Source organism: Amborella trichopoda, chromosome 3, assembly GCF_054954075.1.
Source record: "Amborella trichopoda isolate Santa Cruz 75 chromosome 3, AtrichopodaSantaCruz75HAP2 v2.0, whole genome shotgun sequence".
NCBI lineage: Eukaryota > Viridiplantae > Streptophyta > Magnoliopsida > Amborellales > Amborellaceae > Amborella > Amborella trichopoda.
The window spans coordinates 51,635,178-51,696,125 of NC_142338.1; the positions used below are offsets into that span (position 1 = coordinate 51,635,178).

General features: G+C 35.0%; 3 protein-coding genes and 1 long non-coding RNA gene across 22 annotated transcripts; all 4 read right to left on the bottom strand.

Annotated features, from left to right (window-relative positions):
- Nucleotides 1-10,671: 10,671 nt before the first annotated feature.
- On the bottom strand, nt 10,672-12,438 carry LOC18429208 (protein CANDIDATE G PROTEIN-COUPLED RECEPTOR 7). Its single transcript, XM_006838499.4, has one exon. The coding sequence runs from the start codon at nt 12,287-12,289 to the stop codon at nt 10,967-10,969; it is 1,323 nt and encodes a 440-aa protein (XP_006838562.1). The 5' UTR covers nt 12,290-12,438; the 3' UTR covers nt 10,672-10,966.
- Nucleotides 12,439-15,757: 3,319 nt separating this feature from the next.
- On the bottom strand, nt 15,758-22,588 carry LOC18429209 (protein ORANGE, chloroplastic). Of its 17 annotated transcripts, none has more exons than XR_016051539.1 (8): nt 21,967-22,588; nt 21,155-21,269; nt 19,372-19,488; nt 18,568-18,654; nt 17,462-17,538; nt 17,056-17,179; nt 16,285-16,421; nt 15,758-16,009 (listed from the first exon to the last, which is right to left on the bottom strand). XR_016051539.1 is itself a non-coding variant. In XM_006838500.4 (8 exons), exons 1-8 carry the CDS (start codon nt 22,164-22,166, stop codon nt 15,932-15,934), a joined length of 939 nt encoding a protein of 312 aa, XP_006838563.2. In that variant the 5' UTR covers nt 22,167-22,588; the 3' UTR covers nt 15,758-15,931. The 17 variants fall into 17 exon arrangements, 9 of the variants coding, with proteins under 9 accessions (XP_006838563.2, XP_088717328.1, XP_088717324.1 ...); XR_016051540.1 differs by having other exon boundaries at nt 17,056-17,207; XR_016051543.1 differs by having other exon boundaries at nt 17,388-17,538.
- An 8,437-nt stretch (nt 22,589-31,025) lies between these two features.
- On the bottom strand, nt 31,026-33,705 carry LOC148782949 (uncharacterized). Its single transcript, XR_016051550.1, has 2 exons — nt 31,330-33,705; nt 31,026-31,211 (listed from the first exon to the last, which is right to left on the bottom strand). It is a non-coding gene; the product is annotated as an uncharacterized LOC148782949 (long non-coding RNA).
- A 5,794-nt stretch (nt 33,706-39,499) lies between these two features.
- On the bottom strand, nt 39,500-45,312 carry LOC18429210 (uncharacterized). 3 transcript variants are annotated; one of them, XM_006838501.4, is made up of 3 exons: nt 45,262-45,312; nt 43,054-43,447; nt 39,500-41,424 (listed from the first exon to the last, which is right to left on the bottom strand). In XM_006838501.4, the coding sequence occupies exons 2-3, from the start codon at nt 43,395-43,397 to the stop codon at nt 39,960-39,962; spliced, it is 1,809 nt and encodes a 602-aa protein (XP_006838564.1). In that variant the 5' UTR covers nt 43,398-43,447; nt 45,262-45,312; the 3' UTR covers nt 39,500-39,959. The 3 variants fall into 3 exon arrangements, with proteins under 3 accessions (XP_006838564.1, XP_020519802.1, XP_088717331.1); XM_020664143.2 differs by having other exon boundaries at nt 45,001-45,312; XM_088861205.1 differs by lacking the exon at nt 45,262-45,312 and adding an exon at nt 44,745-44,841.
- Between the last annotated feature and the right edge of the window lie 15,636 nt (nt 45,313-60,948).

Genomic DNA, 60,948 nt, shown 5'->3' on the forward strand with positions numbered 1-60,948 from the left:
ACCTCATTTACTAAACTATGCTCAAGTTTGTGTTAGGGTTTAAAATAAGATATCCTTTGGGAATGGCAATATTTCTCTCCTCGAAAGAAAAGAGGTAAATTTACATGTTAATAATTATGCCAATGGCTGGGTTATTTGGTACATTAGTCCTTGTTGTTCAATATATTGTAGTATATAGTAGCTAAAGTTGTGTTATTCAGTGTATTAGTTCTTAGAGATTTTTTTTTTTTTTTGTTAGAATGGTAACAATTTTATTAAATTGAAATAGAGAGTACAAGGCTAACCAGTACACCATCTAATGTTTGATTAGTTCTTCAAAATAATAATCTTTTTGTCTTTCTTTTTTTTTTAATTGATAATGGACATGAAGTCTCCTATTGGAAAAGGAATGATTGGGTGCTTTAAATTTTATAGTTTCACTTCTCTAACATGGGGTTGAGATCTATAAGGATTACAAATTCTCGAGGCTTCCTTGGCCCTTTACTAAAAAAAAGGGCTTCCTGAGCATATGGGGTGATTTTTCCATCTAACCAATGTCGAGATTCCCTATTCCGAGTTGAAGACCTGGTTTACTGGATAGGTTTGAGAACTTCATTTTTTTTTCCAGCTTCATGACACATTCAACTTCCCCTAGTAATATATATTTGCTTTGGAATGTTGCCCCTCTCCCATTGCCCAACAAGAGAGAAACCCTCGAAGAAATATAAAGTCTCAGAGGTGGATGCTTGTTTGAGGGGACTAAAACCATCACAGGAAAGGATGGGCCCATTTAGAACTTTAAACCCAAGTCTCATTGGGGCCCTGCACTTGTGTCTCAGGAATTTGAGGACCCTCCCTAGCTTTTCCCATTGGAGCCTAGGATTCTCTTCTCACCTTGCATGTTCTTCACCATTACATTCTTTTAAAGTTTATATTCCTCACCACTATAACCTCACAAGTACTATCTTTTTTGGCTCATTTTACCATCCTTGGATTGATAGAAAGCTTCCTATCTGCATTGATATATTCACAACATAAAATTTTGAAAATTTCATCCGCATTTCATTTGATAAATGAAATCGTGTCTGGTTTTTTTTAGAAACCTCTTCAGAAATGTTCTTTTCCTGAATTAGTTGTGTTCTAGACTCATGTTCGGACATCCTTCATTTTGCCACTCTTCTAAGCCTAATAGTCTCGCTCTGATATTATCGTTTATTTCTCCTTGTCACTGCTTATAGGATTTGTCTTAGAATTAACCCTGTTATCATGTTGTTCTAAAAAATCCTTATTTCTTGCTCTGTCATTTTATGAAATTTGTTGCAGATAAAGACTTTATTTTCTGAGCATCACGTAACATAAATTTGTAGTACAAATTCTATAATATGTAATTGGACGAACACATGTTGAAATTGTTTGTGGATCTCTCTTATTTCTGGGTATAGAATTCCTTTCTTGGAATTTTGAATTTCATAGCTTGAGTTTTTGAAAGATTCTCATTACATTAATGATAAAATGGTCTAGACTATTCAATCAAATTTGAAAATGATATTAATGGCCAACGAAATTTAAGTAAGTTATGGGTCTCTCTCACACAGCATAACGCTCTCAATCTCTCTCTCATACAGCATTTATCATGTTACTGACTCCTTGGATCTCTCAATCTCTCTCTCATACAACATTTATTATGTTACTAACTCCTGCTTGGATTACATTGTCCAGGGTTTCCTACACACAAACTCATCAGATTGCTGCCAAGAAATAAAGGTAACTTGAGACCTTTGGAGCTGCTCTGGGGATCACAAAATGAAAGAGAAAAGAGTTATCATGCTCAAAGTTTGAAAAACCAATTTTCACAAGCTTCATTCAGACCCAGACCATCTGACCTCATATCTTACGGTTTAAAATGTCTCTTATCTTTTGTATCAAATGCAAATAGGAGCCTTCCCTAGCCCGTCTTCAAAATTTTCAGAGAGAACGTTGTGCACTTGAAGCGCACAAGACGTTAATTCCACCACTCATCCATGACAAGAATGGTGGAGATCAACCATTACATTGATGTCTATCATGTTTACTACATCAGATTATGTAGGACACGTTTGGTTCTCGCACGTGACTAAATTCCCTCGTGTAGTTAGATGTGGGAATAACCACATGAAGAATATTTTCATACCAATTAGCTGTTAATTGGTGTGAAAAGATATACTGGGACCAATTAGTGTGAGAAGTATGAAATATTTCCATACGAAACAAACCTGTATGCACCATACAATGTCAACTTATGTGATATGCATATTTGGTAAAGCATATATAAATACCACGCAAATGTAAATATGGTACAGAAAGCAATTATCGTATGTGATACACAGCCCGAGAATCCACAGTCCTCTCAATGACAAATGTTAAGAGAACGATTATTGTCCCCGCAATTGAAAACTGTGAATGTGGCATGCTTCTCGCTGTTTTGCAATTGGGTTCATGAGATTGTGGTATGCATATATTTGGTGAGAGCCGAGCATCCAAGGAATATTTGCCTTCGGTCATAATTATCCCTAACTGCTAAATGAGAAATATAAAAATATGCCATTTTTTTTTCCACAAAAGTTATAGAAAAGTTTTTTCAGGCTCTAAGCATAATTAGTTACACACCCCTCCCCTGCCCGAATGCTTTTACGTTTGACTGCTTGGGATGACTGTGATCTTGTATTAAAGGTGATGGTCTTATTATATTAAAAAAAAAAAAAAAGTGTGTTGAATAGTGCATATATCCTAGGATGGTTTGAAAATTTTCTCAAGAATTCAATTCCCCCCTATTTGTTTCACTTGAATTCAATTCCCCCCTATTTGTTTCACTTGATGTAATGTTTTCTGAAACAGCAAGGAAGGTGTCAGAATCGTTGTAAAAAATTATGCACCATGCAATTGTATATGACAAAAGTCACAAAACTGTTTAAAACAGCTTTCCAAGTTTAGAGGTGAGGGGCGTCTTTGGTCCGCCTGTATGTGTGTGTGTGATTTAACAAGACAAAAGCTATGCCTTCTTGCGTGATCTCTCAGTAAACTAACAATACCTGCTGGATCACGGTTTTCTCGGCCTTCTAGAGAGTTGCAAGGCCCCGAAAGAGAGAAAAATATCAAATAGGGTTCTCTAGAGAGAGAATAAAAATTAAAAAAAGGATCTAGTTCCAATAACAAGCTTGGATAGGCCATGTTGGATTTGGGTTCTTATTCACCACAGAATAGATGGTTAAAAATTACATATCCGGAAGCTATGTTAGTGACCTCTAAACATAAATTGTACTCCTTCCGAAGGTGACTAAGCAAAGCATTGAGAGAAATTCAGTTTTGCAAAGATGATAGTGGGTCCCAAGTGAGCATACGATTCAAAAGGAGGCTAGGTACCGCATGCCTCTCTCCCTCTTGGTTGGCGAATCCTTGGAGCACTTTATTTATAGAGATGGCTGTAATTGTTTCCAGATGGACGTTTTATTTTTCTGATTGTTGGATAGACTTCTTCATTTACATCTAGATTCGGATTCGGATACAAGTTAGGAAGCCTATTTTTCTGATTGTTGGGATGGACTTCCTAATTTACCTCTCGTTCCTTCCTTCTTTTGTATTTGTTTCCAGATAGACTTTTTATTTTTCTGATTGTTGGACTCATTTACATCTATCTAGATTTGGATTCGGATACAAGTTTGGAAGCCTATTTTTCTGATTGTTGAGATGGACTTCCTCATTGACATCAACGATGCAGGAAAAGAATGCCGAGCAATATAACGTAGCACTTTTTTCTTTTTCTTTTTTTTTTTCTGAAACTGCTTACTTTCATGTTATAAAGGGAAAAAGAGTACAAAGGTCCAACGAGGGGGCACACAGCCCAGGCCAGGCCAGGCCTCTTGGCAAAAAATAGGATATCCCCAATCGGGGTAACCTTATACAAAGAAAATGGGTGGGGCTTATAAGAATATAAGGTAACACTTCTTGTATGGAAATTTTTATGAGGAAACTTTCCCCTGACCAACAATGATGAAAACAGTACAATTGATTATTGTCAGCAATGTTTTTAGATGAGGCCACATAACGCATAATGCAGCTGCATAATGCAGCCTTTTTCGCATGGCTCCAAGCCGCATAAGGGAAAAACGGTGATGCGCCGGCATATGCTCCCACTGCTTGTGGGGGAAAAACATGCCCAAAAAGTAGGGGCAGTGTCATTCCCCCTCGAAAAGGACCAGAAGCACCTTATGACCATTTTTACACTACTCTAAGGTGATCAAAAGCAAGAAATTCAATTTTTTAATTTTTTTTTCATGAATCCAAAGTTCCTTAAAGAATTATGGAACTCTTTGGGCTATTTCTTGATATTGTTTTGGCCATTATTTGGAAGGTACAAGGGTGTAATTTCACCAACTAATCAAAGTTTAATTACCCAAAAAAAACTATTCAAAGTTTTCACGGGCTGTCTAAAAATGGAAATTTCTTTCGATTGTTTAGCCTTTGTCTCTTTGGAGTTTAAACGTTAAAGTTTGGATGTTTATATACCATGTGCCTGTCATTGTCAACCGTGAAACGCTTGCGGTTGTTGGATGTTATGTCACGACTATTTGGCACATTGGGTCTTATATTTATGTTTTTAATTTAGAGAATGAGATGAATTGAATTACTTTATTTTACACATTAATTATATTAAACATTAAGAGTATTAGAGATTAGAGACAACAAACTATGTTACTCTTTATTAAGCTATCAAGGGACTGGACAGCCAATATATTAGAGATAATTACTAACTTAAAATAAATATTATCACATAGATCACACATTTATGTTTTTCCATGCATTATTGTACTTTCATATTTTAAATTTTTCATAATTTTTTTATAGTCTCTTAAATTTATTGACCGTATCAGAGGAGATGCACCTGCATAGGGATCATATCAAGCCACATAGCTGAATCGGAGACCCCAAATGCATCGAGTCTGCATCTCGCATTTGAAAATATTGGTAACATGTAGAAGGTAGTTGTTACAAAATTAGTCAAAAGCTTGTACTTCATGGACATCTTACTGAAGATGTGCACGTGTCATTCATAAAGTCCTTAGACTAGAGGTGATATACAATGTGCAGAGGTAAAGAAGGCTCCCTATGGTGTCAAATAGGCATAAGGAGACCACTATAAGAAGATTTTAAGAATAATTGAATAAATGACTTCTGATATAAGTAATCTCAAACATTCCATGTTTTTGAGGAAGCCTAACCATACTTCTTGCATGCATTGCCGCCTCTTGACGGCATTTCTAGCAAATAGTGCTCATCTCTTGATAATAGAAGATGAAAACAATAATATATTTCTACAGGATTATAATGTGTTTAAAGAGATTTCAAAAGACCAATTTGGTCCATCTTTAGTGGTTTCATGGCATTAGAATCCTACACTCTGGATCTGGAACACACTGACTCAAACTAAACATCATTTCTGTGCAGTTCACATCTAATGGATTTCATGGCATTAGAGTCCGACACTCTGGATCTGGAACACACTGACTCAAAACAAACATCATTTCTGTGCAGATCACATCTAATGGACAACAAGAAAGTAGATACTCTGCTACGTTCACTCACATTTTAAGTATTTGCAGTATGTTAATAGTTGTGGGAGGCAAGAGCGGATTCAGGAGCGGGATTGGTTCCGTGAACGCCAAACTGCCATAGGGTGGAAGCTGCCTGGGGTTAGGATCGACCTCTGTATATTCAACAAGTTAAGGAGCAAGATCCTAGGATATTGGGCAGCAAGATCCTAGGATATTGGGGAGCGAGATCCCACGTCACTAGGAGCAAAGTTTTGACTTGAAGAGATGTAAGCTCTATTGTACATAAAAAGAGATCAATTATTAAAATATGAGAAAATTAGGATCGAGCCAATGCTCACTCAATCCATTGTCATACACTTTAGCATATTACCAATGTCATAGTTATAGTACTCAAATTTACTAATAATATAATTTCTATGAAACATAGACACATGTCGTGGGGTTTGACCATGTGTCGACATTTAGCAAACACCGACACACGTGTTGACACGCTTGGACATGCATATGACACCTCTATTAAGTGTCCACTACTATATCCTTTTTTTTTTACACATTTCCTTTTTTTGAAAGTGAGGGTTTTGTTTTTAGAAACTTCATTCTTTATTAAAGAGTATTTTATTTTAAAAGTAACAAGTATTTTAGAATAGCGAATTCCAATTAGTTGGAAAAGGATTTGATGATGATGATGAAGTATTTTAGAATAAAATAAATAGTTTTCAAAATAAAAAATATTTTTATTTGCTAAACTAGTTCCAAAAGTGATTGTTACCATAAATAAAAAATAAAGTTTATTTTAACTAACATGAAACTTTGTAGGGTTTCTCCCTCCCCGATTAGTTTCTTCCATTGCAATTCGTGGACCATTGGTTTCTCCCTCCAAGCTTGTTGACCGCTGGTTTCTCCCTCTTCAACCTGTGGACCACTAGATATTCATCTCTATTCTTCAACTTTTTTCTCTTCCATTCTCGTAGTGCCTTGTGCCATTGCTCCATCTCTTTTGCCATTAATAGCATGAATTGTATTGCACATTGCCTTGTCCTAGTAAAATGACTCTTTTCAATAACCACAATGTAAGGGTGCTACATTTGGAATTAATAATTAGCTAATACTTTGTAGCTTTTTTGTATATTGTTGCAATGCAACCTTGGATTGGTCTATAAGAAATTTTAATGAATAAAATTCAGACTCAAAGTAACCTTTTTTGGACTATTAATTTAATTATTTTTATTTTTTGGATGCTTAACTATTGTTGTATGATATGAATTGTTATATGTGTAAATGCAGATGTGAACTATACATAGATTTTAAGATATGTATATATATAGACGTACACATTTATGTAGATACTTGTATATTGCACTCACGTGTCATGTCTAGATATCATTTTTTGGGGTTCACGCTTATTCGTATCTGTGTCATAAATAGATACATGTGTCCATGTCTATGTAACATAATATAGTTTAATAATCTCATAAATTAGCTTGCAATGATTTTAAATTGCAATTTTGATATTAAATTGTAATTTTTCAATACCATAATTCTAGTAATACCGCGTTGTGATATGCACTACAGTTTAACATATTCTAAGTAAACAAATCTATAATACCAAGGAGAGAAGTAGTTCAATTAATAGTATAGCTCCTCTTCCTAGAGGGCTCCTATGAGCATGTGATACAAATGAAAATTGGAGTTTATTTATTTTTATTTTAATTAGGAATAGGGAAAGAGCTAGGATAAGGATAAAGTTAAGTAGGAGGAGGGAGGATTTTTTGCACTTGATTTGTTTGGGGAAGGTCTATCTTTTTAATTTAGGGAATAACATATAGATAAGGTAAAGATCTTTTGGTTTAGGAAATAACATATAGATAAGGTAAAGATCTTTTGGTTTAGGAAATAATTAGTGGTAATTATCTTTTACTCTTAGAAAGGCCAATGTGAAAATTAGAAAGAGAGAAAGTAGGGATGGTATGTGAGAAAGAGAAAAGGAAAGAATGAAAATAGGGAGGAGAGATAAAATAGGGAAAGTACGAACTTTTTTTAGAGAGATACTCTATTTTACTCGGGTTCTTTTGTAGTTATTTATTTATTTTATTTGAATTCTATTTAAAGGGAAGATGTCCCTCATTGTAAATGATCAAAGAATGCTTAGAGAATGAGAGTTGAATAAAGTGGATCTTGTGATAAGATCTTTTTAGGGCGGATTCCCTTGCAGAGCTTGTTTTTGGGGTGGATTCCCTTGCAAACCTTGAAAAAGGGTATATTTTCTCAATGATTTTTTTTATTATTATTATTATTTTTTATTGTTCCAGTTTTATTTTCTCCCTGCATCAGCATGTAGACCAAGATCCCATTTTATAACAAGCAAAATCCCTATTTCTATAAACCCAGCTCCCTTTAGATCCCTTAGAGGAACCATGGCATCGAGTTCCTAAGGTAGGACCAAGGCCTTACCCCTAAGGTTCCTGCAACTACGTGTTAAAGAGGCTTTTACAATGGGTACCATCTACAGACAGTTGGTAATCCATCTGCCTACTGATGAATGACTAGGTATTGCTCATGTCGTGGAAGTGGTGAGTCAATTCAAGGGAGATCTACATAGGACACACCAAGATGCTTTGTTGTATATTTTGTGATACTCAGGTTCAAACCAAAATATTATGACTTGACAGCAAGTTGTAAACCAATAGATATCATTGTATATACTACTTTTTAGAAGCTGGAACCTCATTTAGGCAATTATGGAACAAATAGAGAGCATGAGACTCATGGATCAATATGAAAAAGTCTGAGACAGCATGAGACTTGTGGTTCAATCTTGCCAAAACTATGTTTTGAGATTGACCAAAAATACGATGAAATATCAACATATAACATATAATTCCAAGACATAGGAATAACAAAACAGTTTACACTAGTTTACGTGCTACCTGCACACACAGATATGGACACCATCCAGGAGCTCCCAATCACAGGGTTCACCAATACCACTGTCATCCCTCCCCCCGAAACGCCCCCCTTCCTCTTACTCTTTTATGGTGATAAGTTTCTCCAAAACAAATGGTTTCTTATCTGTAACCCAAATTCAGGCTTCCAAGTAACAGGTTTCGTGTCCTCAGTCTACACATTTGTTCTTTATGGAAGAGAAATAAACAAAATATTTTCTAGTTCTTATGCTAAAATAAGATATGGTGTCATGTTTGTTATTTCTAGGGAAAGTGCAGCTCCGAGCTCTACTATCTAGAGCTGGTATTGATTTTGAAATCTCAAACATGTCAATGGACATAGAATAAGGACAATCTATCATGATGTGACCCAAACATAAAGAAGTTTTGCCACTTTACACAACAAACTATAGTTTCATGGATCATTCTCTTGTTCAGGTTTAGTTCAATGATAAACTTGTAAATTTCCCATTAAAGTTAACATCAGAGATTGATATTTATGCATGGCGATTACGTCGTTCGCCCCATGCCATTCATAACCAAACAGATCCATAATCCAAACAATTTGAGCATACTTCAGACCTCCTTCAAAAGGGCAAACACCATTTTGAGTGCACTTCTAGATGTGACTCAGTTTATAGCTAAACCATTCTGGATAAAACCAGAAAGAAAAAAAAAAAACAGGATTTCATAGTTGTCATTAATCCCACAAGGTTATAATGGATAATTGTGCTAAAAGGTGATTTTGCATATGAAACAAAGGTTCTCCACGTAAAGATTCTACGCTATAATAGACAGTTGTTGAACTTTCAGCGTGAAAGACCATTTCCAAATGACTTCAGACAACTGTAGAATACACTGTATATGAACAACTCTATTTCCAGAACAAAAAAATGTTTTCTATAAAGTATAGTTTGCTCCGGCATAAGAAAGACCAATCCACTACAAATCTCTAACCCTACTGAATATTGGAATCAATAATGTTTTATTCCTATACAAATAAAAACTGTCTATTCTTGCTGCATTGTATACTCAAGAGTATCTAGCAAGAAGCTACACAACATTTTGGCGACTTTGGAATTTCTTGGGTGAGTTTTGGGTATTGGTGGTTCACAACATGCAAGCTACTTAATGGCATGCTGATCATTCAAGGACCAATAGGAAATCCTATTCAATGGATTTGTCAAATAGCAAAATGGAAAATGAAACCCCAAAGTATTATGCTTGTCAAGCAGACGATATGAACAAGAAAGGAACAAAAGTACATGAAAAAATTAAGGAGGTTCAGATCACTAGGATGCTAAATTTAAGATATGTGAAAATAAATAGGCGTGGAACACATGCTTAGTGTCCATGGATCTATTTATTGACATGCATACACAAGTAAATCACATTACATCCGTAACTTCTTGTGAGTCCAACCATGCTACTAGACAAATAGAGTCATACATATTTCAGACATAAACTAAAATTCAGTTCATGATACTATAGCAGTTGATGACGCCACCAATTTAACCCAAGGGAGAAAAAGAGATGCTTTCAAGTGCATTCTCTTCAAGAGAATAAAACATAAAACAAACAATAAAGATTATTGCAAAAATAAAATCCTACAAAATCTCCTTTTTCTTTGATAAGCAAGTCCTAATTGATGGCAAGTACAGAGATTAAATGCAATACAATCTCAACGATTCAAGAAGAGTGAAAGAAACAATATGGATGCAGATCAATATCCATAAGAAAATTCAGGCCATAGGGTGGACGCAAGCCATCGCTATAAACTAAATCGGGTTTCCCATATTTGTTTTGTTGGACCAACTGTAATAGCTTATGGCCCCGATTTGACAATTGGGGGGTAGGGGGACAGAGAGAGAGGTGGGATGAAAGAGATTAATGTCAGTGGTAATATCTCAATGTCTCAAATAGCAGATAGAGAGAGAGGTGACATGAAAGAGATTAAGGTCAGCAGTAACAGCTCAATGCCTCGAATAGCACACAGTAAGTTCAAGATAGATAAATCAGCATGGGCAGAAATTTATGACAACTAAAGTATGAATTATCCAAGTAAATGCTCTATGAAGTACTATAGTAATCTACAGCGAAAAACATGCCATGAAAACATATTTCTGCACAAAAATACTGACAACTTAAACAACATCAGAAAATGAAACTTGAAAATCTCGTGCTTTCAACCAGTAACATGGGGCATGTTACAAACCTAAGCAATACAATCTAAAGTTTGCTTGTGGAAACATATCCCTGAATCCAACGAGAAGAACCTCAATTTCCATCAGTGTAAAAAAGGAGAACAAAATGTACCACACAAAGACCCTGAGTACGGAATCAAGAAAAGTTCAAAGGCACATAAGAGAAAAATATGCTTGATACCTAGCAGACTATCAAGAATTCATGATCAAGGTGAAGATGTTAAGCTTCCAATCCCGGACTCTTTCTCTCTCTCTACAACTCAAACTCTGCATCTTGCAAGATCGCCTGAGCTGCCGCCTCCTCTTCATCATCATCCAAAACAAAGTACTGATTCCTCTCCACTGGCCTGAACATATAAAACACAAACATGTAGAAAGCAAGGCTCGCAGCCTCCTCGGCAGCAGTGCTAACCCATTTGTACTTGTAAGCTGTAATGGTCTTGAGTGCAAAAACCACAATTCTAGTGAAATACAAGTAACCAACAACCACCATATAGAATTGCCTGAAAAGGGTCAATTTCGCGAGGTTCCTCGCCGCTTTCCCATCAGTTTTTGAGGCCTCCCTAAGGGTCCTAATCGACCAAACGATAGGGAAAATAATAGCACAACAACACGCAATATCAATGAGCAAGAACACCTGGTTCCAAGTAGCCCAATCCTTAATAAATGGACCAGTTTCTCCAGTAACAACAGATGCAATATTGGCAATAACTTGTAATGGGATCACAATCATGAGCACCTTTTTCTCTCTCTCTTGAAGGAATGGCTTCAAAAAAGACCACCCAGTTCCTATAAGAACAATTACTGTGAAAAGCATGATCCCCCTAAGAAATTGAAAGGCATAGAAAACAATATCCCATCCATGTGGGGTTCCAGTTCTCTTAACATAATACTTATCCTCAGCCGCACAGACCAGATTCAAAGCTTTCACAGCGATCAAAGCCCCCATTACCAAATGAATTCTATGAACTGAGACCTTATTCTTCATGCAAACATAGATCCAAACCCCCATAAAAGCAACATAGGAAAGGAAGAAGATAAAATACAATTTGGGAAGTTGGGTCTGACCAGCAGGAAGATAATCCTTGGTTTCTCCCTCCAAATTGTACATCTCAGTGTGCACATTCATTGAAACCTCGACATTGGGGTTGCAGTTTGCAAAGACTAGACTGTACTCATCAGGAACAGAGACCGGATACGAGTGGTTATAGTTGAATTCGGGGCCCAAATCGTTGAAACTGAAGAGGTATTTGATGTATTGGCTCGAGAGAACGCAAAATCGATCGGTTTGCTCCATCTCGATCATGACCTGCATAAGCTGTTCTTCAGATAAGAGGAAGAAACCCATTTGAGAGAGATCAGTGACATGGTTTTTGGGAGATTTCCATGAAACTCGAGAAACTGAGATTAGGACATGGCCTTTAATGGTAAAACCAAACTTCTCAAATTGGATCATGGGGCGGGAGTCGGATTCGATTCTTAGGGATTTGATCTCTGCAGAAGAGGGGAGGGGGGTAGACAGAGAGAGGAGGAGTAGGAAGAGAGAGAGAAGGGCATGATGGGGTTTAGTGGACATGGCTGGAGGAGAAGAGATCTGATTTGGGGTTGAGAAAGAGGAGTAGAAATCAGAGAGGGAAAGATCTGATTTGTGGTTGAGCAAGTGGGGTTCTTGCTGGAGAAGGAATGAGACAGAGACCGAGACACAAACCCAACCCAACCCAACCCAACCCGACCGGCATGCTATGTTCTCATCGAACAATATAGGAAAAAACAATCACAAGGTATGGTAGGCCTTACTAAAAACAAACTTACAGCTTCTTCACCTTAAAATCCCTGCCTAAGAAACACTTTTGACTTTGAGCATGGGAAGAGAAACCTATATGATGCACTGGAATCATTTTCTACCGCTCATTATCAAATTCGTACCTACAGACCTTGCGGATCTACAAATACTTCAAAAATGAATGGTTTAAATATTTTGTTGTCGTCATCAAAAGCTTTTTTTTCGAACTAATTGAGTTATGCTCCAATGGTTGTTATTTTATTTATTAAGGGTCATAAGTCATTTTGTTCTATTAAAAGTTATAACCTCGTGTCAAAAACATTTCTACACTAGTATGTCATTTTATTTTGTTAATAGTCATACCATTAATGACATTAAATCTCCATATTTTTTCTCACTACTATATGTCATATTCATTTAAGCCTACCCATCTACACTATTTTTAGTACTTAAAATCTTAATTTCTTTATTTTACAACTATAATAGTCAAAGACCAGATAATCGATTTGAAGGTCTTCTAATACGAGAACTTCCATGTTATATGAGTTTTGAGGTGAGACTCTTAGTTGTTCTCGTGGGGTTGCAACCCTATCGAAATATTTTGTTTTTTAAAATTGCACCACACAAAGTGATTGTAAAATAATATTTTTGCTTCTTTTGAAACGCAAGAAAAATACTGAAAAAAAGTTATCAAAGATCCAAAATTTCAAACTAAACAAAGAAAAATAAGGAGAAATGAAAAAAGTAAAAAACTAGAAATAAAAATAAAAATTTCCCTAGTAAAATAGAGTTAAGCAGTGGAAATACAAAACATTAAAAAAGGGGATTGTATAAAATGAAATCCGATAGTTTTGGTATCTCACAAAGTTCGAAAAAATTTCTTTTGAACTTTGAGCTTGGTCAATAAAATAAATATAGCCATCCAATTTTATATCCAATGGTCAAAATTAATTGTGACCACCTTGAACCAAAGATAAATGGTCTCATTAGATACTCTCTCTTAAAAATTAAATAAATTAAAAAAAATATCCTATTATCCCATATTTTTAACTTCTATATCTCATCAGACCCAATAATTGAAAATATCACTTATAAACAAAAGGACTACATCTTTTCTATCTTCCAACCCCTTAAATCCTTTTGATCATGTATTATTGACTTCAACAACTTATGAAATGACTTTATCTCTCTCTCTCTCTAAAACTCTACCTCTCTCTCACATCATCGTTTCTCTCTAAAACCCAAACTCCATCTCTCTCTCTCTCAAAACTCCATCTCTCTCTCTCTAAAACTCTACCTCTCTCTCACATCATCGTTTCTCTCTAAAACCCAAACTCCATCTCTCTCTCTCTCTCAAAACTCCATCTCTTTCTCTAAAACTCAAACTCTGTCTCTCTCTAAAACCAAAACTCCATCTCTCTCTCTCTAAACTCCATCTCTCACACACACATAAGAAAGTGTGCTCGTGTTCGAGCTCAAGCTAAACCCCTTGGCTGGTAAACTCATCGAGAAGCGAAGAGAGAAAGAGAGAGATGGAGTTTGAATAGGGTGTCATTTTAGTGTTTGTTTTGATAAAAAATTTACGATCAAAAGATTTCAGGGGGTTGTAAGATAGAAAAGATAGACATTTTGCTTACAAGTAATATTTTAAATTCTTGAGTTTCATGAGATATAGAAGTTAAAAATAAAGTATAAGAAGATATTTTCCCTATAAATTATGTTAGTGGGGCTATTGTCCCTAGTGGCAAGTTGCAATAGTACTAGCAAGTTCAGTGCAGCGATTGCGTGCACTATTTGCTTAACAAGTGCTCAACTTGTAATTTACCCAAAAAAAAATAAAATTGTAATTAAATTTTGGTAGATTTTATCATTATATTTCTTTCCCCATTTGAGAGATTTAGACGTGTGCGAAAGTCCCATTTCCCTCGATAAGTTTCTAAATTTTCGGTTTTGATATTTTACGTGAGGGTGTGATTTGTTAAAATGTCAATCTTAAATAATCAAAGTAAGAGGTTTCGGTTTTGAGTGGTTTTGATGATCAATCGGTATTTTTAAAATATAAAATTAAAAAAAAAAACATATATAAATTTTCAAAAAGAAGGAATTTGGTGTAATGTATTTTTTAATATTCTTTATATTATGGTAAAGATTAAAAATTATTTTTATCATTAATACTCACTTTAATTCAAATTTTGATCAATTCATTAAAATACATTTTTTCATTAATTTCCAACTTCATTTTAATTTGTTTTGTTTTAATCATTATTTATATCTTTTTCATATTTTAGTTTTTTTTTTTTGTATCTTTTTTATTTTTTCAACACTTTTTTTGACCACCAGAGACTTGACGAGTCAAAACGGTTAGATCGAAAGATTTACCGGTTAGGCCGGTTAAACTGCTTCAGGGTTTTGTGAACACTGATTGGGACTCATCCATCCTATAATTGGTTCGTCCTGACTTACCGATTCCCTTATAGATCTGCAATCCTCGATAAAAATCGCGGGGTGTTAAAACATGGGTGTCAGCGACGAGAAAAAGTGGTTCAAGAAGTATGCATTTCACCATGGGACCAAATCTCCAATTGGACCCTATGGCCCTATCATCTTTAATAAGGAAAGATACCATGCTCCCGTGTTCCTAAAGTCTTCACAATTGCCGTGTTCTTAAAGTTTCACAATCGTAATTAATGTTAGATATGTCTCATAAAATTCAAAATTTCTTTTTCGAGCTTTGAATTTAGTCAATAAACACTCACAATAATCTAATTTAGAATCTAAATGACAAGTGTGATTGTGATTGGGACTCAAAACTTCCTCCAAAAGCATGCATTCCTAAGAATCACAAAAGAATCATTGTTTGCAAGAAATCGTCACACAATTGAAAAACTTACAAAATGGGAAAAGAAAAAGAAAAGGAAAAAAAAGACATTTATTTATGATCCCACTGGAGAGAAGTGGAACACAGGGAAATGCTCAACTATGAAACTATTGGACAGGGATACATTGTAGTTTGTACATGCTATACTTATGACTTATATTATTCCCATTTACTTCATAATTTGTAAGGTGATTGCAAGGAACATTATATATAATTACTCTGTCGTCGAAGACCCGCAAATCATACTTACTGGTTTTAAGAGCATCTCCATATACAAGTGCTAATGACATAGAACCTGTACCATTTTTTCTGAAAACGATACCATAATCAATAGCAACGATCGTTATAAAAAATCTTACTAAAAACTTTTTTTCACCCCCATATAGAGAGAAACGAAATTCTTGCTTAGGTTTTTGATGTCTGATCACCGTAGATAATTTACAGAAATCGCCCCAGACAACCTGGAACCATAATTATCAAAAGGAAACAAAATATTTCCTATATATTTCACAAATACAGTTTTCTTCACTGGATGACTCTGTTTCCTAGAAAAATCTCTAGTCAAAAGGATCAATTCTCGGATCATGCTCACTTGCCATTGCCATTCCAGTACATAGGCATGTAGGACACATCACCTGCAAACATAAAAGAAAAACAGAATCATGTCACAGGTTCCATAGCATTTAAGTCATCCCCCAAATAATGTCAGAAAGGAGCCGGCAAGAGATAAGTTTATTGTAGCTTGAAAATGTTTGCATTATCACCACCATTAACATAAAGCATTTTATGTGGCAGTGATCCAGAAGAACATGACTAGCCTTTAAAGGGCTGGAAACATTAATGATCATACAAAAACCAGTCATCACATGAAGTGTACGAGAGAAACAATAGGATGATTATAAATTTATACCTTTCCTGCACCTGAGCAATTAGGGCATCGTTCAGCTGTGGGCGGTGAGAGAGATTGATCATAACCTTCAGCCACAGCAACTGGTTCAACCATGGATAGCGTTCCACTGCTTGAACATCTAGCACAGGACAGGTACCCTGACAGCACAGAGGAAACAAGGAAGCTCAAGAAATCACAACTATATATTATTCCTCACGACATCAATAGATCATCATCATCATCATAGCTTTTTTCCAACTATTTGGGTTGGCTACACGAATCTTAGTCCGCCATTATGCTCTACCAAGGGCCATACCCTCAGTGAGATCATAAATCCTCATATATTTTCTCACTACTTCCAATCATATCCTTTTGGGCCTACCCCTTGCCCTTTTTGAGCCTTCCACTTGAACTAACTCACACCACCTAACATAAATTGTACTAGGTCTGCGCTGCACATGGCAAACCCATTTATGTCTACTTTCTCTCATCTTATCACCTATTGGAACCACACCTATGTTCTTTTCGTTGCTGCATCAACAAATATTAATCCTAAATTCCAGTATACACACAGATGACTTTTAATACTTTACTCAACAGCCATCTACGAATTGTGTATTGGGAACTAGCAGGTAAAAATTGACTGGATCAAGGAATGCACAAAACATACTACTTACTCAAGAAACACAGGTCAAGGAATGCAGAAAACATACTATTTACTCAAGAAACACAGGATTCATTCATATGGACATAAAGGTAAACATTTATTTAGTATGGGATGCATATACATACCAGTTCCAAGACAGTATTTGCATCTTTTTTGCTCTTGTTGCTTAACATTGTTGATTTCAACCACCATCAAGGATGATATCACTCCTACTGCTCCACCCGAGAATGATGCAACAATAGGATCAACCTGACTGCATTATCACCAATTAATGAATCTGTGAATGGAAGAAAGTCAGAATAGAAACTGTGCCTTAGCTCTAAAAAGCTGCAGCTTATCTAATTTAGAGCACTAGGATGGATAGATTGAGCAGGCTATTCATACTAAATGTGCTATCAAAGAAACATATCAACAAGACAAGGAGAGAGATGTGATAACATGTGAAAAATGTCTTCACCAGGTGAAAATGCGTACTTCATTTATCGTATAGGAGTTTGATATGGAAGCCTTACATCACGCTACAGTATGTACCTCAACTGTAGAGGCAGATGCATACTACGAATAAAGTCTTCATAGGATGTACCTCCTAGACCCAACTTAAGTTCCAGCTGAAAGAGAACAAATATCCCACCAGAATTAATAATATCATCAAATATAAATGACTATTGTCATCAAATATTAAAAGATTAAATATCTCAAACAATTCCTAACAACAGTGTCCCCAGACATTTAATTAATCATTGAGGGCACATTTCTCAGGGGTGGGAAACCTGCTTCATACCTATATGCGTATGAAGTTGTTTCCCAGAAAGCTGTTTGAGCAGTGTTGAAAAGCACATCATGGCGCTTTCCCTGGTACTAAAGTGTCGTGCTTTCCCATGTGCTACAAACATGGCAAACAGCTGATTTTGTTGAGATCTCCTTCTCGGAAGGAGATCTCAACCGAAATAAACGCACCCTGAGAGAATGTTCAAGATCAAACAGATAAATCAACCATGATGAATGAAACAAAACTCACTTTTCAAGAAAAATGACAAGTCAAAAGAATTTGATAGGCAAATGCATGTTGTGCTCAGCCACGTTGCGTGGCCATGTTTAAACTACAAGAAGACTTCCATTAAAAGGATCAAGGATTTTTTTAATGGAGAGACAAGGAATTCTTTTTTTTTTTTTTTTGATAATGTTAAACTGTGGAGTGACAGGGATTTCTTCATCATACTATCAAAGAAGAAATGTTTCATCACACAAGCATTCTCACACCATGTTTGGAAATGATATATGACACACTTCTCAAAGTAGATATACTGATATAGGCATGTTTAAACTTCAGACTACAACGATCAATTATTTGAAATACAAACTTACTCCTCAGCAGGATGTTTCAGAACTCAGTAATTAAGGACACCATAAAAAACTTAAATAAAAACTTATACCTTTTTTCAAAAGTAAAACTCAAAAATTCTGGAGCAACTTTTTCAATTTCTAGAAGTTGTCCTCATTGTGTCATAAGCACAGTAGGCAAGGAAGTACAACCTTGGTCACAAATTAAACAGTGATACATAGAGCACATGCTTATATACCCATATGCATGCATATAAAATCATAGAACAGAAAATTTGTAGCATGCACAAACTTACAGTGGGTGCCAGAAGGCCTCCAAAAAGCATGATTCCCGCAATAAGAGAGAAGCACGTAGCATAGTACACTTTAAGATTTGCTGGAGTCTGTTCCAATTTTTGAAGTCACAAAAATGATCACTGTGAACTAAATGAAAAAGACTATCAAAGAAAAGTACATAGAATGAGATAAATGTGAAAAAGTAGCGAGACACCTCTTTTGATATTCATAAATCAATAGGTACATAAAATAAAAGAAATCTCCACATTTAAGCAAAAAATGAAAATCGCCATCAACGCATCGCACCTTACCAAGCATAACTACCAAATGCAGGTTTCAAGTCACTAGGTAGTACAGACCTTTGGCGCCATAACTAGGCCTGCCCAAGGGGCAACCTCATATTTAGAAGCACACCAAATGTGGTTTCCGAGTCCCTAGGCACATCTAACTATTAGAAACCCTTAACGTTGAAAGTTCTGTCAACAAGAACTCAAATATGGGACCTTGGTGACAACCCTTTGTTTTGTCTTTAGTTCTTAAATTTGACTTTTGTTTATCTATAATTCTAGAAGTTACTAGAGATACATGATTATATCATGAAACTTAACATAAACGTTACACATGCATCTACTCAAATAAAAGAAGAAAAAAAAAAAGTCACAAATGTAAGCAATGCACATACATTAATGGGTAAGCGTACCTAAAGTAACATTAGACGACTTCCATAATGGCACACAATACGCATCATTAGGGGGTAGGCTCCTAATTTCAATATTGCAGCAAAGAAGATCACTAGATGCAATGCTTAGGAGCTCACTACTCACCAATGGAGGCAAAAAGGGAATGAATGACGGAAAATCAGGAAACTCATTTTCTTTTTCTTCTTTTAGAACACCAAGTTCAGCACTTCTAATTCTTTGCTGGATACGTAGCCTGCGAACCTACAACAACAAAAACTGAAAGAGATCAATGAACTATGTTACTTCCGAATTTAAGAAAAAAGAAATATTCACATTTAATGAATAAGTTTTTCAACATAACTGTTTTTTTTTGTTCATAGGTAAATTTTCAACAGAGAAATTTGAATCCAGAATTCGTCCAATCATAATAATATTAATAAGAAATATATTTATGTAAATTGCTCCAACAACATAGAGACCACAATGTTGCGAAACCTCACAGATTCTCTTTAAAAGACTGTACAGATGGATGTAAACATATCAAAACCGAAAAAAAAAGTGCTATGTGCCCTAATAAGAAAAATCACCTAACCTATTCATGAATCTAGGGCACTCACCAGCACACATGCACATGCATACACAAAAACTAGACCTCTGCCCATGATATCCATAAGAAGGATGAAATGACTGTGACGCAATTGTGAACAATTTATGGTTCCTAGTTTATAGTTTATACTAAACAAGCAAGTAGATCCACATTACCGCTAAGCTCTTAAATAGTTTAACATCATCATCCATGAAAGTTGTTTTTCCTTTTGGATAATATTGTAAGCTTATATTGAAAAGGAGAAAGGGACCTGAAAGGCGAGCCAATAATAGAAAACATGATCTCAATAAGGGTTGCTTTCTGTCCCGATTTTTCTTGTATTTTTAGTGGAAATTCCTATTTCTCACGTGGTATTTAAATAGGTAACCCCACTCTTAGTACAACTATCAACAATGTTCTTCTTGATTTAAATAGGTAATGTACCATTTTCTCTCTCAAGAGAGAGAAGAAAAAGATAAGAGAGATTGGTATGGAGAGAATCAACGTCTAAAAGACAGGAGAGAGGGAGGGAGGGAGGGAGGGAGGGAAGAAAAAGGTAGAGAGATTGGTCTGGGGAGAATCTACATGTAAAAGAGAGGGGAGAGAGAGAGAGAGAGAGGATTCTAGAATTGACCTGCGAGCATCAAATTTATACAAAATCTATACCATTCAATAGCTCGTTAAAAATCAGAGGAAAAGATCAATCAGCACATCCGCATCAAATTTGTAGGAAACAAGAAATTGACATTTTTGGCAGTTTCACATGGCGTGGTGCATGAAACATACTTATAATAATAGTACACACACAGACACATACATCATGTACCTAAGGTGGAAAACTCATAGGAAGATAGTAGAGATAGTATGAGTACAAGTAGGCTGGGGTTTGGGATGAATTACTAACAAAATTCTTCTCTGCCCTCAGATGCTCTTTGGTTTTCTACCACTTCTCTTTAAGTGGAATATCTTTTTTACTGAGATCCTCTGAGCATAATATCAATATCTTAAAATAGAAATTAAGTGCTCAGTGTTCTCAACATAGCACTGTTTCATGTATGTCACAATTGATCCCTTAGTTTACTACCTAATAGATACTAATCAAGAAGAACATTGTTGATAGTTGTACTAGGAAAATATGCCTTCTTAAAATATGACATAGATGGTGGATGCCATTAGTTCACATAATAAGGGAACATGGATGTGAAACACCATTAACCCATTAATCCTCATAATAAAAAGAAGACATCGATGTGAAACACCATTAATCCATGTAATAGTAACATCGTTTCGTCAACACATCATAATGGTTATCTTCATATAGCTCTTGTAAAAAATCCATACCTCCTCCATATGCAAGAAAATTTTGTTACGACGACTCCGGATATTGTCTTGAATTTCTTGCAACTGCAGTTTGGCAAAGTCTTGTACTGTTTCAGGCCCTTCTATGATGCAAAAACTGCAAGGGATTTCAAGCAATGAAAGCATATTAGACACTAATTGGGAAACAATGAATTCAATAATGGCATGTATTCGTAACTGAGAATTTCAGAAGACGAGAAATGGTACAAAATCCTTTGTGAAAGAAACACTATGGTGGCAAAAATTCCCACCTACCTAGGTGATTTAATGACAATACATCATCAGGAGCGATGGAAGTGGCTAATGTATAAAAGAAATCCAATAAGCGAAATAATAAAAAATGACCACCCAAAAAATACGAAATAATAAAAAACCGAACAGTAATTAAAGCAGCGAACATCTACTTTACCCACTCCTTAAGTCTTACACAATGCCAATCCACTTCACACTTGATCATGAGTTCTTAACTGTACGGTCAATAATTGTGGCTCTTTTTTTTCTTTCTTTCCCCTCTGTTCCTCAAAATCCGGCCGTTGCATCTATAATCTGGCTTAGTATATGCTCAAAGTTTCAAGATATAGAAATTTGGGGAAAATCGTTATTAAAAAGGCAGTTAAAGACCCAATAAAGTACAAACCACGTTAGTAGCCATCCGATCTAACAATTCCATATAGCTTTCCAATATCACCAATTCAGAAGCACATACATTACAAAGTCAACCATAACACCCAAACATAAACAACTGATGAATAAACATTCATAAAAGGAAAAAAAATGAATCAGAGATTAAGTACTTGGTCGTGTTTTTGTCGGTGGTGTCTAAATCGAGCTGTGTATTTGTGGTTGAGGCAAAGAGGCCTTCTGGTTCGGTGGCCATACACCTCCATCTAAGAAGAAATTGAGTTTTTCTCAACTTGAGATTCAATGGTGGAGAGGGAAGAGAAGTTGCAGAGAAGGAGTAGCGAGAAGAGCATAGCATGCTTGATTGGATCATCGCCCTAATGACAGGGAGATTCAAAACCAGAAAACCTAGACAGATATTGTTGTCTAGGCCGAGTCACAGTACAAAAGGGCGAATTTTTCCCGTTTCTCTCATCGATCGAGAGAGTGTTCCGATTTCTCTGGTCTGATGAACCAGAAAACACTGCCCGTCTCTCTCTCTCTAGCCCTCAAAAACCATCTCCCTCTCACTGTTTCACTCTAAAACCACTTCCCTCTCACTGTTTCACTCTAAAACCACTTCCCTCTCACTGTTTCACTCTAAAACCACTTCCCTCTCACTGTTTCACTCTAAAACCACTTCTCTCTCACTGTTTCACTCTAAAACCACTTCCCTCTCACTGTTTCACTCTAAAACCACTTCTCTCTTTCGCCGGCGTTCAAAAACCATTTCTCTCTCTCTCTCTTTCTCCCTCTAACACCACTTCTCTGTCTCTCTCTCTCTTAAAAATATGAATCGACAAGAAAAAGTTTATTATTTTTCTGGTCACCAAGAATCGCATTAACAAGGAGAAGTGTTACTTGACAATTTGGACGATGCATATCAATACAGATTTGCTCAAATGATTCCTGGTTAGATCTACACCGTCCAAATTGATTAGAGGAATGTGCACTGATGGGCTGAAATAATTGTGTGGGGGCCCGCCCATACAGCCAAATCCAAAGGAATAATAATGGGGAAAATTTGGACTCGTACATGTCGTAGTATATTTTGGTCCACTTGGCGTGACAAAAAATCACACGTCAACCATGCGAATTTTTTTTTTTTTTTATCGTTAATCGAAGTATTTACTGGATTCTTTTTCACGTAGACCCGCCGTCCACTATTTGTAATATAATATCTATATATAAAAATTATATTTTAATAATATTTAATATTCAATTTATAAATAATATCTTATCTTATATAATACTATATTAAAAGATTAGATATATGTTATATTAATATTATATTATAATATAAATAATATATTAGTTCATATAATAATATATTAATAATATTAGATATATATTAATATAATATAATATATAAATTTAGTATGATTAATATTATATATATAATATTTATATTATTAATTTATATTTGTATTATATTTATTTATTATATTATATATTTATGTATTTATATAATATAATACATTTATATAATAGATATTTGCAATACAATATATATTATAATAATATTTAAATAAGGGTGTGGTTTCTATAAGGCTGAGGCTCTAAACTATCACAGTAGGGCACGCCTTCAAATAGTGTCAAAAGATGTTTCAATAATAGAAATCTTGTGATGGCTTGACAATTTATTTTTATATCTAATAATAAAATTTAAAGTTTACAATAAATCGAGTAGATCTATCAATACTTGAAAATTGACGATCGAAAAATACATTACAAGATTCACTATTTCTAAGACTTGAAATCCATTTTTTTGTCATGTTCATACGTCTTGAAGTTGAGATGATCAATTTGAGGAATTGTGAGCATTGAAACAACCTCTTCTAATGAATTTTTTATGTGCGTTCTAATTTGATTGTTTAGAGCCTCACACTTATATAAAAATTTTCTTTTAAATAATACATGTGTATATTTAACATATGTACAAAACAAATATAATTACCAAACAAGTTGCAGTTCATTACAATTTGCCTTTTAAACATGTTAACAAACATAGAGAAATGAAAGTTTGCAAGAGATTTTCTTGCAAAGTCTTTACATATGTAAATATTTTTCATATGAAAATATTTCCACTCCAACCAAATGTCCCCCAAAGAGATGGATCTAAAGACTCAAAATATTTTAATCATCAATTATATGTTGCATTTTAACACACTTGAGAAGCATTCTCACTTCAGATCCATGATTTTATATATAAAAGAATAGAGCAAATCTATGACGTACAAAGAATTAAAAGATCTTTAGAAAGAATAGTGATGAATGGTTTATTTTGAATGATCAAAATCTATATTTTTTTCATGTTCATAATCATTGTAGTTGAAGTTATTGACCTATGAAATCCTAAGTCCCAAATCCATCTCCAAAATGATTTTTGGAAGGAGACCGCATTTGAATAGATGTCAATTCCCCACCATCCATTAACAAGTATGGGAGCCAAATTTATCTATGCGCCGGTGTAACATGATCCATATGGTCACCACCGTCACGAGGTTATTCATGGATTGGATAGTTATTGGTGTACGAAAGTGGGTCCCACCCAACACGTCATTAAACAAATGACACCCTGCTGTCCTTTATCACCATCAATTTGATAGTGATATCGTGCATTGTTGATAGTGATAAACCGCATCGTTATTTTGATTATTTGTTATATTATATTACGAAATTTATCTCGAAAAAATTTATATCTTTATCGAAGATATGGCTTTTAATAGAACTGAATGGAGAACCATGATTCATATAACCGGCCCTAATTAATTGAAAAAAAACTAAAATAATGATAATGATCTGAAAAAAGTTTATATAACGTTGCAACCTTGTAAACTGCAACTCTGAAATGTATATGAGTGAGTTCATATTATTGAAATAAGGTGCACCACAAAATCCCCTACAAGAGACTCTTAAAGACCATCCAATTTGATCGTGTCGACTTCAAGATGTATGAATAGCAAGGGGAAAAAAATTTATAGTTCTAAAAGTAATACATTTTGTAACAAATTATCTAGTCTATCTATTTTTAAAAAGTTTGAGTGTTCAGAGATCTTCTTAATATATACTATTTTTAGAATTTTAAATTTCGTAACTAAAGATAAAAACATTTTCAAGCTATCATATTTCATAACTAGAGATAAAAATATTTTCAAGCTATCATAAGATTCCCCACACTAAAATTGTATCTCCAGACAATCTAAAGGTGCACCTTATTTCTATAGTATATGGAGGGCACCTTATACAAACCTCTTTCATTTATTTATGGGTCAGGTTTGTATAAGGTGTCCTCATCCTATAAGGCACATCTCAAAACTATGTTGAAAGATGCCGTTTCAATATTGGAAAACCTAACAATAGCATAAAAATATATTACTACTCCTTATTATAAAATTTGAATATCTAAATATCATCTAGTTCGAAGAGACCTATAAACAATTAAAACCAATAAAATAGACTATCCAGATAATGTATTACAAAAAACACTGTTTTCATGACTTAAAATCCTTTTTTTTTCATATCCATACATCTAGAGGTTGAAATGATTAAATTGAGGGTTTTATAACATTGAAGCAACCTTTTGCAATGATTTTTGAAGTTAGCCTTACTTTTGACGCCTTATATAATATTATTTTTATCAAAATTTTCATGTGAATAATTCATTATTTTAATCATATAATTTGATTTGATTTCAAAATATCCATTAAAATACACGTATCTATGAGTTGGAATAGTTGCAGATATGTAAAACATTAAATAATACAATTCATTATTTTAATCATATAATTTGATTTGATTTCAAAATATCTATTAAAATACACATATCGGAATAGTTGCAAATATGTAAAACATTAAATAATGCAGTTTTCTCATGGGCAATTTGACAAATTTCTCTCTTATATTTTGAGTCTAGTTTGTATAAGGTGTCAACCTTAAACAATTAAAGCAAGGCACACCATTAGATTGTGCCAAAAGATGCACTAGAAGCATTTCTCATAGGCAATTTGACAAATTTGTGTCTTATGTTTTGAATCTCGTTCGTATAAGGTGCCAATATTAAATAATCAAAGCAAGGCATACCATTAAATTGTGCCGAAACATGTACTTCTAGTGCCGAAAATCCCTACGATAGCATAGAAATCTATTTTGCGTTATTTATAAATATTAAAGCTTCAAAAATAGTATACATATAGTAAAGTTATTAATACTTGACAATCTTGAAAATAGATGGTCAAAATAATATGCTACATAATGCACTATTTTCATGACCTAAAACGTTTTTCCCATATCCATACATCTCAATTTGAGATGATCAATTAGAGAGCTTTTTAGTGTTGAGTTGGATTTTTGAAGTGCGACTTATTCCTATAGATAAAATTATAGTTTATTTTAGAGATGCCCCTACTTCTATAGATAAGGTTAGCATTTTATATAAATTTTTATTTATTCTTATTAGCTTTCGTGAGGAAATTTTGATAAAACTTGGTTTTCTGTCAGTTGACTTAGACGACTTCGAGTCCCTGTTACAAATCTAGCTAAACAATCCAATAAAAAAAAAAAAAAAATCCCATATTTTAAAAAATACAATCCTGAGTTTTAGGGGTTGTTTGGATACTTGGAAATATATTGTTTGTGAATTATATTATTGGAGTAATACATTACCTGTAAATGCATTGTTATTGTTTGGGTAGTATTTAGATGCAACCTAGGAAGTACATTGTTATTTTTGGCTAGGAAGAAATATAGGAGCTGCATTACCAATATTTTACCAGCACGTGCCTATAAACTATCATTTCTTTACTTTTTGTCACAAAATTCTACTTAAATACTGAATTAATAGCATCATCACACCATTTCAAAAAGATTTCTATTAATAACATTATCACCATTCCAAAAAGATTTTCTAATAATAACTTATACCATTGTACAATCATGACACTATTTGCTACTTATGTTTTGTGCCTTTGGCACTTATATGCAATCACATGTTTTCTAACATGGCATTGGTTTCAATATGATAAGTCATTGGATCAAAATGATTGGAATAACATGATTTTAATATGATAAGCTTTATTTTTATTTATTTTTTATAGAAGTCTTTCAAATGTCTCTATATACCATTTTAAATAAACAATAAATTTATGGTACAAAATTCAAAATATGTAGGATACGAGTTAAAAAATGGGAAGAAGTTTGATTAGTAAATATAAGATTTGGTAATTGCAGTATAAAATTTTGAGGTATTAGAGGAGACGAGGTATGTCATTTCAATTGAGATTTTAGTAATCTTTTATGAGGATTACGTTGTGTGAAATTTTTTATTATGACTGCATTGTGTAATTTATCATTAATTATTGATTATTGATTTTTATGTTTATTTTTTTGTTTTTATATGACACTGATGCCTTCAGATGAGGGGACGAGCTTAAAAAGGGTGAGATCACATTATGTTGTGTAAAATTTTTTTATTATGATTTTGTTATGTAATTTATCATTGATTACTGATTTTTATTTTTATTAATTTTGTTTTTATATGAGAGTTGATGCCTTCAGATAAAGGGACGAGTTTAAAAAGAGAGGGATCACCTAGTTATTAGGAAGAGAAAGGGCTTTTTTTTAATCACGATAGAGTACGCAAAAACAGCACGAGAAATATTTCCCAAAATTACCCGTCACTCTTGTAATAGATTTTTCACTTATCCCTTTCAATTTCCTTACGATTAAGTTTATCAAAACAGTGATTTTTTCACTTATCACCGTGTCTAATGGATTTCTTGATTTTTGGGAAAATCTCACGTAATCTCTTTCAATTTCCTTACAATTAAGTGTATCCCAACTGTGAAAATGCCATATTTCCTTATAATATATTGTTACGTAATAGATTTCCAGGTACCCAAATAGCTCTTTACCGTTAAAAAAATGTTGAAAAACCTTTCAATTGATCATCTTGATAATGGTCATCTTAATCTCAACATAGATCCTTATTGACAATTAGAGCCTCATCACAACTCATTAAGGGTGGCTATACGAATCTTGTCCCGCCATTCATTATGATCTATTACGGGTCATACCATTAGTAAGATCATGCGTCTCAAGATGCATGGACATCAAGAAAATAAATAAATTCCACGTCCTAAAAATAGTATATCTTGAAACATGTCGTCTCAACCATCTATTTTCAAGAGTTCCAAATATTCATAGATATGCTTGATTTGTACTATTTTGAAAATTTTAAATTTCATAATTAGGTTTGAATATAGAGGTTTCCAACATCAAAACTATATACACCGACAAAATTTAAACATGCGCCTTACTTGTATGCTATAAGGTAGGCACCTTATACATACCTCACCCTATTTACCACTTCTGTGATGCAAGGATAACAGGTAGTTTAAAAAAGGAAAACTTGCTGAAAACTCCCAAATATGTACTTTCTAGGCATTCTGCTCCCACCCTGATCTTTTCTCACATATTTTTTTTCAAAACCATCTTTTCTAACTAATACCCCCTAACTCAAAAAGTTATATATATTTTGACGAAAATACCCCTTCCGTACCTTCACCGTACAAAACAAATCATTTGAACAGACCCCAATCATTTTAACAAGAGCTCGGCAAATTTTAAAAAAGATTTTTGTAACAAGAATTGCTACTAAATTTTAACAAAAGAAAGATGATGGATCATCATCTACAAGATCAAAATAATGCAGTAAAAATAACTCAAAAATTATTACCACCAATCACATCCTTACCTTAAAATGACAAATAGAGAGAAAATTACAATATCCATAACAAATTAAAAAATAAAAAAAATAAAAAAAATCAATACATCTTAAGCCATGATCAATCAATTCCTTCAATTGTCATTGACAAATTACATTTTAACAAGAGCAAGGGAAATTTTAAGAAAGATTTTTGTAAACAAGAATTGCTACTAAATTTGAACAAAAGAAATATCATGGATCATCATCTATAAGATCGACATAATACAGTAAAAATAACCCAAAAATTAGTACCGCCAATAACATTCATACCTTAAAATAACAATAGAGAGACATTGACAATATCCATAACAAATTAAGAAAAAAAAAATCAATACATCTTAAGAATTACCTATCAATTCCTTCAATTGGCAATGACAAATTAAATACAACCGATCTAAATAAAAACCCAACAACAAATTTTAGAGAAAGGTTCTCATCTACATTTTGATCAGAAATAATATAAATTTAAAGATAATCAACAAGCTTTTGATTCACATTTTCACTTCATAATATTGAGGAAAAAGTTTTTCCATGCCAAGCTTTAACCCCAAAATTATTAGATAAAAAATGTTTCTAAATATTTTTGAACTACTCTTTTCATAGCTACGCTTCATAAATCAAGCTCGGCTTGTGATGAGACTCGTTTCAAGAGAGCAGTGCTCTGTGGTACCTTCGTAGAGACAGTGACAGAGTTGTGGAGCCTTTGACTATAGAGAGAAGAGAGAGAGGGAGAGAAAAACTTCGTAGAGAAAGTGACATAATTGTAGGACCTTCGATTGTAGAGAGAGGGAGAAAAAAATGTAGTGCTTTGTGGGACCTTGATAGAAAAAGAGCTTGAGAGAAAAGTTTGAGTTTTGACCTAAGTAAAGAGAGTAAGTGGGGCCTTGGTAGAGAGAGGGGGAGAGTAAAAAAAATAGGTCGTGAGAAAAAGTGAGTGGGCCTCGTAGAAAAAAAAAGAGACAAGATCTTACCTTACCAGAGAGATAAACGACCTTGTAAGGGGGAAAATTCATGGAGAGGGAAGAAAGAATGCCGTGAGGAAGGAGAAAGAAATGAGAAGGGTGTGACGGAAAATCATGGAGAGGAAAAGGGAGAATGCCGTGAGAAAGGAGAAGGAAAGGAGAAAGGTGTGAGGAAAAATCGTAGGGAGGAAAGGAGGAACGCAGGGAAATGGGTTTAAGGGTAAAGATTAAAAGGTAACAGTTAAGGAGGAGTGCAGTTTAGTCTTTATTTCAGTTTTTTTTAGATCGGGGAGTATTAATTAGAAAAGGTGGTTTTGGAGAAAAATATACGAAAAAATATTAGGGTAGGGGCTACGCCTAAAAAATATATATTTGAGGGTTTTTAACAATTTTTTCTTTAAAAAATAGGGCGAAAATGCATAAATAGTAAGGCCCACGTGGGTATCTCTAATTTTAACATACGGGTATCAACGAAACATGTGAAATGAAAGAAAACTTGGCACCCCTAGGAAGATCATAAACAAAACCAAAAACTCTGCCCCATCGCTCTACCACTCACCTACCCACCTCCATGGCTCACTGGTGGTTTGAACTTCAGACACATGACGCCCAATTTAAATTTGACCATTCCACTCACACACCATACCTCGATCTAAAGAGGCATCAACTATAATAATCAAATACAACTTAATTGGTGGTCCGACCAGTTGGATTGTCAACAAATTCCCTGATCAGTCTAATATAATATAAAAATCTTGTTCGATAAAAAATCAATCAAAACTAACATTTGACTGATTTTTACTGTTCATAATAACTTATTTTAATTGGTTTAACTAACTAAATTATGTTGGGTAAATATTTTAATACATTTATATTTTTTTACTCTTACATATGTTTTTTATCTTTTTTTTAAATCCAGTCCAACTGATATGGCTAGTAGTTGAACAGAAATCAAACCCCATATTGGTTTTGTGGCCAGTCCGATCCTAATATTAACACTAGCTTCAACACATCTATTTTCGCATTTTTCTTTTCTTTCTTTGTTCTCTTTAGCAAGCGGCTCCAAAGCATCCAAGAAAGATTTAGCGCCTACAAGCCCATAAAAAATAGCCTTCCAAGAAAAGCTCAGATTACAATATTATAGGACGAAAAAATTGGGAGAAACACAACCTAATTCCAAGATTGACCTATCCTAACTCCCAAAACACAACAATCCCGTGGCGCTTCTTGAGAGCTTTCTAACACGCTATGCATGGATTCTCGATTTAGCAACTCTCAAAAGAACTGTGAATTAGGTGGTCTCTCTCCCATATTGACACACACATGGTCGCGCCCACACAAACTATGCATTATTTCCCTTTCATGTTCCCTCTGTCTTACATTATGCATATGCACATTCCGTGTGTGTGTGAGAGAGAGAGAGAGAGAGAGAGAGGGAGAGCACCAGAAGTAAGAGAACTAGTACTAATCACAAAAATAATTTCATTTCAACGTCTTTATTGCACATTCATTATTACAAATTCATTGACTGTATGCAAGGAGCTATTAAAAACACCAAAGCTAGATGATTAATAGAAAATACATGCATAATCAATCAATAACACCCACCTGACCATCTCAAATAATACTCATGGCTTCCTCAACTGTATACCTATTAGCAAAAATTACAAACCTCTAAGCCTTAATTCTATCAAAGATTTACGAGCACAATCAAAACTAGCTTGGTTCAAAGTCAGATCGTTTACAGTTGAAATCCATGAATTCCTAACCTGACATTTTCTTTTTCCATGTATATGCCAATAGCTTTTGCATCTCAGAAACGAACATCATAAATATGATAATAACTAACAAAAACTCATGCAGCTGCAGCAAAGTTGAAGCCAGGGTGAGTTTCAAAAATATAATAAATACAAGAAGAGTATAGTAGAAAACAATCATCAACCGAATCATGCTAGAGATCCCAATTTCACAAGCTACATTGTAATCAATAGCTCCTTTAACATTTGATTATCTATCCAACTAAACAGTACACATTTGTAGTGACTAGCACTCCACAAGATTAGAATCAGTGTTTAAAAAATCCCCGATCTGGATTAGAATATCCTAATTTGGATCAGGAACCATCCAAGAACAAATGATTATTGGGCTAATAATCATTTCATATAGGATATATGCCATAACTTAGATGAGAGAGTTATACGAGCATGCTAGCTAGCTTTAAGGTCCCACGTTCTCTTCCCGGGTGTGTTTTTCCTTTTAAATATAGTGTCCTGCCGTGTGTGTGGAAAAAGATCCTGTCAGCCCATAGGCTGATGCAATAGTATAAGCCCAAGGGAAAAATATTGAATCTGGGTCAATCTGATCGTCAAATCATATTTTATTTTTTAATTTTAATTTTTTTCTACAAATTCAAATGACTTGAAATTTAGAGCGTTTATTCTTGAAAATTAGGCGCACCTAATAAAAATATTACAAAAAAAAAAAAAAATTGACCAAAATAAGGCGTTGACTATAGCTTTATGCTCGTGGGCGTACCTCAAGAGCTCCCTATACATATATCGTTAAAAAGTGAAGGACGGGGAGTGGAACCCATGACTTTCAGTAGGCAGCTGCAAGGTGTACCAGTAAGGCATCCCAAGGTTTGTGTAACAAATACAGTATAAATGTAGTTTTTCTTTTTTTAAAAAACCGGTCCGGATAATCCAGGCTGATTCAGAACGACGACCCGGCGATCCAACACGGGATCGGTGAGTGGATGATCCACCCCACTGATCTGGGTTTTTAAACACCGATTAGAGTCGATGATATTTTCTCAGTACTTACACACTAAATAGAAAGAAAATGTTGTTCACCTTACAGGTATGACGTAGTACAGATAAGAAATCTAGAGCCTCCTAGACCTGAATGTTAAAAAGTTTCAGGCCCTCATACTAGTATTTATTTGCTTTTGCTTTATAACAACTATTACAACAAAAAGCTCATTCACTTCTATTCAAAACATAAACTCTGGTAAGATGAAAAGTTAGACAATTGCACCCTAAATAACAAAAATCCTTTCCTAGAGGCAGAGAAAATATCATGTAAGGTATACACAATCACTACGCACATAGATACTGGATTTCTTCCGAATGTTGTTTGAGTCATGAGATTTCATGAGCCATGACTGAATTGATGGAGGGCCTCATCACTCACCAGTCCTAGACAATGTTCCCCAAGAGAGGCCACATACTTCAGAAGGCATGACGCGTGGGTAGTTATGGAACATATGAAGTGAGAGGAGAAACAATGGATATTCAAAGGTAGCCATAAAGAAGGAAAAATCCCAATACTAGCACAAGGGACTTGATATCCTTCTTTTTTCTTTACTTTTTTGTTTGTCTTTTGGGGGATGGGTGTTATGGTTTGGGGCCATTCAGACCTCACTAGAGGGTTTAAGAACACAAAAGATCCAATTCTTGAATAGAGGTTGGTAGCTCATAGTTCAATCTAGGTGACAGATGTAGGAAACAATGGTTTGCGCTCAATTTCAACAGTAGTTCTAGGGAACCCAATATTATCCAGAGGTGACTTGCTTAATCCGGAAAATTGTTGGCAGGACTCTTGAGACCCTTGCAGGGTTGGCACGTGCTTTTGATTTTAGATAGGAATAAGGAAAGCTCTGGTCTCTGCCTATAAGCTGTAAAGTTGCTCCCCATCTTTCTTAAGAACCCACTGATTGTAGAAAGCATCACTCCATAGCATATGATCAACCCATGGAGAAAAAGGGTTGACACGTATTTGAGATTCTATATGGAAATGAGTAAAGCTATGGTCTCTGCATATAAGTCTTAAAGTTCTCTTCCGTTTTTCTTGGAAACTTACTGATTGAAGAACGCATCAATCGATATCAAATGATAAGCCCATAAGAAAACGATCACTCCTTGAAACTAGCGGATAAAGATTTCTCAAAGCAGGACAAGGTATCTCATCCCCTATCCTAGAGTTCAAATGTACTAAGGAAAGCCTGTTGCAAGTGCTTATGGACCTCCTCCCTATAACCTGTTATCTTGCCCTGTGTTTTAGTCTCTTGCTTACTCTTTCCTTTCTTATCTTGCTTTCTCTCTCTTTGTCCACCTTATATCAAAAGAAACAACCATATCCAGACCTAAAAATCACATCAGATATTGTTTGGAAGAAAAAGTTTCAAGTTTCACAAGAAAGAAAAAAATCACGGAGCAAATGATTACCAAAGTGGAAGTGTAGAAGTGTATCGCCAGAACTACAACAATGTCATGAAGAACAATGATCGGTGAAAGTTGAAATTTTGGCATAAAAAACTGAGCTCTTACTAGATTGTAAGCTTTCTTCTTCTACACAACAGATGGTTCGTTTATCTTTTAGCATTTTCCATTCTGGTTTTATTTCTTTAAGTTGGTATTCCAACCAAATGTTATACTATTGCAGCCCTTAACCCAATCCACCAAGTCCAGAGGCTGAATCCCAATTTTAGGTCACCCAAAGCACCAAAATGCCCAGAGAACCACCAGCCACATCAGGCTCGGAAGTGACATTTTGTTAAAAAAGAAGAAGAGAAAGGACCAAAGAGAATCCTATCAAGCAGATACCTGGCATGAAGAGACCTATAACACCTTTTCGCAGTTGCACATGAATCACTGGAGGATACAGGTCCAATTTGGAGCATTTTTTATAAGGGTGCGGTTTGTATAGAGCCTAGGCTCTAAACAATCAAATTAGAGCCTACCTTCAAATAGTGTCGAGAAATGTGGTTTCAATATTGAAAATCTCTGTGATAGCCTTAAAATATATTTTCATATTTATTTATAAAGTTTAAAGCTTCAAAAATAGTATATAGATCGACATATCTATGAAAACTTGAAAATCTTGAAAATTGACGGTCCAAAAATGCATTACAAAATACGCTATTTCCAACTTGCAATCCATTTTTTTCTCATGTCCATACATCTTGATGTCGAGATGATCAATTTGAAGATATTTGGGTATCAAAACAACCTCTTCTAGTGAAATTTTTGAGGTAGGCTTAAATTTGATTGTTTAGAGCCTCGGCTCTACATAAACTTTTCCTTTTTATAATCATGTGCTGCTTATTCCTGTCGTAAGCCAATCATTTCTCAGGCCATAGAGTTTTGATGAAATATCCAGTGACCTGTGGATGTCAGAGAGGCGGATAATCCAAACGGCATAAGAAAAGTTCTAAACAAAGAACTCAAAAGAACAACAAATATAAAAGAACTAGTGAAATCATCCGATATATCCATTTTCATTTGCAATCAAAGTGCATCATTGTATAGAGATTTTGATTCCAATGGAAACGACAAAACGGAAGGCCAAAACAGACATAAAGAAGACACCAATTACACTCTTAAACTAAAAATCAAAGAACTTTCCTTTATTTAAATTCTAGGGTTGAGGACTTCCAAGGTCACCCAAGTAACCCGTTTTATTTGCATGCACTTGTTTTGTACAATGTGGAAAATCCAGAGTTTTTGGGATCTCCAACCCTCGTGGTAATCTCGCTCTGGAACCTCTCTAACTACTACAAAAAAAGGATCTGCAAGAGATCTCAATTTTTTATTTTTGGGATCTCGATCCCCCACAGTTAGGGGTCTTGATCCCCACCATAATGACCAAGATAATAACCAAACTGATGATTTTTGTTATTTATAGCCAGCTAGAAATGCAACTATACCTTTAATATAGTTGCATTGCTTGCTGGCTATGAGTAAAGGGATCATTACTTTAAGTAGTACATAACGTCCTAGAGTATATTTATTCTATTAAGGTTGGGACAAAGATCCCCAAAAGTTTGGGATCAACATCCAAAAGGTCAGGATCGACATCCAAAAGGTCAGAATCGAGATCCCCAAGACATTGGGGTCGATGTTGAGCCCTAAAACATGCATTATATGAACAATGTTCCCAATCATAGGGATCTTCTAGCTTTTCACAATGCCCCACTCCTAGTCCCAAGTCCCAACAGGTACAGGAAAATCTTCTATTTGGAATTCAAGAACTTCACAAAAATACAAAAGGAATAGGAAAATCGACAGACTACAACAAATACTTGCAAAACCCGCAAAGGATTGAATGACACTGCTTTCCTATTGTGTTCGTGATTTCCATGATAAAGTCGATCTCTATTTCTGCAAATCTCTGGCACTTTGTGCTATGAGACTGCTCAAGCTGCAATCCAGGAAAGTATAGGCTCAGGATGAACTCTCAAACCTCTCAAAATCGTGAGTCTTGGCCTTTTATATAGGCTGTTGAAGGTTTATAAAGAGACAAGCTTGATTTGATGTGTAAGGCATATCTCACCATTCAAAAGAGGATACAAGCATTAAACGTAAAGCTAGGCTATAGAGATGCACAATCTAGCCTATCCAATTCCAGCTGATTTCAGACCAACAAGTTGCCAATTACCTTATTGCGGAGTTCACAGCAATAAAGTGACTACAATCCCAATATTTCAACCTAAATTGATCAAATTGGTGCGATTTTAAAAACCCCGATGTCATCATATATTGATGACACATCCAATCAGGATTAAAATTGAGTATTTTCTTCAAAGAGACACAATAAAAAATGAAGGTTCAAGCCTTCAAAAATTTATTGTGGTCCGGTGGCAAAGGCTGGAAACCGAGAATTTACAGCGCAAATCACTCAAAAAATGTGGGTTTATTCATCCCAACCCTCACTAGGATGATTAAGAATCACATGAGGCAATAATTCATCAAATTCACAAGAAGAGATTGACTAAAAGTTTGAGGAATTTGCAGACCTCAAAAATTCACCAGAGTCTCTGCTGCATATAGCATAGATCGCAATTTTTAAAGATAAATCTCAAGTTAATCACTTCGAGATCATCATTTATCTTCTCAAAGTTATTCTCTCGTGCTTCCTCATCTCTTAGTTCTCAAGAAATCATGAAACTTCAAGATTTATCCAATGATTTTCAGAGCTTAAAAGAAAAAAGAAATTGATCTTTTTGAATATCAATGCAAGCCAGAAATATCTGAGACCATCAACTGCCCTAAAGCATACTAGTTGGGAGTGGGAGCGGGAGCTTGGGATCGACCTATTGGCTAAAGCTCCATACCTTGGCCTGGGAGCAGCTTGATATTTAAAAAATTAAGAAATGTATAATTTCTTCATGCCGTTTGTACGCACACTTCCTCTCTTTTTTTTTTTCAGGTTTCTAGCATTATTTACACATGCACAATGAGAACTCTATAGCCTAAAAAACCCATAAAAACTATTGAAAAATATGATCAGAGGGCCATGATGAGAACCGAACTAAGGAATCACCCAAGTCTCTAACCGGACGAGACAAGGATTCACCATAGTGAGATCCAGCAGTTCTGGACAAACTTGGCAATTCCCCTCTTTGGGATTATCTGCAACTGGGCAGTCCATCAAGACAAAGCCAACTAGGGCGATTCCAAACCACTTAGGCAAACCACAACCATGAGAACGGAAAACAAAAATCGTGTAAAAGTGGTTGTTAACTAGAAAATTCACAAAAAGTACAACCGTCCCCCTCCCCCTCCCCCCCCCCCCTAAAAAGAAAAAAGAAAAAAAGAGCACAGAATCAAAGATGTCTCATTCAAACTTCAAAAACTTTTGGAACTTTCCTAAGGACCAAGATCCCTTCAAACCATAATTGCACCCCTTTTCGTGGGGCCATGATCCCCTTCGAGATCCCTATAAATTAGGGATTCAGCTCCCTTTTGGGAGGAGCGAGATCGGCTCCGGCTTCAGGATCGCCAGAGCAAGTTTCTAAGGGGGGATCACCAACCCCTAACAAAGCTCCTCATATCTATGCTCTAAACATATAAATATATAATTAATCCTTATCCAAAAGGATTTTTCAGCAACCCCAAACCCAAATTTCATTCAATTTCTTCTGGGAATGAATCAATTTGACCCTTCGTCGCGGTGTGGCAACTTAGCCAGCAAGAGACCGCGATGAATCCATTGACTGAGCTCCACATGCTTCAAAAGTCAGCCCGATGGATTAAGTATTTATCCAAAGTGGTTTCTCATTAATAACCAACTTGGAAACATCAATTTCGAGACCAAAATCATCAATCCCGATCCTTCGCCGTGGTTAGTCCATCTAGAGACAACGACCAATTTATTAATTGGCTCCATGTAGCTCACAACCCACCCAAAAGGATCAACCCCCCTCTATAATGGTTTCTAAACATATTTCTTTCCATAAATATCATATTTGAGTCACCTATGGGTGAAATTTCAATCCTGAACCGAAGTCTGGTGGCTCAGCCAGCAAGAGACCGAGGCAAGCTCATATAATGAGCTCTACGTGGTTCAATTTCTTTTTAAACAAACCATTTCCTCTTCGAAGTGGTTTTTTAATCATATAACAACTTGGAAGCAACACATCGGGAACAATATTGACTCTGCTCGATTATTTGCAGCAGTCCAACAGTTTAGTCTGCCAAAGACCACGGCAAATTCCAAGGACTCTCAAACAATCTTCAAATCTTCTAAAATTTGGTGAGCAAGTTCCTGAGAGGCTGCTGACTCTGCTCCATCTCTGCATCAAGTTTCAGGTCAAATTGCGTTAAATTGATTGATTGACTTTCAGAGTTGACTGTGGTGAAGCACTCTAAGGCTATATATTGACCGTGGTAAACCCAATTTGATGACCAATAGGGTTATGATAGTCCAGTTCATACATTTAAGTTCACCAAGTATCTTTCCATAGATTCTAAGGCTTTGTGCCTTGAAATCAACAGATATGAGCTGAAACATCCTTTGATCTCTGGCCTATGCACAGGCCTCGGTCTATCCCTGTCTAAGTTCTATTTGTACTTTAAATGATCCAAAACACACCCAAACAATGTTCTAGAGACAGGCTGCCTAGGAATGCTGTGTCCAGGAAAAGTTGACAGAAACCAGCAATGGTTATTTTTGTATACCACTGATGGTTGATCAAAATGAAATAGCATTAACAGAAACCACATTTAACAAAAAACTAACAATACCATTCCACTCTTCACAAACTAAACCTCTAAGTAACATAGATTTTATGGCATTCACTCCTGTCCATATATCAATATGTTAAAATTCACATATCATGATACATATGTCTCACCTATGTCTCTGTTTGTGCATTAAGACTTCTCAAAAATCAACATTACAGGAAATAGTAGTCAAAGTAAATGCTCTCACCATCTTCAAGAAAGAGATTCATAACGAACTACCATTTACAGACAGAAAATACCAAAGATGACACTTGTCCACACTCCACAAACACAGTTTTTTTTTTTTTTTAAAGGAACAAACAATAACAACTTTTATTAAGAATTTTTATTTCTTATAATATGAAACATTTGTAAAAGCCATTATTTCAATTTCAGAGTCTTACCCTCTTACTTTACACTGCTCTAGAAACTGCCAAACAAACTCTTCAAGACCATAGTGAATAACAATATGAGCTCACTTCAGATAGTGGCCCAATGTCAATGGAAGAAAATGTTCAAATATACTTGGAAAAGGAAGCAAAGAAGGTTAGAAGCAATGAAATAAACAAGATAATTGAATACACAAGCCACATTCCCTGACATGCATGCTCCCTATGCAAAAACCATTAATTCAATAGATTTTCCATTTAGATAATAAACAAAAGAGAAGGCACTTACCTAAATGGAATTAACTAAGACCTTGAATTTCACACCTGTTGATTGAAAAGAGAAAAAAAAAGGGGTAAAGATTAAAACAAAGCCATATAGCTGACCTCATAATTTCGCTCCCAGTCCGTCAATACCCGAAATACAAGCATTGTGCATCCAATCAATTTCCAAAGAAAAAAAACCATAGTGTAAAATTGCCTCTCAGAAAAAAAAAAAAACCATGGTGTAAAATTGAAGGTGTTCAACACAGCCAAACACCAAAGAAGAATAGCAAATCCTTAAATTTTATTGATAAAGTTTTTAATTTCTATTTGTAACATGTACTACCTAGACAAGAGGAGGCATCGGCTCTCAGACACATCCAAAGTGGACAAATTGTTTCTTTCCTGCAAGCAATAAAAGACAACAAGGTTCTGACAGCAACATGTGAGTCATAGCACCCGACAAGCTGAAATGCCACCCAACTTTAGAGCCAATAACATCAAAGGACCAATGTTTCCTTTAAAGAGAATGAGACAAAGCAAAAAAGAAAAAAGGGAAGAAAAAGAGAAAAACACATATGTAAATTTCTACCTGACATCCAAAACAAACCTCTTAAGTCACAATAAGAGCCATGCTAGGACATCAGTACTATGATGAACAATTTCTAAATATAAAGATGGCTGCTTCTTTTTAATTTCACCAGTTGATCTCATCTTGGAAACATCAAAGCATTATCTGTTATCTCAATAAGAGGATGAAGAGTCCTCTGATAAACTTGAATAAGACATATCCCGAAGCTTTCTTTTCAGCCGTTTGCTATCTTGCCTGTCACACCTCTTGTGAACTTTCTTTCTATGCTTTCTTTTTCTCACTTGGCTTCTACCATCTTCTCCTGTACTCCTATCATCCTCTGACTCTTCTCTCCTATGTCTTTTCTGATGCTTCTTGCCATGCTTCTTTCTTTTTCCTCTTGAATGTGACCTGTGTCTAGACATTTTATGATTATCTCTTCTGCATCCCATTTCATGTTCAGTATTTATCCCAGTTAATCCATCTGATGCCACAAAAGAAGGTCCTACCACATTTCCTCTCTCATGTTCAGGCCTGGGCTCATCACTGTTTCCATCAGGGGATAACACATATGGTGATCTTCCTTTGGCAACATCAGTAGGATCCATTTCTTCATAGCAAGCATATTCAAAAGAAGGCGGCCCAGCAGGAAGGTAATATTTGCTAACAGCTGAAAGACTTGTATCCTTCTGAATTTCACAAGTTGTAGCCTGCTCATTGCCATGTAATTTCTTAAGGCCTTCATGATTTCTGCTACTACCAGTGACGTATATAGCATTGGTTGCACAACTTATATTGCCTGACTTTGGAGGAGCACATGTGACCTGCTCATTCTCATCCTCACTGACACCAATTGCTTTGAGACTCATCACTTTACTTAAAGTTGAAGCACCTGATGCAAGCTCACCAGCATATGTTTCTTTAGGATCAGAGACTTTCACAGAGTGAATACTAGAGGAAGATTGAGACATTGGTGAAGGTGTCGATACCCTTCTCTTTGATAACTCTTCTCTTAAAGGTTTGGATTCTTCCTCATGCTCTTCAGAATCTTCAGATGATACATCAGAAGCACGATTTTTTTTGCTGCAACTAACACTTGGCCCTTCTCTATCATCCCCAACCCAAAGACTTGAATCGGTCTTGCTTGGACTTTGTCTCAAATAACTTGACCTCTCCCCATGAGTTGTTTTCTCTATATTTCTATTAGTCATGCCTCTGGGGCCTGAACTAAGGCTACTACTACTGATAGGACTCTTAGACACTTTGTGCCTTTCCAAGCCCCTATACGATGACCTACGTTCACGATAGGGTGAAGGGGATCTAGTACGGCAATACCTAGGAGAAGGAGACCTACCATGATAATATCTTTGAGGCCTGGATCTAGAGTGCGGCCTTCTCATCCTGCTTCTGATTGGACTTCTACGATGATACCAATAGCTTCTGTTACGTTGATGTCGGTAGATTGACCTTGAATAACCAACATGATCACCATACCTGCTGTCATAATAACTCGAATACTCACTATGCCTTTCACGCCCAAAGTGTTCACTCCTATACCCAACAGGATGTTCTGATTTCAATTTTGATGACTCGGACAGAGATGGAGAGAGCTCTCGTGATTTAGACCTAGATCTTTTCCTGTACAAGTATAGCGAAAAGGAATCTCAGAAAATGAAATATTAAAAGAAGGCAAAGGTTAACATGGATGTGGTAATGAATTCTTCTAAATTCTGACGAACAATGTGTTATGAACAATAGGCTAACGCATGCAATGCTATTCATATAATGTTGGTGTATTTACGTTAGTTTGTTTTTATAAGTACCCTATGAGCAAGGCATTAAAAATCGCCAAGCCTGCTCAGTGCTGGAGGGACAGTCCAAGTCACCACCAAAATCAGGATTCGGGCGAGTATCAAGCAAAGCTTCCCTGTTTTTCTTTGCTTTTTTGAGAACAAGTTTTAAAAACCAACCGATTTTGCCTCATTTTGGACCTTTTTCATCAAAATTTCCAAAGACTGATCTTCTCCAGCCCCTTGCAGAACCACAGAAAATCATTTTGGATCACAATCACTTTTGGGAGAGATCAAGAAGTTAAAAACTATCCATTTTTTAGCTAAGAAACCCCAGATCTGCCATTTCTTTGGTTTTCCCTGATTTTCTCAACAAAATTCATGAAGCTTGTGTCAAAAGTGAAATTGGAGCCCTCTAACAGCTACGCAACACAAATTTTCTTATCAAGCAACGTGTTCTAAGAGATCTAGAGTCGAAACTTTCGTCTTTTGTTGCCCTCAGATTTTCAAAAAACACATACATTTTTTTTTTATTGGCAAGATTCTATTACGTTTCTTATTATAGAGACTGTCATATTCAATCTACAAAGGTATTGCATGATATAAGAAAAATATTTTCGTAGATTTTTAAACTTTTAATGTGTTTTAATTTTCTAAAAACCCTTGGATTTTCTGGAAAAAACATATATTTTTTTCTTTTTTTTGACTAGGATGGAAAGTGTTATCTTCAATCTACAATAGGTAACGCGTGATTGAAAATAATATTTCTGTAGATTACAAAATTTTTGTACTTTTCATTTTTCTGAAAAAGCTCTTGAATTTCCAATAATTTCTTGACAAAAGTTTCATAATAATAACTAATGTAGTGCAGTAATTGTCCAATATTTTTTTACAGAACAACATAAAATTAATTTTAAAATTTTTGGTATTTTTCATATTTTTTTACCGGCTCAGCAAACCCAAACCAGCCAGTACACTGGCAAGTGCGTAGTTCAGTCGCCCGATCCAATCTTTAGGACACTTTAAGCATGTACTACATGTACCCAGGTAGCTTAGTCCATATTCCATATTTATTTTGTTTTTGATTGATATGTTTTTGATTGATAACCAACAATATTAAATAAAATTATAAGTTTGGCCCATAACCATTCAAAAAGCCAACCATATAGTAGAAGGGAGTTACATAATGGAATGCTTTTGCTAAGACTATAATGAAATGAAAGACCAAAAATATAAAACTCAATGCTTAGCAAGCACAATACACATAGAACTCTTATTCTACCATATACCAGTGAATCATGGATTCGCATATATATAAGGGAGAAACCTAGAACATCAAAAGTCAAAGTTTAAAGAGCTAAAAGTATACATAAACATAATGTTTGATGCAAAAAGATATATATGAAATTGGAAAGATCTAAAAAATGCAACTGAAAAGAATGACCACAATTGCATTTGTGGTCAAAATGCTAGGTACCTTATTGGCGGGGAATGAACGTCACCTCCTTTTTCATCAACTACATTGGGCGTCTCACTATTTAGGAGTTTGCTGATCTCAGCAGCTCGAGCAGCTGCCAGTTCTGTTGCAGCCCTAATGTTTGTGGCATTTGCAGCTGTATGTTGTTTAAGTAACAGTTGTTGGGTAGCCAATGATTGTTGAAACTGATATTGTTGCAAAGCTATGGCATGTTGCACCATTGATGCATTAAGAGAATGGGAGGGATTGCTATTAGAGCCAGGCACCCCATCTACAAAAACAGGCTGGCGGGGCACATGTTCAGTGTTAGAAATAGACTTTGAAGCACCATTGCTTGCATCCATACTGATTTGAACCACCACGAAGATAAAGGCCTTCACATTTGTTCTCCAGGCTGCACTACGTGAATGGGTGTATGGGACATGAGTTCCTTAAAGATACTAGCATTTTATTTGACTATAAACCAGATTCAGTAATGGTTTCCATACAATTTTACTATGAGTTAGAGAAAATAATTTGTAATGTAAATCAGAGACACAAGATTTGTAATTCTAGTCATCAGAAACTTTCATCCTAAACAGTAGCACTCTGAGGCCCCATTTGGATGGGCTGCTACTCATACTTAAGCATTATTTCTCAACTAAAAGAAATTTATGATTATTTTGGGCGACAATTGGTCTGCTCTAGGCTAATCATGATTAGATCCTTTTTCTCAGCCCCATTTATTTGACCAATGTTGCAGAACGGTGAAATAATTCAGTCAAATTAATTAAATGTTTTTTGCATCTGTTGATGAAAATACAAAGAACGAAAAAGAATGGGGCACAAATTAAAGAGTAGCAGCTAACTGAAACAAATGTAAAAGACTATTAAATGCCATGAATGAAGATATGGAAATCAGCCAATTCTAAAAGCTAGGGTTCAGCTTACCGTCTTCCTTTTCTTTTTGATGATAATATTCAGTTGTTAGAAAAATAGTTCACAAAATAAGTACTGAACAAGCTTTTATTGTGCAGTGCAGGAGGGGCATCTCAAAAGAACATTCGAAATACTCGTAAATCAGGTTCAAAACTTCAAAATACAGCAAGGTGAATCCAAAAAAGCTCAGAAAGAATATACTATCAATGGAGATCAAAACAAATCATAGAGTTAATAAAGTATGTGAAATTTTCATAAATTAACACAAGATTCATTGAATATTTGTCACACATCCGATGAAACAAAGGGAAAAATTATTTCATGTTCTGTGGTTCATCAAATCATAAGCACGGTAAATTTAACCAATGAATTACAGAAGTGTCCAAATTTAACTAAAACATCACAGAATCATGCAAAAAAAAAAAGAAGCAAAACTATACCAAATGCTTAAAAGGTGATGGAAATCAGTCATTAAAATAAGACTTTTGCATTTCTTGTGCAAATTTCAGGTCAATCATGCCTTAGTCCGATTCAATCTTTCTCACAGCCTACAGCTAGTTCAAAAGCTAATCCATCAAATAAAAAAGAAAATAACTTGCATTTCTTCCCTAAATTTCAGTTCATTCATGCCTTCGTATGATTCAATCTTTCTCACAGTCTACAGCTAGTTCAAAAGCTAATCTACTGAATAAAAAAGAAAATAACATACAAAACTCCCTGAATAAAAATGGAACAAGGGAATATGCTACAAAGGTATATCAGAAATCACAAACCGATAATCAAGACTCTTTTACGGTTGCAATTATCACACAAAACTGATCAGTACAATCCATTTAAGTGAACGTTCACAACTTAAATTGCAAACATCTGATACCTATTTCAATTTCTTTGTGCCTAATATACCTCATTCCAATTTAAAAAGCAAGATTCTCTCCAAAAAAATCCTAAACAAAATCAAGTCACAAACTAGTTCATAAGCAGGTTTACCATTAATCAAACTAAATACGTGGAGATAAAAATGTAGCTTACCAAACTTAAAGACATATAATTTAAGCAATTTCTACAAAACCATGAATCTCACTCCATTTAATGAAGAATATCTCAAACTATGGTCGGTCCAGAATGAAATCCACAAGGAAAATATATTATTAAATTTCACTATAAACCCTATATTAACCCTAAGTGATGTGTAGCACCAGTAAGGATGAAATAATAGGAGGAAAATAAGAAATAAATCAAATATACAATTCACTAAATAAATAAATGAAAACAGTGATAAAGAAGATGAACCTAGATGAAACAATGAAACCAGAGGAAGAATTTTTAAGCGGTAAGGGCTCTATTCTTTTCCAGGGGGAAAACCCCAATTTCTCTTAGATAACAGTGTCGAGCTGCAAGCCAGTATGCTCCCGCGGGAGTGAAATAAGTGCATATAGCATGCTCCCGTTGGAGTGTGATGTATAGTAATTCCTTCGGCAAATTAGATGCACGGGATATTTTTGTAAGAAAATTAAGGGAAATTATATATAAAAATAGGGAAATTTATAAAAAAAAAACCCCAAAATTAAGTATTCTATCAACTTGAACCGCAAGTTAATTTTGCTCACAAACTTTTTAAAAAACCGAGCTTTTCTAACAAAAAAAAAAAAACCCCAAACACAAAAAGTAGGTCTTTTTTTTAACGAATATGCCCTTCCCATACTTCAAAAAATTATTTTCGCGTCCAATTAAACTTAAAAACCGGACCGCATTAGACCAACGCCGGACTACTCCACCAAATGCCAGACTGCACCTAAAAACGTCAGACTGGGGCAGTTCCAGTGAAATGAAACGCCGAACTGCCCCAAAAAATTGTCAGATTGCACAACGCCGAACTGTAATGCAAAAAAGCCGGACTGACATGCCCAAGAGCCAGACCGCTCCTCATAATGCCGAACCGGGGCAATTCTAGTGAAGAAAACACTGGACTGCCCTACCAATACACTGGACTGGACCCCATATAGTGCCAGTCTGGTTTATCACAATGCCGGACTAGGGCAGTTCCAGCGACATGAATCGCGGGACTGACCCACAAATTCGTCGGAATGAGCAATGATGGACTGAGACAGAAAAATGTCAGACTAACGTGCAAAAATGTCGGACTGCCCCTCATTACGCCGAAACGGGCAGTTCCAGTGACTCTAACACTGGACTACACTGTTCTTTTGCCAGACTGACCAAACAAAACGCCAGATTGGTCCAAAGAATGCCGGACTGGTTTTTCCAGTGAGATCAAACACCGGAGTGAACAAAGACAATGTCGGACCGAATGCCCTAAACACCGGAACGATCATCAAAATCACCAGACAGGAAATTCCCGTGAGCATAAACACCGGAACGACCAGCCAAAACGCCAGACTGGTGCCCTTAAACACCGAACCGACCTTATCGCATTGCTGGAGTGGATGCTCCATTAATCTAGTCGCGAGATTGCCCCCATAAAATTTTGAACTGATAGAGAAAATCGTCGGACTACCCCTTGCAATTGTCGGATTGGATTTTCTAGTGAGCTCAATCACCGACTTGACTTAACAAATCGCCGGACTGAAAATGTCGGACTGCCCTAATAGGATCGTCGGACCATCTTTTCAATTGACTAAATGCCGGATTACCCAAATAACTGCTGGACTAACCCAACATTTAGCCGAACTGCTCCTTTAAAGTGCCAGCTTGCTCCTATTGAACGCCGGACTGCGCCTTTTAGGTGCCGGAGTGCCCCCTCATGATCGCCGGAGTGCCCCAATATATCACCAGACCGCAGGGATTTTCATGAATTGTATGTGATTTATGATACATTGTAGATGCACATAGATATATCCCTTTGATTTCAATGTTTGTCCCCATATGCCACTTAAGATGCCAAGAATAAGACACACACACACACACACACACACACACACACATATATATATATATATATATATATATTTCTTTAACATTGGTTTTAAAGGATCTAGTCCCCATTCTCTATAAGAAATAACTTTTTTGGAATTTGGAATATGCTATTTCTATATCATTATTTCGATAATGGTGAACTATGAATACCGAACATGTTTCCATAAGGATATTTTCATACCATTCTCTGCATTTGTCACCCATATTAGGATGCATATGTTGCCTGAGGTATAATGCAGCTATTTCAATCGGGGTTTTTGACTGATGATCATTTTTTATAATCAGCAACGGAGTATATACTGTTTCCAAATATATGGTTTTAGTATTTGGAGTTTGAGTACTTATTGGTGTTTGAAAGGGAGATATATCAATATCTTGTATTTGCCTTCTTATTAAAGCATTTGGTGTTGATGGTGATGCCAGGGATTTCCCCGGCTAGGAACTATTTCCATCGATCGCCTTTGTTGACTCTTTTGCCCTCCCTGCAAAAATTTTCGTGTAAAAAAGTTAGGCAAATAATTAGTGTTTCCATTAATATGTTCGATAGTAAATTTGAAAGCAAATACCTTGCCACCTGGCGAAGATTTGCTTTGAAACGAGATTTTTTACATCCTTTTACAGAATATCTTTGGCTGCTTTACAGTCAATCCGTATAAGGAATGATTGGTTGAGCAGATCACTTTGAAATTTTGTTACAGCATGGACAACAGCAAGTATTTCTTTTTTCACTATTGAATAATTTTGTTGGGCTGGATTCCAAGTTTTTTAAGTAAATCGGACCAATTGCTCTTGATTATTCATTTTTTGTTTTAAGACAGCACCAAGTCCTTGCTCTGAGGCGTCTGTCTCTACTATTTTAAACGTCATAGGACGTGATAGGGCTAAACATGGTAATTTCTTAGCTTTTATTTTAATTTTTTTGACCGCCTTGGTATGTTCTTCAGTCCATTCTGGAGGATGCTTTGTTAAACTTTGGAATAAAGGTTTTGCATCTAATGTCAAATCTTTATAGAAGTAAGAAATGTAGTTTAAACAACTAAGGAATCTTTGTAATTCAGTTTTTCCTGTAATCACATCTGGAAATTTGGATGCGAATTCTGTTGCTCTATCAATGAGAATGATTCTTCCCATGAAAATATTGTGACCTAAAAACCTTATTTTTGTCTGGCATAGATTTATTTTTCTCGCATAAACTACTAAGCCAGCATTTTTATTGCTTTTACAAATGTACTTAAATGTTTCCAATGTTGATCAATTGATTATGAGAAAACAAGTATATCAACAATATAGACAATCATGAACTTTGTATAAGGATTAAAGATTTCGTTCATGATATTTTGAAATTCGGATGGTGCATTTTTTAACCCGAAAGGTATAACGTTCCATTCAAATTGTCCAAATGGAACATTAAAAGCAGTTTTATATTTATCTTTTTTGGCAATCAGGATTTGCCAGTAGCCTGATTTAATATCAAACTTTGAAAATATACAAGCGTTTGCCAGTCTATCTAAGAAGTCTCTTTTATTAGCGATTGAATATCTGATCCATCTTAAGACTTTGTTGAGTGGTTTATAATTTATAACCAGTATCGGAGCCCCTCTTTCTATCTTAGAGGCCTTTTCCACATACAAGGCTGAGCAACTCCAGGGTGATGAGTTTTTTCTGATAAGCTTTTTGTCCAATAATTATTTTATTTCCTTTTTACAGATTTCAAGTAGCCAATTGTTCATTTGAATAGGCCTTGCTTTAGTAGGAATTTTTTCTTCTCGAAAATCTGGTTCATAGGGAAGTTCAACTATATGTTGCTTGCTATCCCAAAAGGCATTGGGGATTCCATATCTATTTTCAGATATTTAATTTTATTTTGAATCTCAAGAAGTAATAATTTTTCTTCCATATTTTTGTATTTTATTTCTTCTTTCAGATGATAAAGAAATTTTTCTTTAGGAGAAATCTTATCTTTAATGTTATTGATTTCATGAATTCTAAGTTTATCAATAAAGGTGAATTTAACTTTATGTCCTTCAATACTAGCTTTTATCCCTATGTCATCAATTTTTATTGGATAGAGTATGTTTAAGAAGGGAGTTCTTATAATAACAGGTTGACTTAAACCTTTTACCAGTATGAAGGGGAACTTAAAACAAGCATCATTATTACAAACTGCAGCATCTGATAATTTATAATTAATAAGCATTTTGCTGCCATCGGCAGTATTAAGAACTGGGGTAGTCTTGCTAAAAATTTAGTTGGTACTAATCCTTCGTTAATGCAATTTAGGTCAACTCCTGAATCTATCAGGGCAGTAGTTTGGAAACTGTATTTTTTTTTAACCACGATTTTGATATTAGTAAACCATTTTTTGGTTATTATTTTGTCTACTAGGTTTACGTATTTACAATCCTGGACTTTTTCTATCACATTCATACTAGCTTTGGAGGTTTCAGGTTTAGGAAGGGTATCTTCTACCTCGAGTGGTAAAGGGATATTATATTCAGTTACCAGGTTATCAAATTCAATTTCTATGTTTTCTTCTTCAGTTTCTTCTTTGAGAAGTTTCTGGGTTAATTCTAAGATTTGAACCATTGTTTTTAGCACTATCAACTCGTTTCTTACCTCGTTGATTTCATATTTTAACTCAGATATTGAAGGTTCTCTTTCTACCTGTGTTTTATTTTGTACTCTTTTAAGAATGTCATGGAAACTTTAATCTTCTTTTGTTGGGACAAGAGAATACTTTGTTTTTCCCGATGGTACTTTGTTTTTCCCGATGGGGTCTTAGACATATTGATGTATTGGACTAAGGCCTCTCTTTTAGCCTCTGGATGTGATATTTTGTCAATAAGGTCTATAATCAGATCTTTTTATTTTGTACGGGTGTTGATACTTAACCCATTCATATCCATTATTGCCTTGTAAAAATCACATCGGCAATTTTCTTCTTTTGGGTTAGCTTCATCACCAGAGTCTGAATCAGAACTGCTGATAATGATATCTTCATCATTTATTTCTCCAATTAACATTTCTTCTTTTGAATCAAAAGAATCAGAGGATTCATCTTTTATTTAGAGTATCTCAAATAATTGGATTTTAATATTATCATCTATTTCTAGAGAGTTAATTTTCATTTTAACTCTACATTTACTTTTGTAATGGCCTATTTTGGCACAATTATAATAAATAGGGATTTTTCTTTTTCCCTTATTTTTAAAGGATGGTTTATTTTGTAAGAATTTCTTGGAAAATTTTTCTTTTGTCTTTGAAGAATGTCTAAATTTTCTCTTTCTAAATTTTTCATGTTTTTCTTTATGAAAGGGGTTTGAAGGGGGTAGGGTATTATATCCAAATTGTTCGCATAAATCTCTTAACTCCTTTCTCCCTGTTATTCTCTGTTTCTCTATTTGTTTTCGAAGTTTTAAGTCTGTATATAAAGGCAGACCTTCAGCACAGATTTCGGCTGATAATTCACCTAATGTATACATAAAATAAGGAATAATTTCACCATGCTTATTTTTAAGCCTTGTTTTCTCCTTTTCTGCAAAAAAAGTGTGATAGACTAGTTATAAACTTTTCTTTCCAATGGTCAGACTTACTATCTTCTCTTGATAATAATCTTGAGAAAAATACATCTTTGCACCATTTATAATGGAAGAGTGTTGGACATCTTAGATTTGATAGCAAATCTTCAGATCTTGTTGCCAACAAAGCAGTGCTTTCTACAAAATGGAGGGTGATTGTGTATATTAGCGTGTTGATCGCATCTCCTTCTTGTATTATATTGTCTTGGCCATTTTCACTTTTGGCTATCCATTGTTTTGAAGCATTTAATATTTGGTTTTTTGATTCCTCATCTATATGGAAATCCCACCAACCTTTTAGCCATCATGTGAATCCACATATTATGGCTTTGGCTATCTCTTGGTCTTGATTTTCACTTGCGTTGCAGGCAGTGGCATACATGGTCATGTGTTTCATAAGATCTAAGATTCGATTTTCAGCTATGGCATCAATATTCCAGTTTACTATAGATTTTCCTGAATAGGATACCGAGGTAGAAGTTAGATTTTCTTCTATTTGGAGATCTACTAGGGTAGGTCTAGGATAGTACATTCTGGTTTGGGATCTGGCCTTACTTTTCTCCCATAATCAATTATATTGACCTCTACGCTTTCAGTTTTAAAATATTTTTCTATATCAGAAATTTCTTTGTGAGGTGCCTTTTGCAGGACTTGAACATCTCCTTCCTTGGTTTTGGAAGGCTGGCCCTTTTCATTGATATTTAATTTTTTCAACCTCTTAACCAATTCATCTAATAATTCACTATTTTCCTCTTTTTTCTTTATTCATTGTAAGCTAAACTTTCCTGTCTTAATAGTTGGAGGAGGTTTCAATAGGACAACTTCTTTTTGCTTACTAATCCTTTTCGTTTCTGCAGTTGGATCTAACTTATTTACTGCATTTGATAATCTTGAAGTTTGTTTTCCTATTGTTTGGAGAAAAATATTTATATAATTATTTTATTCAATAATATGAGGTATTCATTCAAGCTTGGCCACATTATGGTCGCTTTCTTTAGGTCCTATTTTGAAAGGTGAGGCTTTAACTTCGATTTTCTCCCCGAACTTTTGTAAGCTAGTCTCAAGGGGATGAATAGACTCAATTGTTTATCCTTTAGTGGTTTGAAAGGTTTGAAAAGATTTTTCAACCATATTTACCTCAAATTTTGGAATTTTTATTCCATAATCTTTTGCTATGTATCTTAATCATTTAAAAAATTTGACAGTTGCCTTGTGTTTCATCATGAACCTATTAAATTTTAAATAGAAGGCATCTCAAAGAGGTTCTTTAAACTCTTTGAAGAACCATTATCTTATTTCCCTTTTTTCTTCAGAGTAGAAGTCTTTTCTGATCCATTCTTTATCAATCTTGGATTCTTCTTTTTGAATAACACAAATATCAAAATCAAGATCTGAGGGTGTTGGTTCTTCTAATTCAGAAGAACCTGGAGTGTCTACTCTATAGACTGGTTGTTGAACCTGATTTGGAGTCTTATTAAGTCTTTCAATAATAGTTCTCCTATGAGTGGGTATTCTTTCATATTCAGATTGTGGGACAGAAGAGGTCTAGCTTCTAAGAGGAACCCTAATGCTTGATTCACCAATCCTTAATGTAGTTTTTCTTGTGGATGGAAAACTGATCTCTATTTCTCCATCAGAGTATTCTATGATTTGTTCAGGGTCTTTATTCTCAGGATTTTTAATCTAGGATTCAGTTTGTAAAGACCAACGTTCTGGTAATTTAACCTGAGACCATGCCACTGACTTAGGTATATCTAGATTTGATTTTTCCATGTTTGTCTGAAAAAATATAGTTTGTCCTTTTAAGTCCATTTGCCTGGCATTCGGGCACAAAGTATTCATTACTTTGTCACAGATTCTGTAAACAAACGCCAAGTTTCGAGAACCTAGGTCCATATTAAAACCTTGAGTTTTAAGGTTTAGGATCAAGACTTTTAATAAATTTGGATCTGTTAAGGCCACCGAGAAGTTTGGAAAACGGTTAAAATAGATGGGGTCATTACAGAGACTAGATTCAACTATACCTAACAAGGAATCAGTGAATCTTTTGTGTCTGTTGTCTCTTAAAAAGAGTATAACAGAATTATTTAATCTCGTCCTTGTTAATGGCTTGACAACAACTTGTACCAAACCAATGTGCAAATATTTATAGTCTTTCTTTTTATGATCTTCGATCATCTTTTGATAAAGTAATTGAAGTTTATCCTGAGTTTCTATAACAGAAATACTTTTTCCAATGGTTTTGATAGAAAAAACTACTTTTGAAATAAAAAATTCCCTTACTATAAACATATGTCATAGGTACCTTAGATATGTTCCAATTTTGGATATGCTTCTCTATATTATCTATTATTACTTCTTCTCTATTATTAACACGTAGTGTATTACTAGTAGTAGCTGACCTAGCAGATAATGTTCTGATGAAATTTGTCATTTTAGTTCGAGTCAACTGAAAACAGTCCCTACACTTTCCTGGCTCTTCATGGCCTTAGTGATCTTTGGGTCACAACGACTTTGAACTAATATTGCAGATTTCTCAGAATCTTATTTAATAGTTGAGTTTTCTACTACAAGTACAGTTAAGCTATTGTAAATGTAAACTTGGCTCTGATACCATAAAAATAATTATACAATATATATATATATATATATATATATATATATATATATATATATATATATATATATATATATATATATATATATATATATATATATATATATATATATATATATATATATATATATATATATATATATATATATATATATATATATATATATATATATATATATATATATATATATATATACAGTCCTGAGCAGTTGAGATTGTTTACCAACTTCTATATCTGTGAAATGTAAGTTTGTTGTGTTCATTTATTAAGCTTTGATCTATGCTAAATATTGTTATTCTGATATTTTCCTGTTGTGTGAAATGTAAGTTTGTTGTTTTCATTTATTAAGTTGTAATCTAAGTAGTTTAACTCTGAATGCTTACAAGGGAGATATATATATATATATATATATATATATATCCCTATGATTTCAATGTTTGATACCAAGAAGAAGACATGCCACTTAAGAACACAAGTCATTTCAAAGTACAAAAACATTGTAGATGCACATACTCTGATACTACTTTAAAATACAAAAACCCCTGTGATTTCAATGTTTGTCCTCAGATGACATACACAAGCCACTTTCACAGCACAAAAACTATTATAATCGGACATTTCATTAGCTAGCTACTTGATATAGTAGCTTCAAAGTACGAAAACTATTACAATGAGACATTTCATTAGCTAGCTACTTCAAAGTACAAAAATACATATTAATTGAAAGATACAACTTGATCACTTTCTTCGCCTCTACCATTTTTTTGGCCAACTTGTAATACTTTTTCCCTTTACATCTGCCTAGACATCACCATCTCTTTGTGATCTTGTATGCCGCCTTGAATCCTCCTGTAAGGCTGGCATAACTTGAATTTGCAGGCTTCTGCTATTGTGATTTCTGCTTTTTGTTCTCTTTTCATCTCCCTCCTCAGTGTAGCTTTCATCATCTCCCTCCTCAGTGTCGCTTTCATCATCTCTCTCCTCAGTCTCGCTGTCCTCATCGCCATCATCTTTCTCATCGCTCTCGCTTTCATCATCTCCGCCATCTCTCTCTTCTCGCTCGTTTTCACCATCTCCCTCCACCCTCTCCTCGACATTTGTCTCCATATGAGTATTTTGCAACAACAAATCATGTGCTACTTATACATAATGTCTTGATTCACCTGCTAATACTTCACCCTTAAGTGCAGCTTGTAGCATCCCTATACAAATTAACCGCTGCAGGTAAAGAATGAAAAACAAAATCGGAAATTATTTTGAATGCATATTAAGTCAATAAAAAAAATACACAAATTACATAATATACCAATGTCCTCTCGTTATGATGGTCTGCGAGGAGGGGTAAATGGGATTGTGACTGCGAGGGGGGGGCACATGGGAGTATTTCTATAATTTGATTGTGATTGCGAGGGGGGTACATTGGAGTATTTTCATATCTATGGGTGAACATACTGTACCAGCTCATATATTCATTTGTAGGCATTCCACCATATTTATCAACGTCTGCCTTGACAATGTTGTGTTATCGTTAACGCCAATCACTTATCTTAACACTCAACTCATCAATCCAACTTGTGGGATGTAAGTCGACCTTTTCCCTCTTATCCCACTTAGGTGGCCCAACATGAATTGCTTGCATCATCTCAAATTGTTGCAATACACGATCGGGCATATAGAAGTCTGTAATGTTGAAACATATCAGATAGCATATCTCGTGGACTATACTCCTCATATGGTTGCCAAGTCACCTATAACAAAAAGCAAAACACAATAATAACTTATTTGTTTTTGTATTTATCTACAATTACATAAACACACTAGTAAATAACAAACCATGTCAATTGAGATGTCATCAAATGTTGTTAATGAGTCTTTCTTTTGCAAGCTCTAGGCATTTCTTTAGTGATAGTTGTAAGTTTGCTACCTAAAGCTGGAATATGCTCATAGATCCTACACTGCAAAAGCTAGAAGGTAAAAATATAGCAAGAAACAATTACTTTGAAGCCCAAGGAATTGTAAATATCATAATATTGACTATAAAAATTAATGAACGATTCAAGTTACCTGTAGTAGTGTTGCTGACCCGCTAAAATGTGTATCCTCATCCACAACCTTAGATAATGAACAATATAAGAATGCAAGCGTTGTTGCACCCCATACATACTTTTCTGCCTCATCAAGATCTCGGAACAGTTGCAGGTAACTTGTCAGCGTCGATCCTTGAGATGCATCAGCAAATATAGTTGTATTGACTAAATACATGAGATAAACTCTAGTGTGTTGAAGCAATTTTAATTTGGTAGGTTTTTTCAATAGTTGCTCAAATTTCATCCTCAACCAAGTATATTATAGTCAGCTCAACTTATCACCATTAAGGCAATCTCTCAAATATTCCATGATGAAAGCCCTATAGTCTTTAAGTCTTATGTCTGTTACAGGCTAATTTGTCACAAGTATCTGTAATATGTGTCACACATCGTATAGGGTTGGAGTTATCTCACCAACAGCTAACCGTGCGATATTAGTCACCTTGCACCACTTTCCAATAAAGGTCCTCAGTAGACTGCAATCGATATGTGTGTCCCCTATGTCTTTCAAGGAGATCAAATTGGTGTTTTCAGTCAAAGCTACCTGACGTAGATCCAACTCCCATTTTCCCAAGGTCTTAGTTGATTCATTAATACGAAAATTATTTTTCTTTTGAAATGGATTCAATAAAATGTGTCAATAATTATTAAGTATCATACCTTTTCCCTTTGATCGGAGGAAGTGGATGGGCCCCTTGTCCCACTTGACGATTCTGTGTCTTGTATCATTATTGTCTATTTATATTATTAGAGTTTACATGTGCACAACATATGAATTGACAAAAATAACTACAACTGCAAAATTTAGACTTACACAAGTGCAATAACAACAATCAAATTAAAAAGAGAAGTCAAAATGAAATGGCTGCAAAATTTACATTTGTACAACTACAAGTACAATAACAACAATCACATTATAAGGAAAAGAAAATGTAAATAAAGTGTGCTTCTTTAACAAAAAAAAAATACAACTACAAGTACAATAACAACAATCACATTACAAAGAAAGAAAATGTAAATAAAGGGTGCTTCTTTAACCAAAATAAACACAACTACAAGTAACATAACAACAATCACAATACAAAGAAAAGAAAATGTAAATAATGTATATGCTTCTTTAACAAAAATAAACACAACTACAAGTATAATAACAACAATCACATTAAAAAGAGAAGTCAAAATGAAAGGGCTACAAAATTTACATTTGTACAACTTCAAGTGGGTGCTTTACAAGTTGCCCAATTATGACCAATTCATTTGCACCAACTATAATGAATAGGTTGCACTGGTACTTCCTATGACTCGATGCGTTTCTTTTTAGGTCGACCAGGGGGGCGCCTTGAGTGAAGTGGAAGTACTCTTACTCCTTCCGAATGAAGCTGTCTACGTAAACTACGTCCAGACAAGTCAATTAAGGTAACTGACATGATAGCTACGGAATATGTTTCCCGAAATTTCGCAACTGTGAAATATTCTTGACAATAGTCAATGGGATCCCTATTCATTACAAGTATGCTTGCAAGGCAAACCTATTATTTGCCAACCCCGGCATTCACATTCTCGTGCAATAATATTTACCTTGTAATTCATGCGATCAACTCTAGCTTCATAAACTGCTCCATTTGGTGCCACAGTGACTCTCACGGAAAGGGATTGTTTTATGAAATTTGTTAATTTGTTTTGTACTTTTGGGGTAAGGGTTGTAGTCCAAGTTTCAGCTTTCAAGCTGCGAGTGGCTATTAATTTCATGATTTGTCTCCTAATAAAGTCAACTCACTAAAGAATTGGCATATGTCGTGCTTCTAAAATCCACTTGATATATGACTCAACCACATTAGTTGTTACTTGGTCATATCGATTACCCTTGAACTGTGATATGGCCCAACGATTTGGTGAGGCTTCCATGAAACACTGAAATGCGTCCTCAGAAAGTGATATAATTTTCATCATCTTATCAAAATACTCTTGTTGCCTATATGCTCTACTCTACATTCACTAATAAATGCACATACAATGCCTTCTGAACATCATGTGTTTTGCTTCTTTCTTGAAATTTTCTGCTAAATAATGCTCACAGAAGGCATGATGGGCATTCTCAAAGACTTGACAAACAATATCAACTAGACCAGGGTGTCTATCTGATGACAAAATAATTTCACGATCCGTCCCAATAGCACCCTTTTAACGATTCCATAAATCATAACCAGTTATATGTATTTTTGGCATCCACAATTGCGAATGCAACAAGAAATATTTGTCCCTCCCCATCGAGTGAGTTGGCAGCAAGTAGAGTCTCAAGGTATCATGCTTTCAATGATGTCCAATCAAGAAATATAAATGGGTGACATCCATTTTTGAAGTCATGTATTGACCCATAAAAACTTAAAAACAATCAACAAAATCTATCATATGGCGATACTTGTCCTGTCACATAACTACCAGGATTTGTCTCCATCACACGGTTTACATATGCTGGTAACTAGTTGTATGCCTTTTCTTGCGAATCATGTATGTCTTTGATGGCCGTTTCTTTTCCTTGCCAAGCCTTTCAATGGGGTAATTCTAACCCTAACCCATAATCTCGAGACAAATCACTCATGATTTCTTTAGCCTTGTAATGTGCAGTGTCACTTAATTTATCCTTGATTAATGATACAACAAATTTTTGTGAAGCTCTTTTATGTACATCATTGCTTATCACAATATTGCATGAGTGATCTCTTATCCATGTTTTGATTATGAAAACATTCGTTTTGCCAAGCTTCCCAACATATATCTCTCATTTGCATCTTTCACCCTTGCATTTTGCCCTTACGCGATACCCCTAATTTTTAATAAAACGATATGTGAAATGGTTTGCTATAGCAAACTTGCTAAGGGCTTCTCGAAAATCTTCTATAGATTCAAACTGCTGCCCTATCCCAGAAACTGCATTCTCCCATGTACTAAGCAACCTTTGTGCAATGCTTTGTTCGGAGACTGAGACTAAAACATTAGAGGATTGTAGGGGTATGACCTCCTCGACTGTCATAGTATTATGTGAAGTACTTTTATCCCTACTTTCAGTTCCATCAAATACATAGACAAGGACTTCATTATTACCTTCATGGACGTTCAACATCCTAATAATATCATCATTATTGTATAGGTTCACAATAAATTCTTTATTTCTCGGGACAAAATATCTCAAAGATATTAAGTGGATGCCAAGTGAGAACCGCTCTGCTACGTATTTTCGCATGTCGTCTAACCTAGTACTACTATCAATCTACCAATATAATTCAAAGTCCCATCGACACTTGTTCGAAGTTCTCCACCAAAAATACAATAACCCAATATGTTATCACTCATTTTCTTTTATCCTGCACAAGATTTGTAAAAATTTACACTCTATACATTGCATTACAACATCTTAATACGAGCCTTAAACTTGCGGAAGTTTAGCAAGCTATTAGATTTTTTTTCTAAGAGCTACAATTAGTTTTTAACATGAGGTATGCATATTGTTGGGGGTATATAACCTTCAAATAACAAGAGCTACACATAATTTTATTTTTTAATGAACCAAAATTAACAAGAATAATATGATGGATTATTCATATCATAATTGACAACAAAACAAACACAATTCCAGCCAGTACAGAATAAAAAATCTCTCTGATTTTTCATCTTCTTTTTTTATGTTGTTTTGTAAAAAAGGCAACTCTATAATCCCGACCTTCTCTCTGTAACATGCTCTCTCCTCTAATCAATTTTTTGTACAACTAACTTCACAATGAGTCACATCTTTGCTAAGATGGCACATTCAAGCCCTAAAGATACCCCATTCAATTCTTTATACAAAAGTAAATAGTTTCAAATAAAAATTTACTACTATCAATAACATTCAAGCCCTAAATATACCACATTAAATTTTTTATACAAAAGAAAACAGTTTCAAACAAAAATTTACAACTACCCATAACATTCAAGCCGTAAATATACCACATTAAATTTTTTATACAAAAGAAAACAGTTTCAAACAAAAATTTACAACTACCGAAAACATTAAGCCCTAAATATACCACATTCAATTTTTTATACAAGAGTGAACAGTTTCAAACAAAAATTTACAACTCTAAAAAATATTCAAGCCCTAATTATACTGCATTCAATTTTTTATACAAAAGAAAACAGTTTCAATCAAAAATTTACAACTATAAAAAACATTGAAGTCCTAAATATACCACATTCAATTTTTTATACAAAAGAAAACAGTTTCAAACAAAAATTTACAACTATTAAAAACATTCAAGCCCTAAATATACACATTCAAACCAATCTCTATTCTTATAGATAATTTCAACCAGTGGATAATCAAGATTGAGAAACAGATACACATGGATTAATTTATACTCCTTGATCAATTTAAAAACTCTGATTAAAATCTTCAATACATGCACATGATCAATTTTATTTCTCACATTTCATACATGTAGGCTGATTTAGGGCTAAAATCGAGTTCCACAAATTCCCCTGGTTTTAGGGAGCTTGTTTGAGGGGTAAATAGTGAAGAGAGAGATAGCACCACAAGGAAGAGAGAGCACCACTTCAGAGCTTCTCTTCAGAGTAGGTAAAAAAGCACCACCTTAGCCAAGGAATTAGCTTTTCTATGCACATGGACAAATGAAACTGAGAGGGTTTCAACCAAATCCTATAACTTGTAACCAAAGGCCAGAAAGCTCCCAGGGGACGTTTTGCTCATTGCTACACCATTTGACCACATTTAAGGAATTCCCTTCAATAAGGCAGGATCTATCAGGATATTTATCAGCCAAAATTTTCACCCCACACAACGCACTTAACTCTGTAAAATTGGATGTTTGAACTCCAATCGGACCAGCAAATGAAAAAATAATGTTGGTCGAGAAGTCACGCAGCACCCCACCAATTCCAGTAACACCCGGGCTCCCCAAAGAGCTTCCATCAAAGTTTAACTTAAAACATTCACCTAGAGGCGCCATCCAAATACATCTCGATCTAGCGTTAGGCCTCCCGAGTAAAAAAATACTACTAAGGTTAGCCATCACATCAACTTTGCTAATATTCCTACCCTCTTTATTAGCAGAGATCCAAGTCCAAATTGATATTTTGATATTGTTTGATCATATTATCGATAATGAGAACCTTAATCAAAGCTGCCAACCCTTTGAAAACCTGAATCTTATAGGGAACATGCCACTTCCATATTTTAGCAATCTGTGGGCAAGATCTTCTCCAACGTTCATAAAATAAGAGATTGTAGCATGATTTGACCGAGAAGACCCCATCATGCTCAATCTCCCAGATCATCTCATCCACTGCATTAGAAGAAATACATACCCCATTCAATCTCTCCATCAATGCATACCACTGGGAGAAGACTACATCGCTTAATCAACTGTACACAAGTGATACATTCTAAGAAATCAGATTACCCCTACGATATACCGCCTCCTCAAACAGTCCAATCAGGTTGGGTAACTCTTCTAAATAATTCGGGATAGGCCAACTTTAAAGGGTAGCGTCCCAACCATTTATGATGTTAAAAGGATGCTCTCCTCCCATCACCTAATATACATCGAAAGTAGCTTGACACCATTGATCTGCAGTTATAAAACGCCTTCCACAAATGCGAAACACCACTACCTCTACCACCCTCAATCCACATATTATTTCTCTCTACCCCATATTTGGACATAAAAACTTTAGACCACAAAGTAGAGCCTCAAAGAAAATCAT

Coding starts and splice junctions, on each gene's coding strand:
- LOC18429208 (XM_006838499.4), bottom strand. CDS start 12,289: ATGTCCACTAAACCCCATCATGCCCTTCTCTCTCTCTTCCTACTCCTC.
- LOC18429209 (XM_006838500.4), bottom strand. CDS start 22,166: ATGATCCAATCAAGCATGCTATGCTCTTCTCGCTACTCCTTCTCTGCA. Junction 18,655..19,371: donor TTCCCTTTTTGCCTCCATTG/GTGAGTAGTGAG, acceptor AAATTGGAACAG/ACTCCAGCAAATCTTAAAGT. Junction 16,010..16,284: donor ATTGCTCAGGTGCAGGAAAG/GTATAAATTTAT, acceptor TTATGTTTGCAG/GTGATGTGTCCTACATGCCT.
- LOC18429210 (XM_006838501.4), bottom strand. CDS start 43,397: ATGGATGCAAGCAATGGTGCTTCAAAGTCTATTTCTAACACTGAACAT. Junction 41,425..43,053: donor GTTCATTCCCCGCCAATAAG/GTACCTAGCATT, acceptor ATACTTGTACAG/GAAAAGATCTAGGTCTAAAT.